Below are 72,089 nucleotides of genomic sequence, written 5' to 3'. Positions count from 1 at the left end.
TAACTAACACTGTTCTTCCATAGGTTTAGAATGTGTATTAAATGGATAAATTTTACTGAGATGGCCCTTGATATTTTTCAGCACATTCCTATGGCAGTCTACTCAGAAGTAGTCTAAGTTCAATGGAACTTACTCCAGCTGCCTATAGGTTTAAAGGTAAAGGGACCCCTGACCATTAGGTCCAGTAGTGACTGACTCTGGGGTTGCGGCGCTCATCTCGTTTTACTGGCTGAGGGAGCCAGCGTACAGCATCCGGGTCATGCGAACCAGAGCAGCACACGGAAACGCCGTTTACCTTCCTGCTGGAGCGGTACCTATTTATCTACTTGCACTTTGACGTGCTTTCCAACTGCTAGGTTGGCAGGAGCAGGGACCGAGCAACGGGAGCTCACCCCGTCATGGGAATTCGAACCGCCGACCTTCTGATCAGCAAGTCCTAGGCTCTGTGGTTTAACCCAGAGCACCACCCTCGTCCCCGCCTGTAGGTTTACACAGCCTTAATAGTATACTTTTGACATTTGTCTATGGAGTTCAACACATACGAGATATCCTATTTTATCTCACTACAGCTCTGTGATTTATTTACCATAATTAAATTACTTTTTTTAAAAAAAAAAAATCTGCTTTTCTTCAGAACATCGATCAGCTAAAATGAACTGCCATTAAAATGACCAAAAACCTACAAGCAGCAGAAATTAAAACAGCCAAATTAAAGACTTAGAAACAGCTTCAAAGGTATTTAAAACAATTACGTGAGGGCTTCCCAGTGTGGCAAAAGAACATTAGAGAGGCAGAAAATCTGCATTCCCTTGTGAGGGTGCTTCAACGTTTGTTCAGTAGAGAAAAGGCCCTCTTCCTTGATCCAGTCAGGCAGGTTGTAAGGTCACCCACTGAGTGTCATACCTGAGCAGGGATTGAATCCCACGGCTCCCAGATTTAATATGCCGGATTGACTTCTATGGGTCTTGCCTTCTATGGGTCTTGGCTTGCAGAAAACAATAAACGGGTAAGCACTGAAAGAGCAGGGAAATGTAATCATTCGGGAGAAAGTGGGATGAGAATCAATTCTCTAACTCTCAGGGTGGGCGACATGCATCTCTGACTTCATTTCACACAGTCCCTGCAGCCTTGCAGCCTTCGGAAGCTGTCCCATTTCCCCATCCTACCAGAATTCCTTCCTTTTTGTTTGTTCTTTCCGCTTTCTTGCCTCCCTGGATCACTAAAGTCAGAAAGGAATTACTTTCACTTGCTTTTCAGAATAGTAGCAGTGTCCGTCTGTTGCGCTAAGCAACTAATTAAAATCTCATGTCTACTTATTTGCGAATAACCCTCTCAAACCCTTGCTTTGGAGTGGACTTGCATAGAATGGGGAATTCTGTTGTTGTTGTTGTTGTTGTTGTTGTTGTTTAGTTGTTTAGTCGTGTCCGACTCTTTGTGACCCCATGGACCAGAGCACGCCAGGCACTCCTGTCTTCCACTGCCTCCCGGTTTGTCAAACTCATGCTGGTAGCTTCGAGAACACTGTCCAACCATCTCGTCCTCTGTCATCCCCGTCTCCTTGTGTGATGTTTCCCAACATCAGAGTCTTTTCCAGGGAGTCTTCTCTTCTCATGAGGTGGCCAAAGTATTGGAGCCTCAGCTTCAGGATCTGTCCTTCCAGTGAGCACTCAGGGCTGATTTCCTTCAGAATGGAGAGGTTTGATCTTCTTGCAGCCCATGGGACTCTCAAGAGTCTCCTCCAGCACCAGAATTCAAAAGCATCAATTCTTCGGCGACCAGCCTTCTTTATGGTCCAGCTCTCACTTCCATACATCACTACTGGGAAAACCATAGCTTTAACTATACGGACCTTTGTTGGCAAGGTGATGTCTCTGCTTTTTAAGAGGCTGTCTAGGTTTGTCATTGCTTTTCTCCCCGCAGAGGTAGGCGTTATAAAAATTGAAACATGGCAGTTTGTATTCCATAGTCGTTAATCCAGAAAGTGTTTCTTCCCATCTCCTGCTTATCACTGGTTCTGGTTCCGCCCACCACTGGCGTTTGGTCCCTGTCAGATTATCTCCAAGGGAATGCTCCCCTCAATATGGAAACAGCTACCCACCGCAATCTTTCTGTGTATGCTATCTTTCCACCAATAAACAAGGTGGCATGTTTCAGGTTTATCCCATTGACAACAGCCCTGCGAGGTACATTTGGTTGAGAGCGATTCATCCGAGGCCACCCAGTCGTATGACATTTGACTTTGAATACACTACCTCTCTTTCAAATCTCTACCTCTCTTTCAAATCAGAACCAGTGAAGGCGGTGAAGGTCCTGTGTGAGTGCCTGGAGGCGGTTGGAGGATGGATGGTGGCTAATGGATTGAGGTTGAATCCTGACAAGACAGAAGTACTGTTTTGGGGGGACAGGGGGCGGGCTGGTGTGGAGGACTCACTGGTCCTGAATAGGGTAACTGTGCCCCTGAAGGACCAGGTGCGCAGCCTGGGAGTCATTTTGGACTCACAGCTGTCCATGGAGGTGCAGGTCAATTCTGTGTCCAGGGCAGCTGTCTACCAACTCCACCTGGTATGCAGGCTGAGACCCTACCTGCCCGTGGAATGTCTCGCCAGAGTGGTGCAAGCTCTGGTTATCTCCCTCTTGGACTACTGCAATACGCTCTATGTGGGGCTACCTTTGAAGGTGACCCGGAAACTACAACTAATCCAGAATGCGGCAGCTAGACTGGTGACTGGGTGCGGCCGAGACCACATAACACCGGTCCTGAAAGACCTACATTGGCTCCCAGTACGTTTCCGAGCACAATTCAAAGTGTTGGTGGTGACCTTTAAAGCCCTAAACAGCCCAGGACACCTGAAGGAGCGTCTCCACCCCCATTGTTCTGCCCAGACGCTGAGGTCTGGGAAGCAAAGCTACAAGGAACCAGGCAGAGGGCCTTCTCGGTAGTGGCGCCTGCCCTGTGGAACACCCTCCCATCAGATGTCAAAGAGATAAACAACTACCTGACATTCAGAAGACATCTTAAGGCAGCCCTGTTCAGGGAAGTTTTTAATGTATGACATATTAGTGTATTTTTGGTCTTTGTGGAAGCCGCCCAGAGTGGCCAAGGAAACCCAGCCAGATGGGCGGGGTACAAATAATGTTGTTGTTGTTATTATTATTATTATTATTATTATTATTATTATTATTATTACTGTTTGCTGCGGGTTCGAGTCCAACGCTGCAGACACCAATACCACACTGGCTCATATCCTGTTGAATGGTAACAGCTGAAGATCGGTCCTTCCTAAGTACAGGACTTTTATCCTTTCCTTGCTAGAATGACAACTTCAAATTCCCTTCAAGGGGGAAAACAAAACAAGAAAGAGTCTTTGAAGTGAGCTGTTGTTGATGCCTGGATATCATGTACACAGGCAAGGAAACCAGACTTGATGAAAGAAAGCTAGAAGTGCTAAAATAAGGGGAAAACAGGTTGAAATTTCCCGAGAAGATAAGTGAGCTTCTGTTTATCTCTGCCTGCCCTAAAGATGTCTGAGGGTTTGAAGTGCTGCCAGGGTTTTTTCCCCTGCTCAAATATAAACAGACAACTGAAAGCCATCTATCTTTTTTGTCTTTAAACTGATGGTTGATGGGAGGGTAGGGTGGAAGAAAAAAACAAAACCCCACCTCTTTCTGCAAACACACACACACACTTTTCAAAGAATTGTAGAATTGTAGAGTTGGAAGGGAACCGAGGGTCATCTAGTCCAACCCCCTGGATCTGGAACTGGAAGACTAGTTACAGATTAGCCCAACTTACAGTGCAATTTTGCATATGTCAATGGGACTTGCTTCCAGAAAAGTGAGTATCAGACTGCAGTCAAAGTAAATCACCATATTACGCATTGGCAGTAAATTTAATCAGAAGCAGATCTTACTCCCTAGTAAAAGTCTCAAGGATTGAAGCCTGATATAATTTTCTCCTACAAATGCTCAGTTTCAGCAAGCAATTGGATTGTCTGCAAGAAAAATATAACCTCTCCTGGGGCGGGAAAGACAATGCACCTTAAAAGAAAAATGCTAGCGCAAAAATCCAACAGGTAAAGGCTTTCCCCATCCCTCTTCCATACCAAAAGGAAGTTTTATCTGTTGAATTTCTCTATGCCAGAAAGGTTACTGTCAGAAGGGCACTCCGTTTGTTATTCATTTTTAACTTTGTAGCTTTTATAAGACATTAGTATACATAAAATGAAAGAGACACGGGTGGTGCTGTGGGTTAAACTACAGAGCCTAGGACTTGCCGATCAGAAGGTCAGTGGTTCGAATCCCCGCCACAGGGTGAGCTCCCATTGCTCGGTCCCTGCTCCTGCCTACCTTGCAGTTCAAAAGCACGTCAAAGTGCAAGTAGATAAATAGGTACCGCTCCGGCGGGAAGGTAAACGGCGTTTCCGTGCACTGCTCTGGTTTGCCAGAAGCGACTTAGTCATGCTGGCCACATGACCCGGAAGCTGTATGCCGGTTCCCTCGGCCAATAAAGCGAGATGAGCACCGCAACCCCAGAGTCGGTCACGACTGGACCTAATGGTCAGGGGTCCCTTTACCTATACATAAAATATGTATACTTTTTTTTAAGGGACAGGAGCAGAGGAAATAAAAAGATAGAAACCTTAAGCCTGAGGAAAACTTCAGTGAAACTTGAAAGCCCACATACTGCATTGTGGACATTGTTGGTTTTGATGAACTTTATGAAGAAGAAGAAGAAGAAATTATTATTTATACCCCGCCCATCTGGCTGGATTTTCCCAGCAACTCTGGGCAGCTCCCAACAGAACATTAAAAACACAATAAAAGATCAAACATTAAAAACTTCCCATAACATTTAACTTTTAGATTGTTTTATTGTAATTTAATTTTGCTCTAATAGACCAAACAGGGGCCTACTTGCTTGTTAAAACTTTGAAATAGAATTAAACAAAAATATTACTTTGGGATTTGTCTCCCATTTATAAAGGTCCCTTGCCTTTATATTGCAGCGAGGGAAACATTCACTTCATTCAATACATAACCAGACGTTACAGACGACTACAGAATGTATTCAATTTGTAACAAGGCATGGGGCAGCCGGTCTCTTACGCACACTAATTATATTAATTTTTTGTGGTCCCCACATGGCTATAAAAACCTGGCAAATGATCTCACACAGATGCGCTACAAACAAACCTAGTCCTATTGTAGCACCCTGCTTGTGGTTAACGCTTAGCTGGAATGAAATATTCAACGCAGCAATAGAGAAATTAAAATAATAATTTATTTGTCAGACAAATAAATGAGAGGCACAGTGGTATATGGTTACCAAGCTCTGGCCTGGCCTCCTGCCATTATGGCCAGCACTTATATTCCCTTAATCCAGCCCCCTTTGCTCCTCCTTTGGCTGCCTCTGTCCAATCAGCCTGGTTGAATTTCCTATTGGCTGATTGCTATAACCAATCCTAAAAGATACACCCATATCCTCCTGTCCTTATATGGAACACAAAGAGCTATATATTGTTACATCTATAAATGACAAATAAGTAGTAATATATCTTACATGTGTCTCAACAAGGAATCTTAATTACCAGCTCACCTCTTGCCCTCCTTGCCCTATTGCCCTCCAAAACAAATGGTTAATCTTAAATTTTTATCTTAAACATATGTCAAGGATCTTGAGTTCACATCAACATTGAAAGATCTCCTTCATTTGAAGGTTTCTAAACAAATGTCTGACAACTATATATCAGGACTGCTTGGATGGCGTCTCCTGTCTGGCAGGGGGGCTAGGCTGGTGGCTGACTTAATTTCAGGATAAATACAACTCTTACAACTATATGAAATAAGAATCTAGCATTTCTTAAATCCTTTGCATAATTACATTTAAGCCAATATTTAATACATAACATAGGTAGCCTTTTAAAAGGAATAAGGCCTTTGTAAAGTAGAAAAAGGAACTCAGTAAAAAGGAACTCAGTAAAAAACCGCTTCAAAAGAAGCCTCTTCAGTTTACACCCCCCCTTCAGCCAGCTGCCTTTCCCATTAGCTCTTCCCAACATTTATTGCCCTCTAACTCTCTCAGTTTAAGAAAGAAACAGCTTTAAAAAAAGACTTCCCAAAAATGCTCTCTTTCTGCCAGCTAGATGCTTCTCCATTGCTCTTTAACCTTAGAAAGAAAATCTGGCTCATTTTACTGGGAGGCACATTGGTATTATTTTACTATTTACTCATTCCTAATTATGTTTATCTCTGCCTTTTTTATCTTCTGTAACATGTAGGGTCAGTGTCCTCGTTCTCAGCCTGTAATTTCCCCCTCTTACGACTTTGAGAATTGTTTTCTGCTATAAATCAAGGGGCCCCTTGTCTAGGAGGAAAACATTGCCAAGGTTCTCTAACCAGCTGGTCTTGTGCCTGGCATGAAACATTTGAAAATCTAAGCCCATTTAATTTAGGAACCTGATCAAGATATAAGCCAATATAAGCCTTGATTAAAAATGCAGTCTATATTCAGATGCCACACTATTGCATAAGGGTCAGTTATTGCATGTTAAATCTCATATATGTTAAGTAGAATCCACAGTTAATGAACAGGTATGAATAGCGGAGAGAAATCTTCTAGGAACGGCAAATGCACTCTTCTCTATACAGTACTTCTCATTTGATCTCTCATGAAGTGTTGGGAATCTTCCAAACACTGCCCAGCAACTAATGGGGACTTGCATATGTTAATCAGGAAGCCTCACACAATTTAATAGTTCTGCGATGAGTGTACTTGCATGACACCCATTTTTCCCAGACACTCTTTCTCATACCAATAGTTTATAGTTTTATCATAATGATTTTATTATTTGTACCTCACCCATCTGAATGGGTTGCCCCAGACACTCTGGGAAGCTTCCAACATATATAAAAGCACAATAAAACATTGCACATTAAAAAGCTTGACAAAACCCCAAGTGTACCGGGCACAGGAACAATGAAATGAATGAAAAGGCCAGCACAGGCCAGTCCTATGCATGTTCACCCAAAAGCCCAGATAAGCATGCATAAGATTTCAGTCATGTAGTATAACCCTTAAGTATTTTTTTTTACTTTTATATGCCTGTTGTCTTTGTCCATGGAGTTTTCTTGGCAGGGATACTGAAGTTGCTTCCCTGTTCCCTTAAGTATTTTTTTTTACTTTTATATGCCTGTTGTCTTTGTCCATGGAGTTTTCTTGGCAGGGATACTGAAGTTGCTTCCCTGTTCCTCCTCCAGGTGGATCGTGTTTGGTCAAAACTCTCCACTATGACCTGTTCATCTTGGGTGCCCTGCTCGGCATAGTTTATAGCTTCCCTGAGTTATTCAAGCCCCTTCGCCACGGCAAGGCAGTGATCCATGAAGGGGCTTGCTCACTGGAAGGACAGATCCTGAAGCTGAGGCTCCAAGACTTTGGCCACCTCATGAGAAGAGAAGACTCCCTGGAAAAGACCCTGATGTTGGGAAAGAAAGGGCACAAGGAGAAGGGGACGACAGAGGACGAGATGGTTGGATAGTGTTCTCGAAACTACCAGCATGAGTTTGACCAAACTGCGGGAGGCAGTGGAAGACAGGAGTGCCTGGCGTGCTCTGGTCCATGGGGTCACGAAGAGTCGGACACGACTAAACAACTAAACAACAACATTTGTTTTACTCAGGATTAAGTCCCACTGAGCAGGATTTCGGCCTATTCTTTACCCACTGAACTTCTTAACAAACTCTGCTAAATAAAGTGGGATTTACTTCTAAGTAAACTTGCATCGTTTGGACCACCCAAGAGTTAAAAGATAACTAATCAGAGACAGGAGAGCTATGAGAGTCAGGTGAGGGTCAGATGCCTTGTCAATCCCAGCAGGTATATAAGAGGATGACCCGGCCTTCCCAGGATTTCACACTGAGCCTGACGAGTTCTGTTAAACTCATATGCTACCTTGATTCTTTGTGATTTTTAATTGACTGTAATAAAGGTATTGTGTTACTACTGCAGCTTGGATTCTTATTATGTCTTTTTATTTTTTTATTTTAACAGGCCAACATCAGTGCCTGCTACAACATGCCTCCATTTAGGGGAACTGGAACATCAAAGCCAGGGCAGGCACCACAACTATTTACAATTTTATTGAGGGCTTATAGACATTCTTTACAGAGTTATCATGCATAAAGCAACCATTCACGCCTCCTGAGCTCAAGGATAATTAATAGGCTTCTCTACCCAAGTACTCTATAACGCCTGTATTGTGAAAAATAATAATCATAATATAGTAAAATATTTTTTCATATTCATTTGCTACATACATAGTGTTATCTTTCATTTTAATTGTCTTTATTAGATTTTTATATCTTGCAGGTTGTACATAAAAACAATGCAATGACACAGCAACATAAACAACACAAACTTTAATCGAGGATATATAATTCAACAGTATGTATGTACGTAGTACAGTGGTACCTCAGGTTAAGTACTTAATTCGTTCCGGAGGTCCGTACTTAACCTGAAACTGTTCTTAACCTGAAGCACCACTTTAGCTAATGGGGCCTCCTGCTGCCGCCGCGCCACCGGAGCACGATTTCTGTTCTCATCCTGAAGCAAAGTTCTTAACCTGAAGCACTATTTCTGGGTTAGCGGAGTCTGTAACCTGAAGCGTATGTAACCTGAAGCATATGTAACCCGAGATACCACTGTATTACTGAACGCCTTGCAAGTTGAATGATTTGGCTCCTGAACGCCGCAAACTTGGAAGTGTGTGTTCCGGTTTGGGAATGTTCTTTGGAACCCGAACGTCCAATGCGACGTCCGCAGCTTCCGATTGGCTGCAGGAGCTTCCTGCAAACAACTGGAAGCCGCGCATTGGTTTCTGAACGTTTTAGAAGTTGAACGGACCTCCAGGACAGATTCCATTCGACTTCCGAGGTAACACTGTATTATTATTGTTATTGAAATGTAATTACTATTATGTTGTAACAATGTGTAGCAAAAACCATAATACATCAAGCATCCTTAAGCAGCTGCAATGGTTGCAGAGGAGGGCGACCGAGATGATAAAGGGTCTTGAAACCAAGCCTTATGAGGAACAGTTGAGGGAATTGGGTATGTTTAGCCTGGACGAGAAGGTTGCGCTGTGGGTTAAACCACAGAGCCTAGGACTTGCCGATCAGAAGGTCGGTGGTTCGAATCCCCACGACGGAGTGAGCTCCCGTTGCTCGGTCTCTGCTCCTGCCAACCTAGCAGTTCGAAAGCACGTCAAAGTGCAAGTAGATAAATAGGTACTGCTCCGGCGGGAAGGTAAACGGCGTTTCTGTGCGCTGCTCTGGTTCGCCAGAAGTGGCTTAGTCATGCTGGCCACATGACCCGGAAGCTGCACGCCGGCTTCCTTGGCCAATAAAGCGAGATGAGCGTCGCAACCCCAGAGTCGGTCACGACTGAACCTGATGGTCAGGGGTCCCTTTACCTTTACTAGCCTGGACAGGATAAGACTGAGAGGCAATATGATAGCCATGGAGGATGGAGCAAGCTTGTTTTCTCCTGCTCTAGAGGGTATGACGGGAACCAATGGATTCAAATTACAAGAAAGGAGATTCCAGCTAAACATCTGGAAGAACTTTCTGACAGTAAGAGTCATCTGGCAGTGGAGCAGACTCCCTCGGAAGGTGGTGGACTCTCCTTCCTTGGAGGTTTTCAAGCAGAGGTTGAATGCCATGTATGATCCAGTTGAGATTTTGGGGGTTGCACTAGATGTCACTTGGGGTCCCTTCCAACTCAACAATTCTATGATTCTCATGGAAAAGAAAGAAGGGAGATAAAACAAGGGGAGGGAAAGAGAGGAAATGACACATCAAGAGGGGAGAGGGACAACATAACAAAACACTATACAGTGGTACCTCGGGTTAAGTACTTAATTCGTTCTGGAGGTCTGTTCTTAACCTGAAACTGTTCTTAACCTGAAGCACCACTTTAGCTAATGGGGCCTCCTGCTGCTGCCATGCCATCAGAGCACGATTTCTGTTCTCATCCTGAAGCAAAGTTCTTAAACCGAGGTACTATTTCTGGGTTAGTGGAGTCTGTAACCTGAAGCGTATGTAACCCGAGGTACCACTGTACAGTCAAACCTCGGGATGAATACGCTTCAGCTTAAATATTTTTGGGTTGCGCTCTGCAGCGACCCGGACCGTAACAGAGAGCGTTACCTCTGGATTTCGCCGCTCGCGCATGCGCAGACGCTCAAAATGATGTCACTCACATGTGCGGAAGCAACGAAACGCGACCCATGCATGCGCACACGCAGTCGCGTCTTACGTTCACTTCAGGAACGGATCCCGTTCGCATCCAGAGTTACCACTGTACAGTGGTACCTCGGGTTAAGAACTTAATTCATTCTGGAGGTCTGTTCTTAACCTGAAACTGCTCTTAACCTGAGGTACCACTTTAGCTAATGGGACCTCCCACTGCTGCCACCGCGTGATTTCTGTTCTCCTCCTGAAGCGAAGTTCTTAACCCAAGGTACTATTTCTGGGTTAGCGGAGTCTGTAACCCGAGGTACCACTGTAATTTTATTTATTAGATTTCTATACCCGCCATTCATCAGAGGTTCATGGTGCAGTTTACAATATAAAAACATAAAAATGTACAGAATCACAGAATTGTAGAGTTGGAAGCACCCCAAGGGTCATCTAGTCCAAGCCTTGGAATGCAGGAATCTCAACATACCTGACCCTGCCTACCTTTGCAAATATGCTGGTGGTTTTGTTGCTGCACCATTATAGTAACAAAAAGAATTTGTGTGCATACACACACACACACACACACACACACAAAACGGGAGTTTAAAAGGCCATATAACACCACCTATGGACAAACTGCAAAACATATTTGCGGGAAATGAGGGTTATGGGTTTGTTCTTGTTCTTATTCTGTATTTTGTGTTTTTATTATGCATTTTGTGTTTTTATTTTGTATTTTTATGCTGTGAACTGCTCTGAGATTTTCAGGTGAAGGGAGGTATACAGATTTACCAAACAAACAAGCAGAGTTTGGAAAACCCTTAAAAAAATTCCCACGGGCGAAAACCAACCCGCACAAGAACAGCATAGAAACTCCAAATTGCAACAATACAAATTTAATATGAAAAAAGCAAGCAGTTTTGAAAACCCTTTAAAAAAACACAACCCCACCAGCCAAAACCAACCCGCACCCTTCGCTAAGAGCAGCCCAGAACCGGAATTGCAAAACTGGAGCGAAAACACGCCCCCCCCCATCATCCCATACAAGCAAAACTCCTAGTTTCTACTTGCCCTTCCTTCCTCCGAGCCAGGGCACCCGCGGCGGCTTCAGGGCGCCTCACCGCGCGTGCTCGGCGCCCTCCCCGGCCGCGCATGCGCTCTGCTGCCCGTGCGCGGGGCGAGGCGAAATCACAACCCGGTGAAACTTCTGTCTCTACTTGCCCTTCCTTCCTCAGAGCCAGGGCACCCGCGGCGGCTTCAGGGCGCCTCACCGCGCGTGCTCCCCGGCCGCGCCTGCGCCCTGGTGCCCGCGCGCGGGGCAAGGCGTCGTGCGTGAGGTGTGTGTGTGTGTGGTGAGGGGTGGATTCGGTTCGGCCATTGGCGCCGACTCCTCGGTTAAATCCCTTCATGGCGGCCCCGGCCGGGTTGCCGCGGCGCTAGGCCTCGCTGGCTCCCTCGCCGGGGCGGCGGCGGGGCGGTCCCCCCCTCGAGGGAGGCGGCCATGGCGAGCCGGGGAGCTCCGCTGGTGCTGCTGGCGGCGGCGGCGCTGGCGCTGGTCCGAGGCGGAGGCTCCTCAGGGCTGCCCGAAGGCTGCAAACAGGACGGCGGAGGAGGAGGAGGAGGCGGCGGCGGCGGTGGTGGTCGCCTCAGGAGCGGCAAGGCTTCTCCGCCGGCCGAAGCGGGAGTGGGAGGGAAGGTGGTCTGCAGCAGCCTGGCTCTGGCCCGCGTCCCGGACCCCGGCGGGCTCCCCAACAGGACGGTCACCCTGTGAGTAAGCGACGCCGAGGAAAGGGCTTGGGGGAGGGCCGGGGTCCGCTGGGAGTGGGATTGGGTCCCTGCGATGGAGACTTCTTTTTAAAATCTCTATTATTACTATTCATTGTGGTTTTCTCCTCTTGGTAGTACTGATCGATTCGGCCCTTTATTATTATTATTATTATTATTATTATTATTCGTTGTGGTTTTCCCCACCTCTCGGTAGTACTGATCGATTCGGCCCTCTATTATTATTATTATTATTATTATTATTATTATTAGTTGTGGTTTTCCCCTCCTCTCGGTAGTACTGATCGATTCGGCCCTTTATTATTATTATTATTATTATTATTATTATTAGTTGTGGTTTTCCCCTCCTCTCGGTAGTATATGGGGAGAGCGGGGTATAAATATAAATTTATTATTATTATTATTAGTAGTAGTAGTAGTAGATCGATTCGGCCCTGCTCTTTACCCCGTGTGTTTGGCTCATTGTTTATGATTCCTTCCCACTCCTCTTCATGCCGCCTTTTCAGCGTCGTTTCGGCCTGTGCCAAAGGCGGCGTGCAGATAAAAAGGTGGTGGGGTGTTTTTGGGTGGTGGGGTGGGTGTGGAAGATGCTCCGTTTCCCTCTCGTGGTTGTTGTTTTTTTCCTCCTCTCCCCCCCCCCCCACTCTGCTATTAACGCACAACCCCTATAACAGGGCTCAGCAAACTTTTTCAGCAGGGGGCCGGTCCACTGTCCCTCAGACCTTGTGGGGGGCCGGGCTGTATTTTGGAAAAAAAAAATAAACGAATTCCTGTGCCCCACAAATAACCCAGAGATGCATTTTAAATAAAAGTGCACATTCTACTCATGTAAAAACACCAGGCAGGACCCACAAATAACCCAGAGATGCATTTTAAATAAAAGTGCACATTCTACTCATGTAAAAACACTTTGATTCCCGGAACGTCCGCGGACCGGATTTAGAAGGCGATTGGGCCGGATCCGGGCCCCGGACCTTAGTTTGCCTACCCATGCCCTATAACAATACCTTCCTTTTAATATATATAATATATACAAAATAGGGACACAGGTGTCGCTGTGGTCTAAACCACTGAGCCTTGGGCTTGCAGATCAGAAGGTCAGTGGTTCAAATCCTCACAATGGAGGGGTGCTCTGTCCCAGCTCCTGCCAACCTAGCAGTTTGAAAGCATTCCAGTGCAAGTAGATAAACACATAAATAGGTAGCGCTGTGGCAGGAAGGTAAACAGCGTTTCCATTTGCTCTGGTTTCTGTCACTGTGTCCCGTTGCGCCAGAAGCGGTTTAGTCAGCCTAAAAGTGAGATGAGCGCCGCAACCCCATAGTCGCCTTTGACTGGACTTAACTGTCCAGGCATCCTTTGCCTTTTATGTATACACACACGCACACACACACACAGTCATACCTCGGGTTACAGACGCTTCAGGTTGCATTTTTTCGGGTTACGGACCGCTGAAACCTGGAAGTACCGGAATGGGTTACTTCCAGGTTTTGGCGGTCGTGCATGCGCCGAATCGCAACCCGCGGAGACGCTGGTTGCGAATGCTGCCAGTTGCGAACATACATCCTGCACGGATCACGTTTGCAAACCGAGCATCCATTGTGTGTGTGTGTGTGTGTGTGTATTTGATTTTTCAACTTAAAATGTTACAGCGATACATCAAACATCAATCATAAAAACAAGATTCCAGGAATTTCCTGGATTCCCCCCCCCCATGTGTGTCCTGTTATTAACCAGTTCTTCCCGCGTCTTTTTTGATAATCCAAACTCTTTACTTCCATTATGTCCAAAATTCAACTTTAAACTACAAGTCCCAAGCCTACTAATGATTTTAACTGTTTACAGTGGCCTTTAAGATAAGTTATAAACTTTACCCATTCCTTATTAAAAATTTGGTCTTCCTGACTATAACAACACCTTCTGTTCCCTCCTCCTGCTTTATGCTGGAGCCTGCTTTCTGACTATGGAAAGGCGGCATGCTGATAATGTGAAGTATATGGATGTTAGGGGTTGTCCTATGTACTTTTTTTTTTTTACAGGGTACATCCTCATTTCATGGGTATGTAAAATAAGAGCCATCATTGTGATCCATAGTTAAAAGTATAAGTCGGCAAATGTGTCTTTTCTCTCTCTTCGAAATATGGCAACCCTAGGATGTGTGGAAGATGTCCTGTCTCCCTCTTGTAATTGGTTTTTGTCACTCTGTGTAACAGCGCTCCTTCTCACAACCCCATAACACCATCTTTTGCACAACCCCATAACACCATCTTTCCTTCCCTCCATCCACCTCACACCATAGCGTGGCGTTTTAGCTATGGAGAGGTGGCATACAGATAAAGCAATGTGTGCATGGCATGGAAGATTCCTGGTCTCCTCCTCATAATTGTTTTTTTGTCACACAGTGTAATAATGCTCTTTCATGCAAGCACTTTGTAAATAAAGTAAATAACAGCTTCTTCCTTCCCACTTGAGCATGGTTTCTCACTATGGAAAGGCAGCATACAGGAAAAGGGATGTATGGAAGATGCCTGGTCTCCCTGTAGTAAATGGTGCAGTAAAGCCACTTCTGGGCCTGCCCCAAGAGGTGGGGTTGCGGGCTTCACGCCCACCCCCCACGTGAGCGGGGGCTGGTTTCAGCCCCCGCGAGAGCAGAGAACTCTCTACCGGCTTGATGGCATGCATCTTTCAGATGCGGGAAATGATATTTGGCTTGATGGCGTGCATCTTTCAGATGCGGGAAATGACATGTGGCTTACTGATATAGCAAAGGGGGTAAGAGATTGGTTTCAGGCATGAGAGTATTGGCGGCGAGCGATTGCTCGTGTGGCGGTAGGCATTGGTAAGAAGGGGTTAAGAGGATGTGTGGGGGGGGGAGGAACGCCATCACCTCCCCCCAGTGAGCGAAGGGTGGTCCGTTAAAGGACTCCGGGGGGCATGGCCCTGTCCGAAGCCTATGGAGGTGAGGGCCAAAGGCACGCTCCAGAGCGGTGACCCGGGGGAGCTCCTAGTCGACGTGCCTCGGCGGGAGAATCCCCCGATTTAGTGTTAACCCTTCCCCGTGTCTCCAGCAAATGGGCTGGAGCCGGATAGTCGTTAGGACCAATGCCTAAGCCAATGCCTCTCATTCCTGAATTCAATAAAGTTGTGGCCTAATTCGCCCATTTAACCTTAAACTATGGTGTCTCGTGTCTTTATTTATCCTGGTGGGGGGCGGGAACTCGCCACGCAAAGCCACTTCTGGGCCTGCCCCAAGAGGTGGGGTTGCGGGCTTCACGCCCACCCCCCACGTGAGCGGGGGCTGGTTTCAGCCCCCGCGAGAGCAGAGAAATCCTGGCCATGTCTGCCCTATTTAGGGCCGGTGCAGAGGGGGCTCGCCCTCTTTTCGCCGGCTAGCCCCACGTTTTCCCACCCTCCCTCCCTTTAGGTAGGCTTTAGGTAGGTCTCTGACTTTGCTATGGACTTCGGTCTGTTGCCACATGGGGCATGGGGGGCGGGAACTCACCACGCAACACCCTTTCGCACATGCACTTTGAAAATAAAGTAAATAACAACATCTTCTTTCCTTCCTCCCAATTCACACCTCACTCACAGTGTTTTTTGGGAAATAATTGCTTTCCTGCAGGTACATGGGCTGCATGAGCATTCTAAGAAAGCCTTTGCCTATGCTGGATCAGACCAAAAGTACCACCCAGCAGCCTTTTGTTCATTTGTTTTTTAAAAAATAATTTATTTTAGTTACAGTAGTTTGTAAAATTTATATAGCTCTTGATCGTGGTGGTGGTGGGAGCCTCTCAAAGCTGTTTACAAAAAGAGGAAAACAATAAAAGACATCAACCAAAAATATTTTTCAATCGTAATTTGAAACATTCCAATACAGTGGTGCCCCGCAAGACGAATGCCTCGCAAGACAAAAAACTCGCTAGACGAAAGGTTTTTCCGTTCGCGATTTGCCTCGCAAGACGAATTTCCCCTATGGGCTTGCTTCGCAAGACGAAAACGTCTCGCGACTTTTTTTCTTTGACTAAAAACAAAGACATGTTTTGTTTATAAAGTTAATTTATTTTCCCTTAAATTTTCGAACTGCTCTTTACAGTATGTGTGACTTTAAAGAGCAGTTAATAAACTGTTGTTGTACCAAATTTGGCTTTGTTTGGACTTTTTTTGACCATAGGAACGCATTAATTGATTTTCAATGCATTCCTATGGGATTTCGTGCTTCGCAAGACGAAAAATTCGTTAGACAACAAAAATTGCGGAACGAATTAATTTCGTCTTGCGGGGCACCACTGTAGATAAAAATGCAATAGAAATGGACTAAAACAAATTAAAACTTGTACAGTTTTTCTAAATATCTGGGTAGCTTGTGTAAATAAGAATGTCTTCAGCAGGCACCAAAAAGAATACAATGAAGACACCTGCCTGATATCAATATATTGCCATATACGTTTGTCTTGTTTCTGTTTTCCCATTTTTTCCTTCTTTCACTATCTTTTCAGTCAAAAAAGAAAAGCAAATAAACAGAGATGCCACTGGTATGACTCACTTAATGTTAAAGCACAGGCCCCCTCTTCATCCCAATCTTTTGGTAGCTTACCGAAAGGGCATGAGGCTGATCACCAGTCGTCTTTGGTTTGCCACCAACATCCAGAACTCAGATGCATACTCTCTGAACATTTAAGTATCACAGAATAATGGAGATAATATGCCTAACTACCTCACAGCATTCTTGTGAGGCTAGAAGAAAGGAGACAGCCACAATGCTTAGAATAATGAGAAGAATTCCAATATATCGTAAATTTATGAGGTTCAAAAATGTTTGGTTGCTTAGGAATATATTGACTATCTTAATTAAGGACAACAAATGCTGTGGTTATGCATTTTTTTAAAACTTGTTGTATTTTTAACAGTTTTTTTAAGTTTTAGGATAGGGAAGATAAATGAGAAAATAAGCATGCTAAGGTTTTGTCAATTTTATAAACATTGTTTATGCCACTGGTCTTCAATTGGTGGATCAGGACCCACCAGTGGGTCACAGCCTTTTCCAAGGTGGGCCACAACAGGAACACTACCAGTATTCAAATATATGGTAAAAGATTAAGAATTGGGTCCTCAAATGCACATTTGGGTTTAAAGTGGGTCCTAGGTCTGTAAAAGCTAAAGAGACCTTGTCTATGCTATATACTGTATTTTTCACTCTACAAGACGCACCAGACCACAAGACACACCTAGTTTTTGGAAGAGGAAAACAAGAAAAAAAATATTCTGAATCTCAGAAGCCAGAACAGCAAGTGGGATCGCTATGCAGTGAAAGCAGCAATCCCTCTTGCTGTTCTGGCTTCTGGGATAGCTGCGCAGCCTGCATTAACTCCATAACACACACACACACACACACACACACACACACACACACACCCTTACTTTTTAGGAGGGAAATAGGAGGGAAATTTAGGAGTCTTATAGAGCAAAAAATATGGTACCTGTTACATCACAGTGAAGCTTATTTTTAAACATGTTGATTAGACCATCTGTTTTAATATTCAAGTTACTATTTTTTTAAAGTGCAAGATCCATTTCAAAGAGGCAGTATGGGATATTATAAGAAAAGTCAGGAGCTATTGGAAATGTTTGAAGTTCTAGGTAATAACATATAAGCAACATCTTAACACACTGGTAACCTTTACAGATCTATTCATTACAGTGACTGCCAGAATATCAACTTGGAGTTTACATCTTATATATTTGTGATGAGGGGACTTGGCAGGAATAGGGAGGTGGCATATGAAGTAAAATAATAGTCATGTAGCTCTTGGCAGCTAATTTTTATGTTCTATGCAGAACGATGTAAGTTCTGTATCAAAGAATCTCCATAAATCACGCAGAAAGAGATTTCTGTGTCCATTACATCTGAAATTACATTTCATGCCAATTTGAAATTTGGCCAAATTTAACACTATAGTAATGGCAACATTGGGTGTCTGTTGCTAGATATTTGTGGCAGAAAAATACAAAGCTCACCTTGTTTGCCTGACTGCAATAGGACACCCAATAATTGATACATGCATTGTATTGGTCATTTATGTTGAGAGGTTGATTGTGTTAAGTGTAACTCTTCTTTATGGCAGGAGGAGAATGGCACTGTAATAAAAATGGTTTTGGAGTGAATGCCATGAACTACTAGGCCTTTAAATTTTAAGATAATGTCTATATTTGTTCACGCTACTAATAAAATAAGCTCCTGAGCAAGAGGTACATTTGGAATATATATGGTGTGTATAACTTGCTTAGAATTGGAAAAGACTGCCACTTGTTTATAGGATTGTCTAGAGGATGGATTTCATTGTTGGTTCTGGCAAGTGTTCCTACTACTTTGGTAATGCTTTACAGGACACAACTTTTAGGTGATCACATGACTGCTAAGGCTTGTAAGATACTGGGAAAGAAGGAATGGTGTAGAGTGTGAATGAGTTTCCCTTTGAATAATAGAATGTGAGACATCAAATGGAATTGCTTGACAGTAGGTACAGGAAAGACAGAAGGAAGTACTTCATATAACATATAATTAACTCAGGGAGTTCATTGCCACAGGATATAGTGAAAGCCGCAAGCTTAAATGGCTCTTTAAAAAGGGGATTCAACAAATTCAGGGAGAATAGATCTGTCAGTGGCTAGATTAGAATCTGTATTCCCGGAGTATTGTATGGTGGAAACAAACAACTGGATACTTCCCACCATCGTACTGTGTAAGCTTCTGAAAAGTATTTGGTTAGCTGCTGCAGGAAATTGAAGGACTCTTGGGATTGATCTAACAAAGCAGCTATTGTGAAAGAACCATCTCCAGCCACTCCAAAGGATCAAATTTCAGAGGTGCCCAACAGTTTTTTTTTGTAGTCATCAAGTTGAGTACCAGCCCTGATTAGGGCTGTGAGAGTTTTTCGTTTATTTTTAATTAATTAATTTATACATCACTTGCATGACAGAATGGCTACTAAGCAGTTTACAAGAATAAAATCAATTATAAAAAGCCATATGTATTTAAAACGCACAATTAAAAAAATGCATCAAAACACTAAAACAAGTGCATCAGAAAGCATAACAGTTACAAGAGCAGGTATAACAGTTGGATCAGGAAGATCAAGGGAAAGGGAACACTCACCTAAATAGATGCACCTTTAAGAGTGCAGATTGCCAGTACAGGCGAGGTCTTCTCTATGCCAGCAGGGAGGTATTCAAAAACACTAGTACCACTAGTGAAAAATATAAAGCCTCAAATGTATAGTTGGTTACTTTCTCTAACCTTAGATATGTGGTTCCCATAAAGACTGATAAATATCTAGTTGGAACAGTACCATGAGCTACAGATTTTAATTTGATTGTCATTTTGCAATATTTTCCAACTTAAAATTCAGACATTATTCCCCCCCCCCAAAAAAATGGAATGTAGTTTCTTAAACCTTATGAACTCTAGCCCATAGAACAACAAAAAAAAAATTCTGCATTAAAAGAATAATGAAAACTAAAATTTTATATATACAAATGAACAGTTTTAATACAGAACAGCACTGCTTTACTACTTTCGTATTGAATTTGAAAATGACCAGGAAACTGTTCTGTGAAACAACAATTGAAGATATTCACCCTTCAGTTCCTTATTTTCTATTTAGCTGACTTGATTATATTTTATTTATTAAATTTCTATACCACCCTTCATCCAAGGATCACAGGGCGGTTTACAATATAAAAACACAAAAATACATAGCATAATTATGATACGATAATCTTTATTGTCATTGTCCCATACAGAACAAAGAAATTGAAAAATTTACACAAAACATTCAAAATCCAACAAGCCAGCTATCCCAACCTGGTTAGCCCCCTAAAAACTCTGATACCCCATTTTTTAATACAATATGCTCCCATAGAGACTCCTTACACTGTTTAAGACCAAAATCGCATTTGGGTAGAAACTGTTTCTCAGGCGGCTAGTCCTAGTCTTTATAACCCTGTACCTTCTTCCAGAAGGCAGAAGCTGAAAGAGATCATTTCCGGGGTGCACACTATCCTGCGCTATCTCTGCAGCTTTCTTATGGCACCTGGAAGCAAAGATTTGATCCAAGGTGGGAAGAGTGCATCCCAGTTATTCTCTCCGCAGTCTTTGCAACCCTGGACAGCATTGTTTTTTCCCTGATCGTGCAGCTCCCAAACCACACACACAGACTATAAGTTAATACACCCTCCACAGTACAATGGTAAAATGCCATCAACAGGTCCTCTGAGAGATGGTTTTCCAGAGGATTTACAAACAAAACAGCATGTTTTGTAAAGACATTTGATACTCTTGCCATCCACTTCCCCATCAAGTTACTAGATATGAGTAACTTCCCCATCATTACTAGATATTAAGTGGCCTGCTAGGATATTGAGTTGCTTGGAATCCCAAAAACTACCAGGGGTTTGGGATGGGGTAGGAGCTATGCCCAAAAGCAGACATAAATTCCACATCACCGGCTGGATTCAGCTCACTGTTCCCACTAGTGGAAGCCTGTTCAAGAACTTCTGCTAGCACAGTGGGGTGGCACCCCTGCCCTCCCCAAATTGAATCAAAACAGTGTGAGGGGAGCGGAGGGGAGATTGTTCTACCAGGCAAGCAGAAATACTTGCATTGACAGAACATTTGTAACGGCATGGTGTTAAATTCCTCTTCATGCCTTGAATTTTCTTCATAAAATTCACAAAACAACCCAAAATATATGGATAGAAGTAGGTTCGCAGCATGATGCCACATCCCACTGCAGCTACTCCGGTGGCTAAAGCAGCATTCCAGGAAAGTGAAGCAATGCAGTTGCTGGCATGGGAAAGGCAAGATGAATCTGGTGTCCCTTGGGAGGTGACCTGAAGCTTTGCCACAAATGGGCTTTTTTCAAGTCCTGATACAACTTTTCTACAGGCTTTAGCAAGAGGACAAGGTGCCTTGTTGTGCCAGCACTCAAGTTCTTGATCCTGCAAACCTGTGGGATGGCAGATAGTGGGAGGGAGGGATGGAGGGCAATTTAGTTTGGGGAAACATGGAAGGAAAGTATGTGTGTGTGTGCGCGTGCGCGCCCACCCACCCACCCACCCCTTGCTGTTGTTTCAACTTAATTTTGGGGATCTCAAGGCTGCTTCTAAATAAACATACAATCATCAAGTCCTTTATGTGATCTATCTTGGCTCTGAGCTTTGTGAATGAACGAGGATTTTAACCTGTACAGTCATACCCCAGGTTGCGATTGCTGCGGTTTGCGTGTTTTCGGGTTACGGATGCGCCGAAACCCGGAAGTACCGGAATGGGTTACTTCCGGGTTTCGGCACATGTGCAGCAGCACTAAATCACGCTTTTCCGCATGCACAGAAGCGCAGAATTGCATCACGAGCATGCACAGACGTGGCGCTTCGGGTTGCGAACGTGCCTCCTGCACGGATCACGTTCGCAACCTGAGGTTCCACTGTATCTGTTAAGTGCAACATAGTTTGTTTTGCCTGGAACCAAATACTCTGGGTGACCTGCAGAAGCCTTGTTTGTACAGCTTATTGCAGCTTTGTGTCCTACCATACTTTTGAAGTGCCAGAGCTGAACCAGTCTTCCTGTTTACCTTCCAGAGTAAGACAACCTCTCCACCTTTTAAGGGTGGAAATACGGTCAGAGATCCTTAGGTATATAGTGAAAAGTTCCTTTTGTTTTTCCAGCATCTCACGGTGTTAACAGTCCTGTCTTTTCCTAACTACTGCTTAAGAGGTAGTCCACTATCAAAACTGAGAAATGCAAGACTTTTCTTTCCAGAGCTATATTATGTATATGCTAGCTATTCATATAATTCAATTATGGCTAGTATTGTTTTCCATTATAGAATCTTTATATCAGTAGTAATTGTAGTAATAAAACCATATTTGCATTTCTGTTCTCCAAAATTACTTTGAGTACATCTTTTTTTTAGTTTGCTTATGGCTGTAAAATGTTCAAACTTGTAAAAATAAAGCCAGTTTATTTGCCTTACCGAAAGAAAGACGCCAACTGGAAAAGGTTGGGGGGTATGAGGAGGCAGGATTCTGCTGTCTAGACTTGATGTTTGTGGTTTGATCATTTTGAGGTAACACACTACCAGTTAATTTAAATGAACTTTCTGCCTTTGTAATTGAGCAGACTGTCAGGATTTGTCAGGTCTTGGCCTAGGTTCTAGACAGCATGCAACTGGTGTTAAGTTCACATTGGATCAGGTGAACTAGGAACAAAAGGCAAGAGACAATAGACAGATAAGAATCAAAAGGCCAGAGGCAAGTGCAGAGTCAGAGCCAGGCAGAAAGCTGACTGACTTGGGCTAGTCACTGTGTCTCAGCCCAACTCTAGTAAGCTTTGTAGTTAGGCAGGGTGGTTTTGAGGCTAAAAGTGCAGAACAAGGGAATTGTACACTCCGTCTTAAGCTGCTTGGTGGAAAGGCAATATTAAAGTGTAATAAATAGGCCCCACATTTTAAAATTATATCTAATTATGCTCTGTCAATATTTGCTTGCATTAATGCTGTTAATCATACTGCTGCAAAGCCTCAGCATAAAGTTGCTACTTAGTTGGCTCATGAAATGCAGATAATAAAAAGTGAATCTTGTACGTTTTCAAAGGTCTCATTAAAAAGTAGTAGTCTTCTACTTTGTACTTTATTTTCTCAGTGTGTGGTGTATAATCCCTCCTCCCCCGGGTTGGAGGCTTCAGTGCTGTACAAGGTGAAATGTTCAGCAACAATCTGTTGAAAATATATTATATATAGAAGTACCTTGACAGAGGACGGAGCTTAGAACAGTTTATACTGTCAAAACATCTGCAGATGGTGCTTAAAGCAATACTGTGCAACTCTTTGAGGGTTTTTCTTTGTCAAGTGTTTCTTTCACAGTGTTCCCTGGAACTTTCCCCAGAAAAATATTTACTTACACTTCAGAAAGCTTTCAGTGTGGCCACTGTTTTCTGTAGGAAAGATATTTCATGATTGTACAGATGGTAGCATATCCTCTTAGGATAACCTTTCATATTAGGAAGTATTTACTGTTATTAATAATGGCTGGCATCCAAAAAGCTTCTTTGATTCACATAAGGGACTCTTTATCAGTCATACAGAATTCTTTCCCCCCTTTTAAGCAGCTGATTCCTATGTCGCATCACAAACAGTGAACATAGGCAGACTATTAAACATGTTTCAGTGTTTGTATGTATCATAAGGGGGTACTTCCTGAGTGACCAATATCATATTTGCAAGTGTCTTTATATACTATTTTGTGTTAGCTAATATTATTTGAACTCAAGATGTTTTCCCAGATAGTTTAAATGCTTTCTTTTTATTGTGTTTATAAGAAGCAGCAGTTAGTACAGAATGCTGCAGCAGAGTGAGACCCTGTCAGCCTCTTGACACCTCTGCTCACTGGTTGCCTCTTTGCTACTGGGCCAAATTCAAGGTGTTGATATAAAGAGCCCTTAACAGCTTGGGACCAGTTTACTTGTGATATTGCTTTGCTATCTGCAGAACTGGCACTGTTACAGGTACCGCATATGACCCATTCTGCACTTGTAAGAAATTGATCTTTTAGTGTGGCAGCATCTACACTTTGAAACTCCCCCTCCTATTGAAAACAGAAAGGATGTACTCTTTTGGGCACTTGCTTAACACTTTCGTCCAGGCATGGCTAAACTTGGCCCTCCAGTTGTTTTGGAACTACAACTCCATCATCCCTAGCTAACAGGACCAGTGGTCAGGGATGATGTGAATTGCAGTCCCAAGACAGCTGGAGGGCCAAGTTTAGCCATGCCTGGTAGGCAAACCTATCTAGACATGTAGATGTTACATCTGTTTTATCTCTTTTAAGCTATTGTTAGCTTTTATTTCATATATTGAATACTTTATATACTTTTTCTTACTGATACTTTTATTGTTTTGTTATTTTTGTAACGGTTTAGACGTTTGTGGGGGTTTTTAAACAGTAAATCACTATATAGTTTTAAAGAAAAAAGTGAGGGAGAGAGGACATTAGTGGTAAGTCAAAGTACAGTTTACCATTAATGTGTGGGCTCGTGAAGATTGCATCTTCTTTGCTCCTTCAGGGATTCTGCGAGCTGAGCTATGGTTTGGCTTAGCATGTCTTCAAAATCCAGGCTCAGCTGTCACCAAGGTTTGCCACTTGTGGTTTGTCTGGAGGAGACAAACCACAAGTCCAGGTTCGGATGACACATTAAGCCAAATCAGTCCAGAGAACTGTCACTCTCATGCCCTCACACTAAAGGTAAAGAACCCCTGACGGTTAAGTCCGGTCAAGTTCAGCTATGGGCTGTGGCACTCATTTCCACTTTCAGGCCAAGGGAACTGTCCGCAGACAGCTTTACTGAGTCATCTGGCCAGCATAAATAAACTGCTTCTGGTGCATGGGACACCGTGACGAGTACCAGAGTGCATGGAAACACCATTTATCTTCCCGCTGCAGCAGTACCTAGTTATCTACTCAAGCTGGTATGCTTTTGAATTGCTAGGTTGGCAGGAGCTGGGACAAAGCAATGCAAGCTCATTTTGTTACACAGATTCAAACTGCCGACCTTACAATTGGCAAGCTTGGTGGTTTTGACCACAGTGCCATCCATGTCCATGGTCTGCCTTGGCACTATATGAACGAGCTCAGTAAGACCCAATGCTCACAGTCTACCTCATTTTCTCCTTATTTCTTGCACACTTGAAAAAGGGCTTACTTGGAATTCTAATTTTGATCCAAGGAACTATATCTAATGCATGCATATCTAATATAACAAACTAGGGTGTTCATGAGTTTTTGCAGCTTAGCTTCAGGACCAATAACTTAGGGGGCCAATTCTGTAAAGCAGAGCTTTCCAAACTGTGTGTCATGACAAGATAGTGTCACTGCAGTGTATAGGTGTGTCGCGCATACACTCCCTGCACTCCTCCCGGGGCTGGGAAGCAGTTAGTTTAACCCCTGGTTTGCTAGTAAAACTGAATTACTGTGTCGCGAAATGATGCATGTCTAAATAGTGTGTCACCAATTTGAAAAGTTTGGAAAGCTCTGCTGTAAAGCATCCTTTTAAGCAGCATAAGATGGAAAACCACAAACATTTACTCTAATGCTACTGCAATTGTTTGAAAAGGGAAATATTGTAATGTTTTTACATTATTTTGTTTTATAGAATTCTGAGCAACAATAAGATAACAGAATTGAAGAATGGTTCCTTTGCTGGATTAAGCCTTCTTGAAAGATTGTAAGTCCTGCCCCCCTTTTATGTTTTAAGTATTATAATGCGGAAGGAGATGTAATGGAAGGGAGGGAGTATTCACCTCTCTAACTATATTTGAGTTTTTTAAAAACTATAACAACAACATTAAGATACTCCAGAAGTTAATATACTTGGATGAATAGTTTTCCTACTGTATGTATAATAAATACAAAACTACCGGTAATTGCTTCAAATGTAATAAGAAATAAGGAAGATATTTCCATATAACTTTAGCATATTATTCTATCAATGCTTACTTACAAATAAGTTGCCATGATGATGATGATGCCACCCATCTGCGTTGCCCCCACGGTTCTGGGCTGCTCCCAACAAAAATAGTTAAAACACAGTACAACATCACACATTAAATTTACTTTCTCTCGTGGAAATAAACTTATGACTACAATTCCAGTCATGTTTGCTGTAAAGCTCTTAGGTGCAATATAAATAATAGCAAGGATTTAAAGATTTAAAGAACTTTCATTAGGTGCATCCAAGGGCTTAGGTACACCCACCTAAATTTTTGTTTTTTGAATGGCAGTGCCACATGGCAAATCACAGCCTACTTACAAAATTCCCTAGAGTTTCAAAAGAAGTGTGCAGTGCAATGCAGTGAGGGATAGCCTTTTTATTATTTTTTATTTAGAAACAAATATTTAAACTTTTCTTAGGCACCTAGAATAATCACACAGTGAAACTGCTGTTGATGATGATGCCTTCACTACAATAGTTGTGTGTGTGTGTGTGTGTGTGTGTGTGTGTGTATCCATAATCACATTTTGAGTCTGTTAACTTTTTGAGAGATGGGAACAGTTTTTCTTGCAGTGCAAAAAAATCTAGAATTCTCTTTTACTGCGTTTAATTAAGGTTGTAACTTAAAAACTTTAAATATTCCAGTAATATTTCTAAATGGTAAAGAACTACTCTAAATTATTTTGCTTTTCTTTTGGGAGAGGAGTGGGGGAAAGTATTCGGAGCATAAAGGAAGAATTTGTCTAAAGTGATTGAGGACTGAGTGAGCGTTGAGAAGACAGGTTGCAGACAGATAGAATTGTTTTAATGTTCACTGCCTCCTAAGGCCTTTTAGCAGTACAGAAATGCTGCTTTTGTGCAGTGAGGCTGCAAGTGGAATTCTAACTTTGGATTCACACTGCACCTAAAAGTCGTATTTGCTGCAAGTTTGTAAACCAGCATCCCCACAGCAAAGCAAAAGTAAATGAGCATTATTGAGCTGGGATTGGCAATGCAAAGAGATCATAAATACATTTACTCAAAAGTAAGTCCTATTCTGAATTATACCCTTTGGTTAGCAATGTCTTCCTGTTTAATGTTGTTTAAAATGGCTCCTGATCTTCTGCAGCATTGCTGAAATTGCTTTTTAATCACTTCCTAAAACAATTTTCGATTCAGGATGCTCCTATTTAAAGCTTTATTCAGTACACATTTACTTGGAAGCAAATCCCACTGGATTCATTGAGACTTATTCCCAAGCTGCAATTGAGGGGCAAGGCAACCTGCTGTTGCTTTCCTGAAGCCAAAGTTAAGTCAGGTGTGCAGATGGAGAAATGGTCTATCATTGCACAAGACGTTTAAGTACTTAATTAGCTATTACACAGAAAGAGAGTTTGTATGCACCTCCATGTGCTCTCTTCAAGATCCCGCCTCCATGTTCCTTGAGCTTCTTATACACACAATAGTCCTACTTCTTTCTATTCATTAGAACACAGAAAGCTGATTTATATCAAGTCAGATGACTGGTCTTTCTGGTTCAGCATTGTCCACACTGAGAGACAGCAGCTTTCCATGGTTTCAGATAGAAGCCATTCCTAGCCCTAACTGGGATTGCCAATGGTTGAAACCAATACCTTTTGCATGCAGCACAGCCCTGTAGTCTCTTTATGCAGTTCAACAGGAGCTGCAAGGTATTTGAGGAAAGGATTTAACATTTCCTTCATTTTGTGTTCATCCCAAATACCACATTTTCCTTAGAACCAGAAAGTAATGTAGAACATAAATAAATATGCTGTCGTTCTGTGGCTCAAACAAGATGAGCATAATCAAGCACAGAGCTATGCACTTAAGTCCCTTCTAATCATTGAGTTTAGGCATGCCTAATGTTGTGTTGAATTGCAGCCAATGGGTATAAATGTGGCATTTCACAAACTTTGTCAGTTCCAATGGTCTCTTTAGGAGCTTATAACCATATATACAGGAGTTTTCATTCATTGATTGTCTGAATACATGTTGCTTCGCTTAGTAGCTTGTTCAAGTGGGAAGTGACTGCTATCTATTTTAGGAACTTCAGCAGTTGCTGAGAGAGACTGTAAACCTGCAAAGTGCATCTTGGTAGCATGTCAACAGAAGTTTTTGATGCAGAATACAGTGCTAACCTTAAAATGTGTTATTTGCTATGGTGCTTGGGAATTTGTATGTTGTTCCAGGCTTGATTCTCTGTGGCCCAGGTCAGCATCTAGATTCACTTTTCAGGAAGCTGTGTCCTAAGGGCACAGCTTCACAGAGCCCTTTTGATGCTTAGTTGGCAAGTTTGGGGTCAAACAGCATCCCCCAAAAGGCTGTATGCCAGTTATTCATCCCAGTCTACTTTAATTCTTCCTGAAGTCCCAGTTGAGTTTTTATTGAAGAGTGTTTGCTGTTGTCATGCTTTACTATCATTTCCCCAAAGCTTCTATTTACTATTTTGCTTTTTCTGATACTCAATATTTTGTCTTGGAGGTGAAACCATTTTGTCTTGGAGTTGAAACCACAGTATAATGTTAAAGATCACTATCAGAAGATCATCATCATCATTCTTTATTAAATTTGAATATTCCCTTCATCCAAAGATCCCAGGGTGGTTCACAACAGAAAAATAAAAAATAAGAATACAAAATACATAATTAAGCAAACACAAACAAACAACCTCCTTCCCACAAACACATTAAAAAAGCCATAGAATATTAATCAGCCAAACTCCTGGCCAAAGAGAAACCTTTTTGCCTGGAGCCTAAAGATACGTAACCAGCCTCCCTGGCATTCCACAAGTGGGGAGCCACCACAGAACGAGGCCCATTCTTGTGCTGACACCCTCCAGACCTCTTGTGGAGGAGGCGCACACAAAGAAGAGCCTCAGATGATGATTGCAGGGTCTGGGTAGGTTCATATGGGGAGTATCGGTCCTTGAAGTATTGTGGTCCTGAACCATTTAACACTTCATAGGTCAGCACTAGCACTTTGAATTGGGCCTGGAAACTAAACTGGCAGTCAGTGCAATCGGGCCAGGATTGGTGTAATATGCTCAAACCATCTTGCCCCAGTGAGCAAGCTGGTCACCAAATTCTGCACCAGTTGAAGTTTCCAAACTGTCTTCTGAGGCAGCCCTATGTATAATGTGTTCCAGTAATCTAACCTACGGATTAGATTACCTATGTGGAACAAAGGTGCATGAATAAAGTTTGCTGGTGTCATAAAGGAACCCTCACCCCAGTCCTAAAGCATTTGTCCAATATCTTACATAGAATTATTAATCTGACAGTTATAACTTCATTATTGTTGTGCAGTTTGTCACCAGTGAGCAGCACTGAGATTTGGGGAGAAAGTGAATACCTTGTGTTGTTTAGTGATGAATTAGATGACCAAGGTAAAGAAAACCCAGTGTTCATCTCTTGAATAAGATTTCTGGAGTAATCAGACATAATATACTTTTTATTCTGTGTATATTATTGATCTCAAGGTAAGAGCAAAAAAAAGAATTCTGGTTTTCAGAGATGAAATTTATTTTATTTGTCATTGAGAGAGAGAGCTTTTGTTTCAGATTAGAGGTAAACTCTTTGGGCACAATTTTTCTCAACGTGGGTGTAAGAATCCCAGTAGGGAAGAACAGATTTGCTTTCCCACTCTTGCCTTTGTACCTGCACAAGTGTGGATGCACACCAGGGATTTATCGGAGGTAATGAGATGTTGACAGTCTCCCCCCTCTCTCTCACTAACCTGTCCAAACTTTAGTCGAGGAAGCCTGGTGTAAAACTGCATGTGTTCCAAAGATGTGCTGTTGGGAGGAGATGGCAAGGCTTTGTTAAGCCTTTTGGAGACCCCTCTGTATGCAGGCATTTTGCTCATGTGGGGAAAGATTAAATCCTTTGGCTTTCTTTTTTAAAGAGTTTTCTGCTTCTAACTCAGCTCAGGTTCAGGTTCTTTAACATTGAGTCAGGATAATGGAAGAAATGTCACCATAAAAAAACCAGTGATTAAGGCTGGCATCAACATTCGTAACTTAGGTTGAAAATCAGTGGAAGGATTTCATGCTAACCCATTTCTCTGAAGAAAATATTTAAATCAAGAAGTGGGTATTTAATTCCCCCCCCCACCTATGTTATATTATAAAGTGGTTATCCAGCTTGTAAATTTAGTCATACTACTACTTTTCTATCATAATCCGTACACTTTGGAAATTTTCTTTTTTCTTTTTTTAAACAGGGACCTTAAGAACAATCTCATTAGTACTATAGATCCAGGAGCTTTTGTAGGACTTTCATCTCTAAAAAGACTGTAAGTATTTACATTTGTTAACCTGGAATTAAATGGAATGTCAGAAAGTAGCAATTTAAATGTAGTCTGAACTAAAGCTTCTCTGATCTTTTAAAAAAGCCCTTAAGCCATAGGCACAAGACCTCTTACTTTGCAATGTCATATTACTGTTGTTTAAATCTATACTGTTCACTGCTCTAGAGTACTGTATGCCGTTCTTGCTGCCCCATCTTTTTTAAAAAAAGTTGATCTGAGAAGGTACAGAAATCATAAGGTGCTTGGGCATTTTATTTTATTATTTAAAAAGAAAATAATGCAGTGCGCTTCTCTCCCTCCATTATTATATTCAGAAAAAATGTGTGTTTTAAGACATACACACTTACCTAGGAACTGGCCTGAGTGAACTCAGTGGGACTTGCTTCTGTGTAGATAAAATAAAAAAAATTCCTTCCAGTAGCACCTTAAAGACCAACTAAGTTAGTTCTTGGTATGAGCTTTCGTGTGCATGCACACTTCTTCAGATACACTTGAATTAAGTGTGCATGCACACGAAAGCTCATACCAAGAACTAACTTAGTTGGTCTTTAAGGTGCTACTGGAAGGAATTTTTTTTATTTTGACTATGGCAGACCAACACGGCTACCTATCTACTTCTGTGTAGATATTAGTCTTCCCTGCAAATCTGACATACTGAATGACCAGCACTTTCTTATCTATGTCATTTTAGCTAGGATTCAAATGGACACCCCTAAATTTGGTGCCTTACAGAGCAGTCCAACAATGTCTATACAGAAGTAACTCATATTGAGTTCCAAGGGACTTGCTTGATCACAGTCTAAATTCTGGTTTCGATTACTGATTTTTTTGGGTGAATTAAAATTACTTGAATTAAATTATGAGTTACATGTTACATGGTAAAATGAAGCATTTTGGGGGTCTTTTTTCGTTTTGAACAGAGACCTAACAAACAACCAAATAGGATGCCTGAATGCAGATATATTTAAAGAACTTGCAAATCTCGTTCGGTTGTAAGTATCATTCTGTTAAATATTATTTTTAGCAATAATTTGAATTAAGCTTTTGGTAAACTGTATTGCTGGCTAAATTGGTAGTCTATTGTTCATATAAGGATTGCAAAATCCTTATCTGGAATTCTGTTTTACAAACCATGTATTCCTAACTCAAAATGTATGTTTATTTTGAGTTAGGAATACATGGTTTGTAAAACAGCTTTATAGTCCACATTATTCACCCAAAGATTCAACTTCCCCTGCTGCGATTGTTTGGCCAATTACACTGTAATATTTTTCCACGTGCTGGCCTGGCTAGACAGAGAACTAGACATGGGTGAGATACATGCATACCAGTACTTGCTTAAGGGGCAGCCCCCACCATAATGATGGTTTGTGTAATGAGTTACAATTGGAATTGAGAATAATCTACCTTTTTGATCCAGAATAGTCCAGAATAGCACAAGACTTTCTTTGAAGCTGACTGAACACTTGCTGTGTACTAATAGCAATCTCAGTCTTCCAAGTGCTGATCCAAAAAAGCACCCTAAGAGGAAGATGTCAAGTGGCTTGGGAGTGCCAAGGTTTGCAGAAATACAAAATACTTTTAGGTAAAATATACTGGCGGGGGGGGGGGGGAGAGAGAGAGATAAAATATATAAAAAAATAAAAAAGAGACCAGTAGCACCTTAGAGACCAACTAAGTTTGTTCTTGGTATAAGCTTTCGTGTGCATCAGATACACTGAAGAATAATATATATATTATAATAATACACACACACACATATACATATACACACACACACAAGAATAATATATTTTATATATTCTTATATATTTTATATATTTCAACTGTGTCAGACCAACACAGCTACCTACCTGAATCTATACTGGGGGCAGGGAGAGATAAACTCCCAAAAGTAAGGATTGAGTTTGGTGTGTGGGCATGGAATGCTCACAGTTGGAGAGGTGGAATGAAAAACTGGGGGGAGGGGGGGAAAGAATTAAACCCTGAATAACAACACCCTACACTGCAACAAGTTTGTGGTCAGTCCCACTTGTACGTATCTAATGTCACTGTTTTAAACTTTCCTAGAAATCTTTCGGGAAACCTGTTTTCCTCACTTGCGCAAGGAACATTTGATCATCTTACTTCACTGAAATCTCTGTAAGTGTGAATCTGGGTGAGGTTTTTTTGGTGTAATTTTGAAAGCTAAAAGATACTGGTGTTAAAATTAAGTACAGAACATAACCAAATTAGATTTCATTTTATTTTACTGAAAAGCCAGTTTTGCCTCAGGCATTATGATTTTTTTGTTGCTGTTTCTTCAAACTACAAGTGTTGTACTGAGCAAGTATGAACATAGGAATATTAACAGCACCTCCCAGGTGTCCTGTGGCATATAAGAATTCCTTCCAGAAAACTTAAGTATGAAAGGATAACCAAGTGTAAAAGTTTAGGCAAATGGAAGAGTTGTTGGCTGTTCTTTAGGCCACTGTAATGTTACAAGTGACTTAAGAAGGTATGCATGGACAAATGAGCTACTGAATTTATATGGCCTAGTTGAGTATTTTCAGTAATGCAGAGTTGGGCTGTTGATTGATTACAAATATTTGGAAATAGCTCAGTTATATACACCAAATTTATACCGGTTTCAGTGGGATTTTGCCTCTTTAAAAAACAAAAATCTGTCTTTTGTTTCTTCCAGTGAATTTCAGACTGATTATCTACTTTGTGACTGTAATATTTTGTGGATGCAGCAGTGGTTGCAAGAACGAAATATAACTGTTCGTGAGACCAGATGTGCTTACCCCAAGTCACTGCAGGCTCAACCAGTTTTGAGTGTTAAGCAAGGTCTTCTAACTTGTGGTAAGAACATTATAACAAAGCAATGCTGACTCTTAATAACTATTCCCAAAGTGCACCTTTCCCTTCTTCTCACTCAGTTTGGTACTTTTGCACTAACACCAAGGCCTAAGTGTTCTTTCTTTAAAAAAGGAAAAAATAAGTTTAGCCCATTTACCCCCTCTGTCTTTGAGGACAGCGATAGACGGCCCCAGGAACAATAAACATAATACATGAAGTTGAGGTTTAGACAACCAGTGTGACATTCAACTTTAGGTGTTACTCTTGTATTTAAATTAATATTTTCAATATAAGACCAGGTTGGCTGGTAGTTTGAGAATCTTTAACTTGCAGTAAGTGCAATCTAATATTTTGTAATTATCATTCCTTTTAGGCTGATGCTGCTTCTGGTTATATGACATGGCAATTCTCTAAAAGAATTTTTTATTTTACATTCAGTAAATACACTCTATTGATCTAAAACATGGTGTTTTGTTTCAATGGAATACAGACCCCCCTCTGGAATTACCATCTTTCTACATGACTCCCTCTCATCGTCAGGTTGTATTTGAAGGAGACAGCCTGCCTTTCCAATGTATGGCTTCGTATATTGATCAGGACATGCAGGTTCTGTGGTACCAGGATGGGAAGATAGTTGAAACTGATGAATCCCAAGGCATTTTTGTTGAAAAAAACATGATCCATAACTGCTCACTCATTGCAAGGTGAGGATTTGGGCTGTAGTTTCTTCTAGAACAGGTGGTCAACTTGTGGCCCTTCAGATGTTACTGGGTTCCAACTCCCATCATCCCTGACCATTGGCTGTGTTTCCTGGGACTGATCAAAGTTTGAGTCAAATGACATCTGGCGGGCCTTATGTTTGCAAGCTCTATTCTAGTAGATATCTTTGGCAAAGCAGGCATTTATTCACCTTTTTAAAAAATTGTTTACTTGCTCTTGAATGCTGGTTTTGCCTTTTACCTTAGTGCTCTGACCATCTCAAACATTCAAGCTGGATCTACTGGAAACTGGGGGTGTCATGTGCACACCAGACGTGGGAATAATTCAAGGACTGTTGACATAGTGGTATTGAACAGCTCTGCGCAGTACTGCCCGCCGGAAAGAGTTGTCAACAACAAAGGCGACTTCAGGTTGGTGATGACAGCTTTGAAGGAGAATGTGTCTGCTGCTCTTACAGATTGCTTTTGAGTTCAAATGTTACCTGATTCTGTTCTCCTTTATGATAAAGGGTGAGTTATCATGACTCTCAGTTGCATTAGATAAGGAAATGAAGAGCCAGTGTCTTATTTATTGGGCCTCCTTGTTGGGAGAAAGCCATCACAACTCCTTCAGATTAAAAATATCAGTTAAAATTACAGTGGTACCTCGGGTTAAGAACTTAATTTGTTCTGGAGGTCTGTTCTTAACCTGAAACTGTTCTTAACCTGAAGCACCACTTTAGCTAATGGGGCCTCCTGCTGCTGCTGTGCCGCCGCTGCACGATTTCTGTTCTCATCCTGAAGCAAAGTTCTTAACCTGAAGCACTATTTCTGGGTTAGCGGAGTTTGTAACCTGAAGCGTATGTAATCCGAAGTACCACTGTACAAAGCTGGTATTAATGTAGAATAAGTAGCCTTGATTTAGCTTAAAAAAATAAAATAAAAAGTTGCTGAGGTGGACTGAAATATAAAACGTTATCTAGAAACACCACTTAGATTATTTAAGGGGTGGAAACCTCACAAGAAGAGGCCAAATCCAGCCCTCCCGGCCTCTGCGTGGCTCTTCAGATACTTCCTAATGCACATCCCTTATTTTATACCAGTGGCGGATCTTGGGATCTCAAATTTCAGCAGTGCCCTGTGTGATGACAAAATTTGGTGCCTCTTGTGCTCCATTCTAAATAATAGTTGCCGTGTCCCCTGCAGCGCCCCCAAGTCTCTGCGCCCAGTGTGACCGAACCAGTCACACTTCCCTAAATCTGCCTCAATTCATACCCTCCTTATGTGTTTTTGCCTGGCTAGAATGTGATCACTCTTCCTGGTTGCCTTAATGGAAGATAGAGAGGTGTGTCCTGTACAAAGGTAAAATGTACATTTGCCTCTTTGCTCAGCTTTGCCCCTGGCCTTGCCCCTGGAAGGTTGCCCAGATGGGAATGTGGCCCCTTGACTGAAGAAGGTTCCCTGCTCTTGGTTTATTTGTTCAGTCATTTAAAACCAGTTTGCATATTACTGTGTTCAAGCAGTAAGTATAATAGATGTAACAACCACTATCTGCATCTAGGCGATGTTAATTACTGTTGGACATTGCACACACTCACCTTCATTTTGCACTTGTTTCTTTCTTCACCTTTTCCATTCTGACCTCTTTGCTGCTGGTTACACTAACAGCACATTGCCTCTGGAGGTGCCAGCCATAACAGTTAGAGTCTCTCTGTGTAAGGTAATGCCTTTTCTAACTTACGTCTGTTGCACTTTCTAGCAGTAGTGCGTACTGTGAAGTGAAGTAAGTCAGTGTAGAGGCCATTTGTCTTTTGATTTTTGTTAGCCTGTCCCTGTCATTCCCTCTCCCCACCTCCAATTCAGGATAACTTTGCATAGGATGATTTTGTACATGGATATCACTTCCATGTGGTGGAAACGTACACTATGAACTGCAGGATATAAGACTGCACAGCTTAGAAGTTTTTTGTCAAGCAGTATGTAAACCTTGTTAAGTAAATGATTAAAATTCCTTGATTTCAAGTTAAGGCTTAATACCTTGCATGTATAGCCCACAAATTGTTTATTAGCTTGTTTGCTTGCTTATCCCTACAAAAATCATTTGTGAGACACTGACTTGGCTTGCCTGTCATATTAAAACATAGGTGAAGTAAACTATGGTTTAAGCTGAATGAGTAACATGCTGCTCAAATACTGTTGCTTCAGTCTTCTCCCTTGCTCACGCTGCACTGTGAAGGAAATGGTGGTTGTATGTGAACCTGGGCTTGTGGTTTACTTCTTGAGGGAAACCAAGATTTGTTCTTGGCTTAGCACTCATGGTTTGTTTGAGGGAAACAAACCACAATTGTATGTTGTTCACACATAATGACAAACCAGGCTCGTTTCCTTCCTAGCTCAGTCCTCTCAAGGCTTTGGTGCTTATATCCTGGTCCATTTGACATACAAACAGGGATTGATTGTTCAAAAGAGGGAATGAAAGACCCCCTTTTGCCTGTTTTACTTTCAAGCATTTCTTGCTTGTCAGAGGTGACCAGGTGAGTTTACAGGGAGATATGCCCTTAGGAAATGGTGGCCTTTAAATGCTCAAAATATATGTTAGGTTTGCATTGGTCACCTTTTCAGTAAGACATGGATCAAAACTACTCTAATTCTGTGTACCTAAGGGAGATTGGTACTTTTGGTTCTCCAACCTTCAATTACTGCATCACAGATCTCTGTTGAAATTGAGAGGTGCTTTAAAAGCGATTTGTGATACAACATTTGGAGGAAGTGGCCTGTGTGTGTGGTATTGCAACAGTTCAAAGATGAAAGGTGTAAAATTTCATTAGCCATCTCCAGGCCCTTAAATGCCTCAAGTAGTTCTTTGGAGCCAAGCCATGTCTGCCCTTCTCCTGTTACTTTAGTCCTTTCCCTGGTGCAACCTTTTCCATTTATAGGAAATGCTGTGTTGAGTTGAGAAGATAAAAAATATAAGAAAGTTTCTGGCAGTGTTTATGAAAAAAATGCAGAGGAATTTAAATAACTTTTAAAATACAATTGTGAATGGTTCGTTTTGGACTTACAATTAGAGGTAAAAACAGATGGTAAAGCCTGTTTTTGAGCATTCTCTATTAAATTAACCTGTGCTTAGCAGTGATTGTTCAGTTTAATAGGATTTTGCCTCTCTGGAATTCATTGGAAGGAAACACAATTTCTGGAAACATTCATTTTATCAGGAGGTTCACTAGAGTTGGGTTTACTGCAAAAACCTTCTATCTGTGGTATAGAAAAAGCAATAACAAAGAGCTATATTTCACCTTTTGAGGCCATACAGAAAGCAGGCTCTGACTTGTAAAGGAAATTATTCTGAGCAGATGGCTGTAAATGCACCTAGGAACATTTACCTTTATTGTTCTTGGTTTGGACGGCTACAGCATAGCTGGAAGTGTCTATTTTGATTCTGCTTAGAAGCTATTTCATACTGAAGTAGAAGAACTTAAATGCATCTCTTCTCTAGGGAGAAAATAGTATATTCAAGCAAAGAAAGAAGGACATATGTATTAGCTATACTTCATTCATTTCAGTTTGATTGTCCTTTTCAAATTGAAAAAAGACTAGCTCCATATTTACGCAGCAATATGCTTTTCTACAACTGCATTTATTTTGTGCATCATGCACAAACAGAATCCTGTTAGTTCTCACCATGGCAAAACGTAAAATAGCAAACCAATTTTGAAAAACCATTCACGTTTATTTTAGCACATTTTTCTTTCAGGATTTTCCTGAAAATAGTTAAGAACGTGGCAGCTCTGGTGAATCAAACCAAAGGTTCATCTAGTCTAGCATTCTGTTTTCAGCAATGGCCTACTGAATGTTTCTGGGATGCCTATAGAAAGGGCATGAAGGCAAGAGCTGTCTCCCGTTTGTTTTCCCCCAAACTGTTTTGCAGTTTGCAGGCTCTGAACATAAAAGTTCCATTTTTCTGTTAAGGTTAATAGCCACTGATCTGTTCTCTATGAATTTAACTGCTTCTTTTCTAAAACCCATCTTAACCTTTGGCACTCATTCAGTTGGTAGGAATGTGGGATAGGGTTTCCGCATGAGATGCCTTCTTACCCTGGGAGATTTTTCTGGCCTCTCTAAGGCTTCTCTGCACAAAACTGAAAACTTTGTTGTCCTGGCAGACCTGTGGCCTGTAGGTGTTTGGCATAGAACTGTTCCGTTGCTTGTTTTAGCTTAGCTTGAGACTCTACTGCCGTTCGTTTCTTTAATTTTGCTTACTGTTACGTGCTGTGTGTTTAATATTTTCACAAAAAATATTGATTGTTTGGTGTAAGCCATATTATGTGCCTCAATTCAGGATACATATGATTTAAATAACGTCCTTGTGGCAGTGAATTTCGCAAGTTTTGAATTTTCTGTTCTGAATTTACTACCCCTGAATTTCACTGAGTGTCCCCAAGTTCTATCATTATATTCAAGGAAGAAAATTTATATTATAATCTCCACCCTGTTCATAATTTTGGAAACCTCTCTTGTGTCTTTCCCTTAGTCCTTTGTCTACACCTAAAAAGCTCCAGATGCTTTTTTATCTTTTCCTTATAGAGAAAATATTCTACTGTTCCCTTGATCATTTTCATTGCCCTCTTTAAAATTTTAAAGCTGTCAAAACTGGTGCAATTTACACTTTTGGAAAGGTTTCTAATAATGAGTCAACATTGTATGTAAAGGATTGTATTGGTGCTTGTCTAAAAATCCAATAAACACATGAGTGTTTTCCATTGTTACTGTTTATCGTCATCAAAGATAAATGGTATCTGTTTTGAGGTCTTAAAATCTTCCCGAAAGACAGTTACGATTTATACCTAAGGAATAGTTAAACTGCCAGTTTAACTCACTCACAGGCAAACTCTCAATAAACCAAGTATCAGTAGTTGCAAGAACAGTGTTTCAAGAAAAAAAAGGCAGACCTATGTTAGTTCTTTAACTTTGTGGAAATAATAGGTTTCACTTTCTTACTCTACACATTTCTGTAGAGTATCTTGAAGAATATCATTGAATACTTTAGCTAAACTTGTGTGTTAATACATAGAAATAATAATTTTCTCAACATGCTTAGATCCAAAAGGGGAAAATAAAAGCACCCCCTCCAAAAAAAAGATAAATTCTGGGATTTGAGAGGTTTCTGTGTATAACTTTTTGGGGGGTTGTGAACCATCTGGTACATCAACATTATGTGAATTTGGTTTAAACATGTGTAAATTAGATACTTTCCACAAGGGCCTAATTAATAATGTAGTTAATTGGTTGATCATTTTCATTGGTTTATCAGTCCTCTAAAACAATCCTGTGAATTCAAGAGTAAAACATACAGATTTCAGTGGAAGTTACTCCCAAACAAGAAAGTGTGCAAAAGATTGTAGCCTTTATGTTTAAAATACAGAAGTGTTTAATATCCTTCATCTTTATCTCTGGTTACCTTTATTGGCCCACTTTACTCAATACTCTTTTATTAAACAAAAAAGACAACAGGGTTGATGGCGTACTCATTGCATCTCCAAGTAATTTAATTAAGTTTCTGTATTATGGCATTGAGAGATTAAAAATATTTTCCACAGAGTTTTTAAGCTCTTTAACATAATCCCTTGAATAATATTACTTGTTCTAGTTTTGTCAAAAGTCAAAGTGTTTGATACTTTAATTGACAAGTGCAGTTATTATTCTGAGTTGAATTGCAGGGCTGCCTCATTTCACTTTTAAATTATAGCCAAAATTAGAGAACACTAGGATAGAATAATTCTGTTGCTCCCCAAGAATTGTTGTCTTAAACATAAACTTCTACTTAATTACAGGACACAGTACAAACTTCATTTATAAATGTAGCCTGTTGCTCTTCTATTTTATTTGCAATGCCAATACACTATAAACTTTGGATAATTACTTTTAAATTAAAATGAAGAGTTCATTTTCACTTTGGGTGGAAAATTGTATATAACTTCTCTGGTGATTTGGTGTAACCCCCCTCCCCTTGCCAAATTGTGGAAAAGTCTAAAACAGTAGGATATGGAGATTAAAAGGCTTGTAATGTTAACATATGGCAATGATGAAGGCTAGCCAAGTTGACATTTTGTGTGGTTTGCATATATGTAGATTTGAAGTGTGTCTCATTTTGTGATCCAGTCCTTATTTCTTCTGTTTACTTTTTTTCCAGAGCGGCCCTGAAAATCTCTGTCTTAATCTTTTGCCTTCAACTCTTTAGGTGGCCTCGTACGTTGGCAGGTATTACTTCATACCTGGTGTGCACTCGTTACTCAGGTGGCAGTGGAATATATACAGGAAACTCCCAGGCTGAGAAGAGAGCTTGGCGCAGATGTGATAGGGGAGGATTTTGGGCCGAAGAGGATTACTCTCGCTGCCAGTATACAAATGATGCCACTCAAATCCTGTATATGTTTAATCAGGTTATTCATTCTTTCTCCCAATCTTAACGTAAAATGTTTTGCAAATACATTCTTGTAAGATTTTTCCATGCTGTCTTTATTCTTCCATCCAGAAGAGGGCTTCCTCTTCAGTGAAGAACACATGTTTAAAGTGTAATGTGTTATGCCAGGATCCAAATTGCCCTTTTTGTGCCCCTAAGTAAATTCTGTCTGTGCTTGGATGGGTTGCTCATTTCTTCATCCAGATGTAGTTCCTCATCCTTTATCAAATTCTGCCCAATAAGTGTGTTTGATCTTCAGGTGCAGCTTTTCAGGAGTAGGTAGCTTGAAAAATCTACGTTTTCATGTAGCTTTTTTTTTAAAAAAAGATTGCTTGTTTATAAGTATGCCTACGATACCTGAGGCCCAGTATTAGATCATAAGCAGGTGGAAAACACGTGTTCTCATTATATTTTCTTTTTGAATGTTAATGATTTTACTAGCACACAACTGAATGATGTAGCTGCTTAGAGAGAAGCTCAGTTTTAACATATGAGCTTGCATCTTTGTGCAGTGAACTATTAGAAGTTGTTTTTTAAAAGTAAGCATGTTTGCTTGTTGCAGCTTACTCTGCAGGATCAGTTTCGTATTTATTAGGTCTTCTATCTCACATTTTGCCTGTAGTCCTAAAGTGACTCACAATATAAATATGCAATATGTGCAGTAAGATCCTCATACTTGGAGGCTATTAGCAGCTAACATCTGATTATCTTTCTCTCAGGGGAATTGGTGCTAGATAGCCCTGTGACAAGGTCGATTACTGATCATTGCTTCCAAGTTTTTAGGAAATCAGAATTTGCTTCTTCTTTTCTTCTTTTTTCACTTTGCTGTGCTTACTCATATTTTTGCTAAGGTAGACTAAGGCTTCAATCCTTAAATTGGCCCAAATGAAGCTGTTGGAAAATTCTGTGGGCATATACATCCTGCTGGCAGCATTCCACCATGGGCCTAAATGGGGCCTATTGGGAAAGCCATGAAGGTGCATGTTCCTGACCTACTTTATTTCCACAAAGTGTTTCCAAACGGACCGTGAAACAATGCCAGTCCTGACTGGTGCTGTCATTTCCCCCCCATTGCCGTCATAAAAACATAGGAAGCTGTTTAAACTTTGTCTGGTTATTGTTTCGTCCCAGTCACATTCAGCTACTTTCGTTGACTGCATCTTTCCAGAGCCACAGCTTGGAGATGTCGGGTTGAACCTGGGAACTTTTGCATGTCTTTTACCAGAAATGGAGGGGGTGGGCTTGCGGAAGTAAAATTGCCTTCCCACCCTGGATGCAACTAGCTGGCATTTATTTCGACATGGCTATTTGGTTTGCTACAGATTCTCCCTCACTACGTCTGCACACAAACAATAGAATTGCTCTATTTGTAAACTGGTTACATTTTAAACTTCATAAACACATACCTTTATCACATACACAACCCAACAAGACACTGACAATAATCCACCAACAGCATACAAATCAGTATGGCTAACCTGATCCAAAACACCCACCCACCCCACTCACACACGAAAACAAAGATCACCACAGTCAATCACAAACAAACAACCACACCCTAGGCCAACCCCAACCTCTCTCACCACCAAAGGAACACAAGTGAACAGCAGAGAACCTGCACGGGCAACGCTGACACCAAACCCTACATACATTAAGCAAAATAGATACATCACCCCCCATCTCCCCCCCCCAATGTCTCAACAAATGAAACTGATTTGTAAAAATGTTACATGGAAAAAATACGAGAGACATTACACATACTTCTGTAAAACAAGAAAATCTTTAATAATAATAAACACATACCTTTATGACAGATGCTAATGTGAATTGGCCCTATTGTTTTGTCTTGGTTATGTAATTTATACAATTACTGTGCTCCATACAGATGCCGCTGAACCTTACCAATGCTGTAGCAACAGCTCGACAACTGTTAGCTTACACTGTCGAAGCTGCAAACTTCTCTGACAAAATGGATGTTATTTTTGTGGCTGAAATGATAGAAAAATTTGGAAGATTTGCTGAGAAGTACAAAGAGGTAATTATGTTTTCCTCAATATCTCTCTTTAAAAATGCCCTTGCTAAAGCTAAACTGCGCTGTTGGTTAATATCCAAACCTCTTATAAGCTGTAACTATTTATAGAGACCAGCTAAATTAGAGTATTCCTCAAATAGCCTTTAAGGGTAAATATGTGCTTGTGGTTAGAGGCTTTCCATTTCACTGTTGAACTTTATTGATCTTTATGTTTAGGCACATTTGAATGTTGGAGACCACAATGTCTGCAGTGCACTCAATATCTGCAGTCAAATCAAAAAGAACCTGGGAACAAATGTTTAAAATTATTCTGGCAAGAGCTGTAGTATTACAGTGTCATGGACTGTGGCTGTGGAGCAATCCAAGTTGTTCATTAAGTGATTGATTTAATGTGACCTAAAATATGTGTAGGCCATGGATTACAGGTTGATTTATTGCATTATAAGGATGTTGTTTTTCCTTCTGTGATGTATGAGGTCCAGATTGACACAATCTGACACTGTTCTGCCACTGCTTGAAGGCAATAAAAGCTATAAAAATGCCAGACAGAAATTCATGAGCAGTGTTTGTCATAGTAGAGTAAATGTGGCAATAGACAATGCATTCTTAACATTACTTAGTGAAACCCAGTTTAGTCTTGCTTTGCTCAGCCATAAAAATCAAGTATGCTAGCTTTCTATTTAAGTATAAATGTTCAGTATATTACATAGTTTAAAGGTAAAAGTACAGGTATCCCTGACTGTTAGGTCCAGTCGCGGACGACTCAGGGGTTGCTCGCTCATCTCGCTTTATTGGCCGAGGGAGCCGGCGTACAACCTCTGGGTCATGTGGCCAGCATGACAAAGCTGCTTCTGGCAAACCAGAGCAGCGCACGGAAATGCCGTCTACCTTTCCGCTGGAGCAGTACCTATTTATCTACTTGCACTTTGACGTGGTTTTGAACTGTTAGGTGGGCAGGAGCTGGGACCGAGCAATGGGAGCTCACCCCATTGCAGGGATTTGAACCGCTGACCTTCTGATCGGCAAGCCCTAGGCTCTGTGGTTTAGACCACAGCTCCACCCGCGTCCCTTATATAGTTTACATGGAAGTAAAAATAAGGATTAATGAATTGAACTTGCAGCATCCATTTATTGCAACACAGCACTTCTAGGTAAAATTGGGACCTACAAGCTATATGGCAACATTATCCATAGTTCAGAGCTGCTTCCATTTCCTTATTGGGATTTGTCACAACTGCTTTGGCTATGCAGGTGTTTATTGTAACAAATATTGTGGAGGGCAAATGGCAGGTGCTAAATCCTCAGCACATCCCAGCATGTGTGTCCCTCAGCGTCTTAGGAAGCACATGTTTTATTTATTCATTACAGTTTTTAGCCTCCAAGGAAGTTCTTGCTGACATACACAAGGGCTTGAATCTTGAGTACCATGAGCAGAAGGAAGTCAAATAGGGGCCTTTTTCATCCCCTGTCCCTACACCACCTGCGCCCTCCAAAAATCCTCTCTAGAGGCCTCTGCTTGGGCGAGGTCCCTTTGCCAATTTTGGCCAATACACACCTCCCCAAGCAATCTCCCAAGCCCCATTCTATACTATTCAGGAGGGGGTCCCCAACCCTCTACAGAGGCTTTGGGGGTACAGGTAGCTGCAGAAAGGAGTGGGGTGTAGGTGATGAACTCCCCTTCCGCGAACGGCGTGCTATTCTTAATATTCAGAATGCATGGTAGGGTTCTCATTCTGATTTTCCATCCTGAGCAAGCCTTTCTAGCTTCAGCAAATTTGCTGCGTTGTATGCCTTCTGACTGTCCTGAGTTTATTTTCTTCCTCCCTTAATCTCTCTAGAAAGCATTTCTGTAAATAATGAAGGCACTGGACACTGGGAAAACTTGATTTTAGGGGCAGGAATATATATACAGTGGTACCTCGGAAGTTGAACGGAATTTGTTCCGGAAGTCCGTTCGACTTCCAAAAGTTTCGGAAGCCGCATCAGGCGTTCAGGTTCCAAAGAACGTTCACAAACCGGAACACTCACTTCCGGGTTTGCTGCGTTTGGGAGCCAAAATGTTCACAACCAAGGTACGACTGTATACATATTAAAGCTTGGCAGGCAGATTTTTAGAGAGAAAAAACAAGTAGTCTAAATTTTATTTTTGATGATTTACCCATTAGCCCATGGCGAGGGTATCAAAAAGCTATACGGATCATTGAAACCCCATCACTTGATGCCTTAGTATCCTGCTCACCCCAGCCTAGGTTTTCAAATTTCACTAGGCTCTGGCCATTTTTAGGTTTATTTCAACAGCAATATAAGAAGGAAATTGCTTTTTAAATTTTCCTTTTTCACTTTTTGCTTATTTAATAGAAAAACTAAAACAAAATAAGCATATACATCAGGCTGTCTTAAATTCCTACTTCTACTTCTAAAAACACAAATTTCTTTCATGTCTTTATTATGAGGCCAGGCAGGCACGTTTTATGCATTGTTGTACTAGGAGCACTGTAGAATTTGCTTTCTTAGATTAAATTATAAAGAGAGATCAACTACTATTAGTAGAAAGGCATACATGTGGGCAGCAGCCTCTTCTTTAATCTGAGCTAGTGAACTGCAATTGAAGAACTAACTCTGCACATGGGAACTTAAATATATATATGTTTGACTGGGGAAAGCAAGAGTACTATGAAAATGTCCACGATCAAAGAAGAGAAAACTCTAAAACACATTGATGAAAAATAGGAAACGATGTAGCATGGAAGTAGGTGTGTGTCTGTGTGTGTGTGTGTGTGTGTGTGTGTGTGTGTCTCCCCACTTCTCTATAATAGGCCTCAAACAGAATGATAGATATTGCAGAGTTAAATTGCAAACTCAAAAGGGTTTAGTCTCTGCTAGTTATGATTTTAAAAAATAAATTTAAATAGGTATGTCTGTTACTTGAAAATAGTTTCTAAATTAGTGTGCTTGTGGTCAATAAAAAGTGGGTGAGGAGAGAACCGTGTACTGAGCTTCAGTACGTGGAAATGGTGGAATAAAAATGTAATAAAGTGCTGCAGGACAGGGAGAATAAAATATTTTTTAAAACTATGAAAATGGTACACAAACATATATGTCAGCCTTTCTGATCTCTTTCCTCTGTTAGCTTGGTGACGTGATGGTTGATATTGCAAGTAACATAATGCTAGCTGATGAACGCATTCTGTGGATGGCACAGAGGGAAGCTAAAGCTTGTACCCGAATTGTACAGTGCTTGCAGAAGATTGCTACATACCGGCTAGCCAATGGAGCTCAGGTTTACTCAACGGTAGGAAATGACACTTTTTATTCGTTGATAAGCACCGCTTTATTTAAATAGTAGATTATTTTTAATGGAAGCTATTCAACTATGTAGGAACAGAACATTTGGAATTTTGAAAGGAAATTGTGTACTTTAACTGGTTTAAATTACCACTATATAGCAGGTTTCAGACATATCTCTCTCTGTTTGTATGTGTCCATCTATCTATTTGTATCTTTGTTTTCTACAGTATTCTCCAAATATTGCCGTGGAAGCTTATGTAATAAAAGGAACTAGCTTCACCGGAATGACCTGCACTGTGTTCCAGAAAGTAGCGGCAGCAGACCGCACAGGACTTCCTGAATATGGACGAAGAGATCTGGATGGAAGCCTTGATAAGCAACTGGGCTTTAAGTGCAATGTCTCAAATACATTGTCAAGCCTGGCACTTAAGGTTAGATTAAGTGTGTGTGTGTGTGTGTGTGTGTGAGAGAGAGAGAGAGAGAGAGAGAGAGAGAATGAATGTGTGTTTGAGGCAATTTATATATTCAGCAGGAAAGCTTTGTTTAAAATATTCTACTTCATGCGCGCACACAAAAGTACACTAACTATTTTGGGGAGAAGGCTAGGCCAAACCCATTCCCCTTGGTAGGCTAATTTTCTTTGAGGGAGGTCCCACCCATCCCTTTTGCAGACTGAAATGTACAGCTCAGGAATAGCTTGATCACTTGATTCTGTTGAATATACAGAGTTTGTGTTTGATGCTTGCTAAGCTGACCCTAAAGAAATTATATTGTATAGATGAAGGTGTAAAACAGCTTCCTGTGTCCCTAAGCTATTGGTCCATTTAGCTCAGTATTGTCTCTTCAATGACTGGCAGTGACTCTCCATGGTTTCGGGTAGGAGTTTTTCCCAGCCCTGCTTTGAGATTACGTAAAAAGTGTATTTTGAGATACAGAGAGAAAGTCCAACTTAACTGGCAGATGGAATTCTTAAAAGTTTTAACAGACAACACAAGGATTTTCTTCCACACTGTCTATGGAATTTTCTTCCTTTATCCTTTATCATTCCTTTAGAATTATATTTTTCGCCCCATAGGGCGCACCTAGTTTTTTTTTTTTTAGGGGGGGGAAATAAAGAAAAAAAATTATCCCCCCCCCAGGCGCGGGGCTGGGGCGGGGGAAGCCCGAGCTTTCCCCGCCCCCAGCCCCCAGAACAGGCTGCTATCCGCAAGCCTAGGGAGCCCGCGGGAAGTCGCGCCGGTCTCCCCAGGCTTGTGGATATCTGCCTGAAGGCTTCGGGGTGCAGGCATCTCTCTTCGGGATGCAGGCAACTCTGCAAACCAGGTCAGGGAATAGCAGGATGGCGGTGCTCCGCCTCCCCGCTGTCCCCCGAGTTTGTGGGGCTTCCTGATATCTGCACGAAGCCCGGGGCGTGCTGTGCAGCGCACCCCAGGCTTCGGGATGCAGGCTGCTATCTGCAAGCCTTGGGAGCCTGACGGGAACTCCCGCAGAGCTCCCAAGGCTTGCGGATAGCTTCCTGAAACCTGGAGAGCGAGAGGGGTCCGTGTGCACCGACCCCTCGCGCTCTCCAGGCTTCAGCGAAAGCCTGCATTCACCCCATAGGACACACACACATTTCCCCTTCATTTTTGGAGGGAGAAAAGGTGCGTCCTATAGGGCGAAAAATACTGTATGTTCTCTTCCATGAGCTGGAAGTGAGGGGAGCTATAACCGGGAACTACTATTCTCAATTTACTTTTCACATCTACAATTGCTTCTCCTAATAGAATATGTGGATAATTTATTTGAATATGGTTAACCCTTCCATGTGCTCAGGAGGCTTCAGACATTGCTTAGTCAGGTCACGGCAAGCTAACCTCATGGAAGCAATTCCTCACAAAAGAAATGATGTTTTGACAGGCACACCCCTGAGCACGCATTAAGGAAAGGAAACTCAGTGCTGAGGGATGGAGGGAACAACATATCAAAGCAGAGATAGGAAGCATTGTCTTTTGTTTCAGTATTAACACCACATGTCTGTTTTGCAGAACACAATTGTGGAGGCCTCAATACAACTTCCACCTGCCCTTTTTTCACACAAGCACAAAAGAGAGATCAGGCCAGCAGATGACGCTGTCTACAAGCTTCAACTTATTGCATTTCGCAATGGGAAACTTTTCCCAACAACAGGGAATTCAACAACTTTAGCTGTGGATAGAAAACGCCTTACAGTGGTCACGCCGGTTATCCTCACCAAATTAGGTGTGTTTCAAGCAAATTATCTGTTCCGAGAACTTGCGCCTCTGTCTTTGTCTTTAATCGTAACTGTCAGTGCTTCAGTTTGCGTGTAATAAGATAAAATCCCATTTTCTTTCTTTATAACCAAACAAGATGGTTTGAGTCTGCCCCATCAACACACTCCTATCAATGTGACATTGCGGCGCATTGCGCATGGAGCAGATGCTGTTGCAGTGCAGTGGGACTTTGATTTGCTGAATGGGCAAGGAGGATGGAAATCTGATGGATGTCACATTCTTTCTTCAGATGAAAACGTCACTACTATACAGTGCTACTCACTCAGTAACTATGCAGTACTGATGGTATGTGAGCTGTTCATTTTATCCAAATTTATGTGGTTAATATGTTTTTCTATCATAGGTGAAAAGTTTTCATTTATTTAAAGAAATTCTGTGCCTCCTTTGGAGACCGTGCCTTCCTAAGGCAACTTAGAAAACGTTAGTTTCATATACATGGCAGAAATATTGAGGTGATTATGGGCAAAACACAGCCCAGCCTTTGCAAATTGGAAGAGGGGTTATCATTTTCTTATGTGGGGTAATCTGTGCTACAATTCACTAACACAGGTATGTGTGGACAAGTGAGTCCCCAAAATACAGTGGTACCTCTGGTTACCAACGCTTCAGGTTACGAACTCCACTAACCCAGAAGTAGCTGCTCCTGGTTGTGAACTTCGCCCAGGATGCAAACGGAAATCGCTCATCAGAGGTGCGTGTGCAGCGGGAGGCCCCATTAGTGAAAGAACGGATAAGAATGGTTTCAGCTTAAGAACGGACCTCTGGAACGAATTAAGTTTGTAACCAGAGGTGCCACTGTATTTGACAACCACTAGCTCACAAACTATTTGCAAGGCTGCCCTCAGTCTTAATGTACCTTAACAAGCTTCATGATAATTAAGAATAGAATAATAAAGCATTTTGGACACTGACACCACTATTGTAACAACAGATAACGAAAAATGACTGGAAGAATCAGAAATCGGGAAGACGAAAATTTTAATAAGGAATGGGGAAAATACATAAGTTATCTTAAAAACCATTGTAATCATTAGTAGGATTAGAATAATACTTATAGTTTAATGTTGAATTTTGGATATAATGAAGATGTAAAAGATTTGGATTATTATAAAAGATGCAGGAGGAAATGATTAGCAATAGGACCCACAAAGAGGAGGAGGGGAGGCCAGGAGATTCTTTGGAATCTTATTTTTATGTTGGCTGTTGGATAATTGATTGTAAAATTTTAAACTGAAACACTAAATAAAAATTAAAAAAAAAATAAGGAAAAAGAAACAATAAGTTTCAAGTAGTTTATAAGTATCCAGGTTCTTTTTTAAGATTTTGATTATGGAGTATATTTTCTATTTTGTCTTTGGATACTCATTATCAGTGCGTCTTATAGTTTGTGTATGATAGTTTTCTCTTTGAAGCCCTTACATAAGTAAAGATAAAAGAAATCTATTTTTGAACTGGTGGTATTGACAGGTATTTTTTTAAAAAGTTAAATCAATATAATCCCACAACTGAACATTCTTACTCTTTGATTCTTGCAATTACACCTAATCCTTCTATGTAAAGGAACAGCCTGCTTGCAAAAAAAAGAAGAAAAAGAAAGGAGGAAACATTTCTTACTGTTCGGTTTATATTTAAAGAGGGAATCAGTTTCAAGTAAAATATAACTGTGCCACCTGGAGGAACAAAAATAAATATTACGTTACCTTCTCTGACAAAGATCCATTCATATGAATAAAATTTGACAAGAGTGTTAACCTAGTTAATTTTAGGAGAGTGTCAGCTACCCCTCAGTTGTTAACATTACTTCATAAATTTGGCCGTTATATTGTGCTGAGCGACTCCTGCAGCCTCAGTATTTTCCCCCTTTATCTGCACTATGAACCAGTCTTCTCTTTAAGGACTCCTGATCAAGGTCTAGAACTGAGAACTCCCAAAGGAGCTCAAGTGGGAAGACTGTTCTGACTGTGCTCAGATGTTCTGCTGTTCTTTTAACGGTTTCATGGGGCAGTTGTGATTATAACAATCCTTACACCAAATACAGCTATAAATATAATTAATCATTTGCATCGTCTTGTCTTTCAGGATTTGACAGGGTATGCCCAGGCAGTTGACCTCTTACATCCAGTTATCTATGCCTCAGCTGTGATTCTCTTGATGTGCCTCCTGATGATCAAAGTTAGCTACCTATACCATCACAGGTATCAAGTTTTTTGAATTCATACTGTCCTATCTAGACAAAACGCAAGTAATTAGTCTCGGGTTACTATGTGTACACAGCAGTCCAGCACCAGAAATATAGACTCATGTTAAATTAGTAGGTGATGTCGGTTAGTTTGCTTCAAAGTATCAGGTAGCTGGATAATGGAATGGCATGCCTATCAACCACCTTTTCATAAGTTCATACCAATAAGAGTAGAATCTAGTCCAGATTCAGTCTCAATCTGTGTTATATATTTCAACTTGCAGTGCTGTTTCAAACATAGCTTTGGTAATCTCTGGGAGAACCACTCTTTCTGCGTTTACATGTATTGCCTGCTACAATCTACACTTAAAGGAGTTGTTTTCTTTAAGGGGTTCAAATTCCCCCCTCCAACCAAAACAAAATGAGTAATCTGAGTAAAAAATGAGTAAAACAACTTCCTTACAGGAAGCTACTGCATTCTGGTCCGCCGTTAGATGATGTATAAATTAGTGGGACAGCTTTTTCATATGGCTCAACAGAACTACAGTGGTACCTCAGGTTACATACACTTCAGGTTACAGACTCCGCTAACCCAAAAATAGTACCTCGGGTTAAGAACTTTGCTTCAGGATGAGAACAGAAATCGTGCTTTGGCAGCGCGGCGGCAGCAGGAGGCCCCATTAGCTAAAGTGGTTCTTCAGGTTAAGAACAGTTTCAGGTTAAGAACGGACCTCTGGAACGAATTAAGTACTTAACCCGAGGTACCACTGTAAAACCAAATAGCTTACCAAATAGCAGGCAAATTATGGAACATAGATTAACATCAGAATGGTAAATTTTCTGATTTATGCTACAGTTCTAATAATTTAGCCCAGTGTACTTAAATAAACCTTGGGGTTTCTTGGAAAATTCAGAGAGATCTCAGTAAGAGAGTAGTAATGACAAGGAAGCTTTCCTGAAAGTGCAGCTGTTAGCTACATTTAGGGAGCACTCTGTTCACATTGGTTGATAAGGCTGAATAGCCATGACGGCTGTGGAAAGCATTCCATGAAGGTGCAAAGTATTTAAATACTGATTTAGCTGTTAATGCTATATCCAGATACGTTTCCTTCCTCCAGATGCATTTCCTAGGGAGGGCATTCTGTGATTTGGCGTTGCGGAATTCAGTTTTCATCATAAAGGTCCACATAGATTCAGGTTGATGCAACTAGCATGATTCTGGTTAAAAATATATGCTTGTATAATTGAACATTTGAGCATTTGTATGAAGAATTGCTTTGCTTCTGTTGTTTAACAGTGTCATCAGGATCAGCCTTAAAAGTTGGCACATGTTAGTTAACCTCAGCTTTCATATTTTCCTGACATGTGTGATGTTTGTTGGAGGCATTACCCAGAGCAAGAATGCTAGCATCTGCCAAGCAGTAAGTTAAACTGTGTGTTGAGAAAACTAAGAAAAGAAATAGTAATAAAGAGCTCAGGGGTGGGGGCAATGATTTTGTCAAGAGCTGCTGGGCGTTTTCCCCTGGAGAAATATTAAAATTTGACAGTTTCCTGTTGCCATCTTATAGAGAACTGCTAAAGCGGAAACAAATGTACAATTCTGGAATTTTGTTTCAAAGTATAATTTATTGAGGAATGCATTATCTAGACCAGTGGTTTTCAAATTTTCTCCCCTCAGAGAACTTTTCCCATATAAATTTCCCATATAAATAATTCCTGATCAGAGGATTTGGGAACGTGTTCAAGAATGCACATCCAGTCAAGCACACACAATAATATATACATTGCAGGGAAAGCTGCTTTCACGGTTTTTCATTTGCTGTTTCTGAGATTATTGCGGGCCCCTAAGGACACCATCCCAGTGATAATATAATCCACACAAAAAGCACTGATCTAGAATTTAATCCAGTCAGGAACCATGCCCATTAGCATTCCAGGTAAGTGGCTTCAGGAACTCTTCATGAAGCGATTTGTACTTTAGTGCCGATATACAAACACAATGTTGTAAATGCACTTTCCCATGTATACCAGTATAAAGTAATGCACGTACCAACTTCGGCAAAGCAAGGCATAGTTGGAAGCAAACCCATCAAATGGTTCATTAAAGTTAAATGAGTAGGTGGCCTCTCAGAAACTGCAGCCTTTCAGCCAATTTGTATGTTTCCTGGGAATTATATGTTATGTTTTGAACAGCCTGTTTTCTTAATGAGTGGGGTGTATAGTTGTCGTCCTCTTTCTTACTAGCGGTTATAAGGGCGTTAAACGATCATTACAAAACAAGTTGTCCAACCAAGAGTTAATAATTAACTTGCCATAATTAAGCAAGTAGGTATTGGCTTAAGTTGGTAAGTAGGTTGTGGAAGAAGTGTTTGAGTGCCTGTGTGTGTTAAACATACAAATAGACCGTATCTCTCTTAAGGGAATGCCTTAATTGTCTTATTGTATATTTTCCAGGTTGGGATAATTCTGCACTATTCTACACTTGCCACGTTACTGTGGACAGGAGTCACTTCTAGAAACATCTATAAGCAAGTCACTAGGAAGGCAAAGAGGTGTCAAGATCCTGACGAACCGCCCCTACCTCCTAGGCCAATGCTTAGGTAAGAAATATTATTGTTCAGCTTCTGCTTAAATTAGTGTGTTGTTCTTGGGATTTCCCTACTTTGAATGGAACTCAGCAAGTTCTAGGTGAATATTAGTGAAAGACTGAGGAACATAAAAATGACCAACATGCTTAGAGCATCTCCATGGGTGGCAAGTTGGGGGAGAGTAGCTTGTTGTTCTAGTGGTGGTCAAGATGAGATCAGAAAGCATATGTAAATATTTTAGGTTGACTTACTCCCTTCATTGTTTATGATTTACAAGCTAATGAAGATTATTTTTATTTATTATTTTAGAAGATTTCAGTTCCAGGATAGCGTATAGTAAATATATAAATAACAGTAAATAAGCAAAACGCTACAGGAATAAGACAGAAAAAGGAGCAGTTAAAGCCATGAAATTAAGCAGAATGGATAAAACTGTATTCAAGCCAACTTCCATTATATGCTAAAACAGGTTGCAAACTGGATAAAGTCTTGGTGTGCACTTCACCATAAATCAGAGGGGTTTTTTAGGGGGGGGGGAGCGTATTCGCTTTCTTCTAGCTTTAATTGGGGAGATCACCCAATTGGCTTCAAACCCTATTGGCTTCAGTAGAAGACTTTGTAATCTGTTTGCAGCTGAAAGGGCTTTGAAGGTGCCACAAAGAGCCTTGCTTTCTTTTCGCATTCAAAATCCCTTCTGTCAAGGGTTCAAAATGTGTGTTTAATATTTCATACAGATGTTTCAGCCATTGTCCATTAAACTAGTTTAATCTGGCTTTGTCCACAAGGTGGCAGAAACTGATCAGTTTCCCCCCCAAAATTGAATGGAGCTTTATAGCCTCGTTGTGTTAATTTGTCATACAAAATATTTTTTCTCTTGCATGCCTAAGAGAGCACAAGAAGTAAAATCCATTTGGAATATTCCTTGTATAGCCCTGCTTTTGAAGGAGCTGGGGCGGACACCTTAGCTCAGTAGCAGACCACATGCTTTCTGGGCAGGATCAGGAAGCAAGTGATGGGAAAGACTCTCACTTGACATCATGCAGAACGACTGCTAGTCAGAGTGGGCCAGTACCTGACATTGGGAGGAGAACGTTCTCGCACCACTTGCACATCCCTCTCTATCCTGAATCTAGGCAAGCAAGATGCATTATTTTATTTTATTTATTTATATTTATATTTATACCCCGCCCTCCCCAGCCAAGACCGGGCTCAGGGCGGCTAACAACCAATAATAAAAACAAGTTGATTAAAATACAATTTAAAAAACAAGATTAAAATACAACATCAAAACATTAGGATGCAGCCTCTTCACAGGAGTAGAAAGGAAAAAGAAAGAGGGGGAGGGAATCTAAGCCAAAGGCCAGGTGGAACAACTCTGTCTTACAGGCCCTGCGGAAAGAAATCAGATCCTGCAGGGCCCTGGTCTCATGAGACAGAGCGTTCCACCAGGCTTATTATCAGAGTTTGATACATGCCAGCCAGCCAGAAAAAACAAACCAAGGAAGGTGCAAAGCAGTCAGAGAGCAGTGGGGGTGGAGGAAGGGAGGCCTGCTTTCGACCAGCAAGTCTGGGGTTCCCCAACCCTGGTCTGAGAAAGCCAAACCCCTTCCTTCTCCCAACCCCATCCTCTCTCATCCATGCCTTGAGACTACACTGGTGCATCTATCTAGCTGGTCCCGCACGTGGCTCTGGTGAAACAGCTACCTTAAAGTCCCTGCCGTTCAGCTTTCTACTGAACAACCAACATTTAAACTTTTTTTGGGGGGGGGGGGATACTGCTTTCCATGTGCTATCCCAGCCTAAGACCTGTGGCCAGCTTTCTAGTCATACTACGGAATTGGAGTGTGCCTTTAATTGTTGTAACCGCTAACTGGCATCTGCTTTGTTTTTTAGGTTCTACCTAATTGGTGGTGGTATCCCTGTGATAGTCTGTGGGATAACAGCTGCTGCAAATATAAGGAATTATGGAAGCAGGCCTCATGCAGCATAGTAAGTATTTGGGTGGATATATTTAACTGAAATTATTATTAAGAGTAACATGAAAGCAGATGCCTTTCTCACATTTTGCTTTTTTTTGTGTGTCTTATTGCAGTTGTTGGATGGCATGGGAACCAAGCTTGGGAGCATTTTATGGACCCTCCAGTTTCATTATATTCGTGAACTGCATGTATTTTCTCAGCATATTTATACAACTGAAGAGGCACCCTGAGCGTAAATTTGAACTTAAAGAGCCAGCTGAGGAGCAGCAGCGTTTAGCTACCAATGAACACAGCGACCTCAACCACCAGGATTCAATGTCTGTGTCGCTGGTCTCCACTTCAGCTTTGGAGAATGAGCACAGCTTCCATGCTCAGCTTCTGGGCGTGAGCCTCACTTTATTTCTTTACGTGGCCCTGTGGATTGTCGGGGCCTTTGCTGTTTCTTTATATTACCCCTTGGATTTGGTATTTAGCTGCTTTTTTGGAGTTGTGTGTTTAACTCTTAGTGGTTTCCTAATAACGCATCATTGCATCAACCGGGAAGATGTCCGGCATGCTTGGATCACAACCTGCTGCCCTGGAAGGAGCACATACTCGGTACAAGTGAACATTCAGCCCTCTTCCAGCGCGAGCGGGGCAAACGGGGAACCTGCCAAGTGCACCAATAGCAGTGCAGAGTCCTCATGCACTAATAAAAGTGCGCCAAGCTTAAAAAATTCTTCTCCGGGCTGTAAGCTGACCAATATACAGGCTGCAGCAGCTCAGTGTCCTGCAGGCCCCTTGGCGCTGAACACAGGCCCTCCACTCGATAACAGCCTTACTGAGCACTCGGTAGACAATGAGATCAAAATGCACGTGGCCCCGTTAGAGGTGCCTTTACGGACAAATGGGCACCCAGGTCGCCATCACAAAAACAGGAGTAAAGGGCATCGTGCCAGCAGGCTAACCGTCTTGCGGGAGTATGCTTACGATGTCCCCACCAGCGTGGAAGGAAGCATCCAAAATGGCATGCCCAAACCCCGCCAAAGTATCAGCGAAGGGCATTCAAGGAGCCGAAGAGCTTATTTGGCCTACAGGGAGCGGCAGTATAACCAGTCTCAGCAAGACAGCAGCGGTGATGCTTGCAGCACTCTTCAGAAAGGACACAGGAATACCGAAAAGACAGTGCCAACCAACTTCAAAAAGGATGTACTTAGGAAGCCCATAGTGGCCGAGCTGGAAGGGCAGCAGAAGTCCTATGGCTTAAATTTGGCTGTCCAGAACGGGCCACTAAAAAGCAGTGCCCAGGATGCGACATTACTGACTGCTGACAGCACTGGCAATATCAGGACTGGGTTATGGAAACATGAAACTACTGTGTAGTGCCACTGGACATTATCCTTGAAAGGATTTAAATGGAACTTTTCTTCCGTGCTATGAATAATTTTCCACAGTTTACAGACATGGGTACGTTGAGCGGGGAGAGTATTGGGTAGGAGAGAGCTGCCATTTTAAAATATTTTATACTTTTTAAAAGTATACCTGTGACATTTTTGCAGGAGATCTGTTACTCCTCTGTGAATCTTTCATTATATGATTCTGTTTTGAGATGCAGAATTGGACAGTATTTTTTTACATGTTAACATTCTCTCTCTTAGGTATGTCCATCACATTTCACTTTTATATTTAAATGTGTAAAATAAATAACTTTCTCTAAAATCCATATGCACAGTATTGGTTCAGACGGTCAGGTGGTGGGGTGTTGTGCCTAAAATCTGACATTACAGTTGCTGAGAAAAGACACACTGCCAAAATGGTAAGTTCTAGGCTGGTGCTTCTATCCAGGACCTCCTTGCACAAGAAAAAAAAATCTATTAAAATGTTTCCAATTCAAAAGTTTAAGGTCCCTGCACATAACACATCCTGATCTATTAGGGTTCTTTATAGAAAGTTGTCTGTGTTCTGTTAAGTTTGTACTGCCTCTCCCTCAACTGCAGAAGACAGCCAGAACTCATGTCATTCAGCACTTCTTCTTGACAAAGTGAGTTTTCATTCAGGCTTATTGTGTTACAGGGGTGCGCAGGGTATTATTTAATTATTTTCACACCACACTTCCATAGGACATACAGCAAGGCTGTGTACAACCTTACACAACATAAAAATAGTGCAACAACAGTAAAAAAACACGAGTGACATGTCAGTAAAAACATCAGTAACATATCAATAAAAACTAGCTGGCAAATGTTTAACATTCAGATTTCCCTTTAGCAATAACTTCAGAGTTATTGGTGAGTGGTGTTTTGAAACTTGAAGTCTGAAACTTGAGATGTTGGCATGATCTACCTGAAGTTGGGATCCAGAGAGCTGTTTTATGCATACCAAATAACTTGGACATGCCTAGAGGGGTTTTGACATTTTTCCTTTCCATGACAGTTCGAAAACGCACCCCTCGATTAAAAAAGTTATTTACTAAAGTGCAAGGGGACTTCTGTGCAAGAAGCATAAGCCCCAAATGTTGGACCCTTTATTATTTTAATTCTTAAGTTTACCCCTTCCTGTCATGAGAGTCTAGAATAGCTATATAAGAAAAATCTAGCATTGAAAACAGGTAGAATCACAAAACGAAACACAACAAAACAATAATAATGGCAATATATCATGTTCCCTCATTCTTCAGCTCCAAAGCCAGTTAAGATTCCAGTTTTGCTTCATTTTCTTTAAAGTTCAGTTCCAGAGGGACATCTGTTGACAATTTTGAAAGCAGTAAAACAATTTTAGTAAGCAGGAGGCTTTGGCATACAACGTCTTCATTCTGTCAGTCATTTTGTAGTGCACGGTGATATTTCCATTTTACAGAGCAAAAACAGGTTAAACACGAGAATGCTCAGTGGCTGAGGCTTTCTTTGATGAACCTAGACATAAAAGCTTACATTCCAGGTCACACTGATGCTCTCCTAATGGATGTAATCCATTTCTATTGGAGTCACTTCTTCACTTAATTGAAGATAATGCATTATCTCTTTGTCTACCACCCAATCATTCATCAAAACTTCATTTTTAATGACACTCTTTTACCTGGCTAAAGTGTGTATGTCTTTTGCTTTGAAAATGGAAGACTTTTCATACAGCTCCTTTCTGCAGTAAAAATTCTGTTAACTGGGTCTTTCTTTTTTTTAGTCAGTTAAATCAATTTTGTAAGTGACCTGCCTCCCACCTTTGCAAGGACAAGTTAGTAATGAATTCCCTCAATTTGTATCCCTTCCCTCTGTCCTTTTATGTGATCTCAGCTGAATTCAGAGTCCCTTTTTGTGTCTGTTCAGGGGAGCCACTAGCTTTCATGATCCTATCACATTGGGAGTTTTGGTTAGTTAGGAAGTCGTACAGCATGCTTTCATTTTAGCTCACCTGCATTTCTTCAAATGCGCTCCTTTGCCTCTAATTATAGCAGGTACCTATGACTAGCAATATTTTATGACCTAAGGGTTCACAGATTACAGTCCACTTCAGATTACAGTCCTGCTTGGCAGGGGGTTGGACTCGATGGCCCTTGTGGTCTCTTCCAACTCTATGATTCTATGATTCATCAGAAGCATGAAGCATTTTCCTGAGTTACACAGGGAGATGGGGTGAGACTGTAAGCCAGGAGTGGGAAAACAGATCTGAACAGATCCTCATCTTCTCCCACCCTTGCAGGCCAACTTTGACAAGTGGGCAGGGCCACCAACCAAAGTTTGAAAGACCACAAATCAGCAGGCATCATATATGATGTCAGAGGTACAGCAGACAAGGTAAACTATGAGCCCAGGCGGAAATGAATGCATCAAGTATAGTGGTACCTTGGTTTACAACCATAATCTGTTCCGGAGGTCCGGTTGGAAACCAAAACAAGTTGTAACCCAAGGTGCGCTTTAGCCAATGGGGCCTCCCCCGAAAAAGGGGGGTTGTAATCCAAAAAGGGGGGGTTGTAATAAAAAAAAGGGATGGACTTCCAGGTTTGACATAGTTGTAATCCAAAACAGTTGCAAACCATGGTTACTACTGTACTGAGCACGCTAATTACGTTAACAACTGACTATTCAGAGAAGAAGAAGAAGAGTTTGGATTTGGTATCCCACTTTATCACTACCCTAAGGAGTCTCAAAGTGGCTAACAATCTCCTTTCCCTTCCTCCCCCACAAGAAGCACTCTGTGAGGTGAGTGAGGCTGAGAGACTTCAGAGAAGTGTGACTGGCCCAAGGTCACCCAGCAGCTGCATGTGGAGGAGCGGGGAAGCGAACCTGGTTCACCAGATTATGAGTCCACTGCTCTTAACCACTATCCCATACTGGCTCTTGACAGAAAACAGTTGGTGGTAGCCTAGGCACGATTTGTGTATAATTAACTTCTAGTAGCGCTGTGGTCCAAACCACAAAGCCTAGGGCTTGCCGATAAGAAGGTCGGTGGTTTGAAACCCTGCGACGGGGTGAGCTCCCATTGCTTGGTCCCTGCTCCTGCAACCTAGCAATTCGAAAGCACATAAACTGCAAGTAGATAAATAGGTACCACTCCAGCGGGAAGGTAAACAGCGTTTCCGTGTGCTGCTCTGGTTCGTCAGAAGTGGCTTAGTCATGCTGGCCACGTGACCCGGAAGCTGTGCGGCTCCCTCGGCCCGTAAAGTGAGATGAGCGCCACAACCCCAGAGTCGGCCACGACTGGACCTAATGGTCAGGGGTCCCTTTACCTTTACCTAACTTCTAGTTGGCATACTAATATAGTTTGACCAAAATTGTAAGTTCTAAATAAGCAAACTGCCATGAACAAAAGTATAAAATAGTAAACATATTTTGAAATATTGAAGAAACAGTGGTTTTGATCCTGACATGTGGCTTCCCTCTGCAGCTGTCTCCATCCTTCCCTGATAATCTGCTCACATGATATGGGATGCTGCACCAGAAAGGGAGTGATGGCAAGAACTGGTTATGGGGGAGGCTTATCCTAAACACATGTAACTAAAGGAATTCTTTCTTGCTCCACTTATCCCTGCCTCTGTTCTGTTCTTCCCTTGATTCTCCTATGGTGAAATAGAGATAGTAAGCCTCTCGGCCCAGAGATATGTTCTCTTGTCTGTACTTCATGAAACACCACGGCACATGGGTAGTGCTACATACTCTTTCAAAGCATGCTTAAAATGTGTAGTACCCACAGTTCATAACTATTTAGAACAAAATGGGACGACCAAAACCTAATGTAGACACATCGGTTTGGAGTCTAGAGTTTTGAGGTCTTTGATCCCCTTTGGGGTAAGGTTCATAATAACGAGCGTGGACAAAAAGCCCTGCTCCCTTGTTGTTCCATTTTGCTTGAGCGAGGCAAGTGCATCAGTCCTGAATCCACAACCCCAAAATAGATTCTGTCTTGAAAGAAAGATCGAGAAATCCAGTGGCAATTTCCACCAGGGACAACCATCTTTGCCCCCAGAGGATGCTGGCCAACTTCCCAAGTCTGGGCAAGGTGTCACACTAGTTACCTCCCGGGTGTGATATGTGCTTGGATTGGTCAAAAGGTGTCAGCTGCCACTCAAACCAATGCAGGTAGGAAACCCTCCAAATTGGGCTGTTCTTCACATTCTGTCATGAGGTCCGTCACCTCAGGGTCCATCAACCATAGGAAAACTATGCAATCAACCACCTATGGTGTGTTAAGACCATAAGCCTGTTTGTAAGTAGCTAGGTCAGCCTAGGTATGGTAGATTGGAGCCCAAGAACTCCTGTTATTTTCCAGTCTACTTTGTCCTTCTCTTCGCCTCACTTTTTAAACTCTTAATAAAACATATAATTTGGTGTCATGGGCCAGGAGTCAGCTTTGCCTGCTGAGCAGCAGCCTGAAGGGGGGAAGTGACTCCACCTGCAGCTGATCACCTTTCAAGGACACACAGGAGAAGGTGCTGATGAGAACCAGCTGGCTTCAGCCAAGCTTCCAGCAGTACTCAGATGCTGGAAACAACACTTGTAGTTTCTGGTCCTACTTTGCCGCTTCCTGCTTGCCTTGGCCCCTGACCCCATGATCTTTGGATTCTCTGACCACATGGATTGCTGTTTGCCCGATACTAGGACTGGACCTGGCTTTGGATACTGACTCTGCCTCCAGGCAAGTACACCTCAGATACTCTTCTGGTAGGCTGGCTCCCACTCTCCTGAGCTCTGCATGAGGCTATGACATTTGACTGCTGGGATCTGAAGTTGTTCCTGCCTAACTAGGGGTCAGGTCATCTGCCATGTGTGTATCTGCTGGGTGTATGGTATCAGAGTAGGGAAGGCAGTTAAGATGCTAGGGCTGGACAACGTATTGATACATCATCCAAAACCGATTTGAAGGCCAGACCACAATAACAAGTTTCATAAAGGCAGATTTAAGAATCTCTTCAAAACCTCTCTAATATATTGCTCAGCTGACATGTATTTTATTTTCAGCAATGCCAGTATTTTTCTTTGAAGTAAATTCTATAGGACGCAGCCAATGAAGTTTTACACAGGCCATAGAAATTTACAGGCCTAAATTAATCGCATCCATGAATTTCAGTGGGTCTATTCTGTAATGTTGGATGCAGCCCTATGTTCTTGTTTAGGCTTAGTGATTCGCTGCCTTGAGAGCCTCTTAAGTACAAATAACTGCTGGTCTGGGGCCAGTGATTGTGAAAATGCTGTCAGTCTGTACCATAAAAAGCATGATCAGGGACTGAATAATGCAAAGAGTTTGAGATATGGGCTCCACCTGTAACTATAGTTGCCAAAGATTGTCATTTTTTTATTTTATTTGCTCAACACATAACAACAAAAAGACAAATTACACCATAATAAGAATATAATCAGTCGCACATTACATAAAGAATTAATATAAATTTCATAATCCATAAACTGTAATTCTCTCTTCCATTTAAATCCAACTTCCCACCTACTCCATAAATCTAATTAGCATTCTTTGCTGCCAATACATGTTATTGCTATCATCTCAAATCACTTCAGAATATGTTATATAACTAGTGAACGATATTGCCGGTATTATTCAAATGCTGCTACGGATTTTAAGTCAGTATTATTAATTTTCAAATATATTTTAAATGCTTCCCATTTTGAAATAAATTCAAAGGTTGTCATTTAAAGATGCACACTGAAGTTGTCATTCAATGTTTAAACAGTATTAGTTTCCCCAAGCCAAGGTGTGCAGAGCTTAAAGTCATGTATGACACCAGGTATAGGGCAAGTGGGTGTAGCATGGCCAAAATGGCATCGTGGGCAAAAATATGGCTCCAAAGTTTGAGGTTCTCCACCTCTTGCTGAAATTCACATTCAAGAAACTTCACAGGCCGCCCACTCAGTGCAGGTCAATGTGGGCCACAATGCCTTTGTACTTGCCTGTTTTGTAGCCTGAAGACGTAACAATTCCTAGAAAAGCAGTTTGATGCGTATAATACAATAATGATAGAGCCACTAGATGGAGCCATCAGGATGCACTTAGAACATGCAAACTAAGATTTGACAAACATTTTGGTGACTTCCTTCCTAACAAGATGAGCATGATCCCGCCAAACTTAAGCATTACTCAGTCTCACGGGTTTCATTGGGAAATGCCAAATTCTCCCATTAACTGAAGTTGTTAAACATGCTTTGAGTGAAAACAAAAAAATTCCTTCCAGTAGCACCTTAAAGACCAACTAAGTTAGTTCTTGGTATGAGCTTTCGTGTGCAAGCACACTTCTTCAGATACACATTGAGTGGTCATGGTTCACAGAAAACTGCCTTTCACTGATCCTGACCAATGGGTTCGTCCAGGGCAGTATTGTCTAGACCAGGGGGTCAGCAAACTTTTTCAGCAGGGGGCCGGTCCGCTGTCCCTCAGACCTTATCAGAGGCCGGACTCTATTTTGAAAAAAATAATAATGAACAAATTCCTATGCCCCACAAATAACCCAGAGATGCATTTTAAATAAAATGCATCTCTTTGCATCTACCAAACTTTTAGAAGACATCTAAAGGCAGCCCTGTTTAGGGAAGCTTTTAATGTTTAATAGGTTATTGTATTTTAGTGTTCTGTTGGAAGCCACCCAGAGTGGCTGGGGAAACCCAGCCAGATGGGCGGGGTATAAATAAATTATTATTATTATTATTATTATTATTATTATTATTATTATTATTATTATTATTATTATTATTATTATTTAGGGGCCATAGATGAGTGGCAGAGCATGTGCTTTGAATGCACAGTATCTCAGGGTCAACTGGGCATCTCTGCCTTAAATGATGGAGAATAGCTGCCAATTATACTTGGCTAGATGAACCTGTGGTCTGAGTTAAGGCAGCTTACTTTGCTCCTAGGTAAAGATAAAGGGACCCCTGACCATTAGGTCCAGTCGTGATCGACTCTGGGATTGCAGCGCTTTATTGGCCGAGGGAGCCGGCGTACAGCTTCCAGGTCATGTGGCCAGCATGACTAAGCCACTTCTGGTGAACCAGAGCAGCGCATGGAAACGCCGTTTACCTTCCCGCTGGAGTGGTACCTATTTATCTACTTGCACTTTGACGTGCTTTCGAACTGCTAGGTGGGCAGGAGCAGGGACCGAGCAACAGGAGCACACCCTGTCACGGGGATTCGAACCGCCGACCTTCTGATCGGCAAGTCCTAGACTCTGTGGTTTAACCCACAGTGCCACCTGCTCCTTTGCTCCTTGTGCAGAGCAAATAGCCACAATTGCTGAGGGCAACAGCTCTCTCCCTACTTGAGATTCCCAACAACTAGCGTACAGAGACTTACTGCCTCTAACACTGAAGTTATAATGTAGCCATCCTGGTTGGTAGCCATTTACAGCCTTTTCTATGAGGCAGGCAGGTGTACTGAGAGTTGTGGAAGTGGTTTGAACACACATAGGTTACTGGTCTGAATATTGAGCTGTAAAACACTGATAAGACCACAGTTCAGAAAAGGTCAGCAACGAGGGAAAGGCCACTAGGCCTGCTTTCATTCTTAGCTTCTTTCTCCTTAGTTATCTCTTCATAGGTTGTTCTCCAATATGGATTTTATGATCTGCAATTAGGCTTTATTTGCCCACGCCTTCTATGCCTCTCTCGTCCATTGTACCTAAATATCCACAAGCATATGAATTGCAGAGAGACGGTGGGAAGTTAAACATGGTTTGATTTGACTGCATGCAGCTGCAGCTGTTATTTCAGAGGTGCAACAAAATTGGTTTGTTAAACCATTTGCTTTAACACATTTGAGTCAGCCGTGGAGTACATAGTTTCTCAAATTGACACAGTCAGTGGTTGTAAAGATCAGGGAAGTAAGTCATTGTAATTACCCAATTTTGATTGTGTAGATGGCTCAGGCAATGAGATAGTTTCCTGGAGTTTATTTAAGTGTCCTTGAAATAGCGTGCACATTTTAAAAAACAAATTTTGAGGTGTTTGTTTGTGCTGCTCCCTTCATCGATTCAAAAGTGGACAGAAGGTGGCTGAGAAATGCAAAGGTAAGAAGTTGGGACCCTGCAAGAAATGCAAAAAAAGATTGTCCACAGTGAGAGAGCCTCCCAGCTGGGGAGGTAAAGGTAAAGGGACCCCTGACCATTAGGTCCAGTCGTGACCGACTCTGGGGTTGCGGCGCTCATCTCGCTTTATTGGCCGAGGGAGCCGGCGTACAGCTTCCGGGTCATGTGGCCAGCATGACTAAGCCGCTTCTGGCGAACCAGAGCAGCGCACGGAAACGCCGTTTACCTTCCCGCCGGAGTGGTACCTATTTATCGACTTGCACTTTGATGTGCTTTCGAACTGCTAGGTTGGCAGGAGCAGGGACCGAGCAATGGGAGCTCACCCCGTCGCGGGGATTCGAACCGCTGACCTTCTGATCAGCAAGTCCTAGGCTCTGTGGTTTAACCCACAGCGCCACCCTCGTTCCCCCAGCTGGGGAAGGGGGGGCAATTGCACCCATTTTCTCTTTGTCCCTTTGCTGGCTTTACACAAGCACAAATGCACACATTTTTCTTTTTGTTGTTAGGAGAAGGGTTCCCCCCTTTATATAATTTACTTCTGCAAACCACTGGGTTTCCTAGAGCATTTTGAGACTTCCCTCTTGTGTGTGAAAAGCATGTGGCATTTTGACTACATAAAAAACATCAGCGCTGCATAAACACCAACCATTGTATATCTTGAAAGCTGAACGTTTCCCCTACAGATTAGAAATATTTTTAAAAGCTGTGCCACCGAGAGATACTCCTGACTGTATTGCTATTCTTCAAATGCATAGAAGGATTGGAGACAGCTTGCTTGCTTAGATTGTTAGGTACTTTGGGTAGCAAGCACAGGAAAAGCAGCACACAACTGGAAAAACTGTTGGCATTGTTTTGAAACGAAGCTTTCTTGTTAATAGAGGAGGATTGGGAAATAACCACTATTTGAAGAAACTAATCTTGCCATTGGGATGCGGGTGGCGCTGTGGGTTAAGCCACAGAGTCTAGGACTTGCCGATCAGAAGGTCGGTGGTTCGAATCCCCACGATGGGGTGATCTCCCGTTGCTCGGTCCCTGCTCCTGCCAACCATCAAAGTGCAAGTAGATAAATAGGTACCGCTCCGACGGGAAGGTAAACGGCGTTTCCGTGCACTTCTCTGGTTTGCCAGAAGAGGCTTAGTGATGCTGGCCACATGACCTGGAAGCTGTACGCCGGCTCCCTCGGCCAATAAAGCGAGATGAGCGCCACAACCCCAGAGTCGGCCACGACTGGACCTAATGGTCAGGGGTCCCTTTACCTTTACCTTTAATCTTTCCTGTAGCAGCAGCAGCCGTTTGTTTATATGTATCTATACTGCCCTCTCAAGTGGAATGTTTATGTCCTTAGGAACATATGTAACAAACTGGAAGAGCCATACCTCAGTGACAGAACATCTGTTTGGAATGCAGAAATTTCAATCCTTGGCAACCCAAGATAGGTCTGTGCGAGACTCCTGCCTGAAACCCTGGAGAGATAATGATGATCCAATGGTCTGACTCTGTATAAGGCAGCGTCCTGTGTTCCTAATTGAAAAATTAAATGGGGTGTCTTTTAAGTCCTGGTGTGGGGGTGCCACCACCTCACCTCCTGCCGAGGATGGGGAAGAGGTCACCCGAGTAGAATAATTTATTGTGCCTCTCAAAAAGCAGGGATTTCTCTCTCTTTTTTAAACATATTTTTAATTGAGTTTTCCAAAATTGCATTTCGCCTAAATTACATAAACTTCCTAGCTACCATATTGCTCAGAGTGAGCATCAACCTCCTTCCCTCTCTCTTTCTGACTTCCACATTTTTTATCAAATCGTTGGCATTTCTATAGCCACTTCTTTACTAAATATTAACTTTGTCATTCACCCTCTTATATGTAAATTAGCTCCTTAATTCCACATTACAAAACATTACATGTTAAAGCTGCAAACGATTTCAAATATTTACAATTTTCTCTCAAATAAGTTATAAATTTGCTCCAGTCCTTAAACAATTCATGGTGCCGATTTCGTATCTTTCCCGTTAATTTTACCAATTCAATATATTCTACCATCTTTATCTGCCAGTCTTCGAGGGAGGGGAGTTCTTGCTCCTTCCATCTTTGGGCCATAAAAATTCTTGCAGCCATTGTGGCATACATAAACAAATTTACATCCTTTTAAAAAATTTCCTCGTCAATTAATCCCAGTAAAAAGGCCTCTGGTTTTTTACCGAAATTATACTTAAATACCTCAAAAAGCAGGGATTTCTCTCATGCACGCTCTAAAACCAGTTTCCCATCGACGCACCATGCTGGCATTGTAAGAGGTGAAAGAGAGGTTGGCTGTGCCTGCCATCTACTCTCACCCTTGGTGGACTTTTCCCCTGGGCCAGCAGCTTCCCATGGTCATAAGGTCTCAAAGACTCAAGTCACGCTTTATTTTTTAGTCCCCACATGAGAAAAGAGCACATTTAAGACTCGTGCCCACCAAACCTTGCCCTTCCTGCCTTAGCCCTCCTCAAGACAATCTGTTGTGCATTCGTCCTCATTTGCTTGCAGAAAGCTGACAAGGAGGTTAGAATGCGTCCAGCCTTTACTGAGCAGTTTTGATTTGTTTCCAGGGAGGTTATATGCATAGCAATGGGCATTCCTCCTGGTTTGCCTGTGTGGTGTTTATGTCTTCCTGTTAATCATTCCACATTTTTTCAGAGCATCTACCTGTCAATTTCCTTACTGCAATAAATCCCCCCCCCGCCTTTTCATACGAAGAAAATTTGGCATTGAATAATACATTGGTTGGGCATTTGGGTGAAGTTTAATTAGATGCAGTATAATGTTGTTGTTCTTGTTTCTACCCAATATTGTATATGGTAGCAGACCAAAATAGGGCAGGGAGGAGAGAGGGAGAGGGAGAGATGAGAGTGTGCCTGTCATTTTAAGCCTTTTTATATTTTGGAAAATGAACATCAGCTCCTCACACCCAACCCTCTGTGATTTTTACCTGAGCAATTTCATATCAGGCCTGATAGATGAATTGGCTTAGTGAATTGATATGCAAACCGTTTCCACTATACATTTTTCTGTGGAAAGTCCTGCCATGCCCCGGTTTCAATAATTCTGTTGCAAAACAACAATATTCTTAGACTTGTTACGTAATGTTTGGTAACCTTTTTAGGGGCGAAAGGAAGGGAAGTGCTGGGCTCTTCTCTCTCAGATGCTAGCTAATTGGCTCCCTTAACAGATAACTTTTGCTATCCGCAGCCTCCTTCCTTTCTCCTCAGGGTCTCCTGGGCATCCTGCTTTCCTGAAGAAAGATGGGCAAAAATCCAGCTCAAATGAGACTCTTCAAAATTCGTAGCATTTTCTGCTCACGCAATTCCTCCCATCTGCCATTCACTAATGTAAATCTGCACTTGGGGTGGGAGAGGCAGGAGATTTCAGAATACAATGATGGTGACATTTATTGCTTATGGCACTGTGCTTTTGGCTTCTGCGCCACATATGGATAAAAAAGAGAAAAACATTTTCTTCTGCTGTGAATCTCCCCAACTGATACAAGCAGTGCAAGTACCGTATTGGCCCAAATATAAGCCACACTTCTCTCTCTTTCTCCCCCCCCCCTCCAAATTCCAACCATGAAAAGTTAAAGTGCAGCTTAAATTTGCGACCTTACCAAAATTGGCTTTTACGATATCGCTGCTGAAACATTTGCCATTTACAGGTGTGAGTACCTGCGGAATTTTAAGGAAGCAGGGTATTGTCTTTTTTATTTCTCTCCCCCCCCCCCCGGAATTTTAAAGGTGTGGCTTATTTGCAAATGCGGCTTATATTCAGGCCAATATGGTGATAGCCTCCTGTGGACCACTTGTGAAGATGCTGATGTCACAGGGTGCAAACTGTCTTATTCACACCGAACAAGCTTTCTCTGAGTGATACCAGAGAAGTCCCATCTCTGTTCTCCCTCAAACAGGCATTCTCAAACTCCTCCTTACTAGATATAAATATTAGAGAAGTAACGCAAAGGTCCTATCCTTTGGTCTGTCCCTTGCCACTACCAGCACACTCCTTAACTGTTCTTTGTTGCTCACTATTGTACTGGCCAAAAAAAGAATCCATAGGTTTGCATCTAACGCTCATACATGTCGCAGACCCACTGGTCTTCAAGGACATGGCTAACTTAGGTTCATAACTTTCAGTGGACCTACTGTGTACTGTGTACTGTGGGACATGGGTGGTGCTGTGGGTTAAACCACAGAGCCTAGGACTTGCGGCAGGATGAGCTCCCATTGCTCGGTCCCTGCTCTTGCCAACCTAGCAGTTTGAAAGCACGTCAAAGTGCAAGTAGATAAATAGGTACTGCTCCGGCAGGAAGGTAAACGGTGTTTCCGTGCGCTGCTCTGGTTTGCCAGAAGCGGCTTAGTCGTGCTGGCCACATGACCCGGAAGCTGTACGCCGGCTCCCTCGGCCAATAAAGAGTAATGAGTGCCGCAACCCCAGAGTCGGTCACAACTGGACCTAACGGTCAGGGGTACCTTTACCTTTACTGTGTAGTAGGGAGACAACCCATAGAATCAATATAAGACAGGCAGCATCTTTCATCAGCCCATTATCCCAATAATCAAACAGTGCAGCTTTCCCTAACCTGGTGCTTTGCGTATACAGTCCCCATCACCCCTTTGTTGGGAGAAAACGCCCTGGGGTGCCTGCAGCCCCCATTCCTCTGGACATACTTCAGTGAGCGTAGCTCTGGAAAAGGCATCCCCTTCTTCTCCAGGGCGCTCCCAGCGACCTACACCAGCTGGTGTAAGCACACTATCCTTCTGGCTTAGCACAGCAAGAAGTTAGAGACATTGTAGTTCTAAACTACTAATTTATTTACAGAATATACAGACAAGCAATCATGGTGCTCTCTCTCTGCTCTGGAAGCAGAAAAATCCACAGCGTAAAAGTGAAAAGTACAATTTTACAGTCTTATACTGGAAGAAAGATAAGCCTGTCTTCCCTTCTCACCTGCGTCCCCACGAATGGGTAAAGGTAAAGGGACCCTGACCATTAGGTCCAGTCGCGGACGACTCTGGGGTTGCGGCGCTCATCTCGCTTTATTGGCTGAGGGAGCCGGCGTACAGCTTCTGGGTCATGTGGCCAGCATGACTAAGCCGCTTCTGGCGAACCAGAGCAGCACACAGAAATGCCGTTTACCTTCCCGCCGGAGTGGTACTGCTAGGTTGGCAGGAGCAGGGACCGAGCAACGGGAGCTCACCCTGTCGTGGGGATTCGAACCACCGACCTTCTGATCGGCAAGTCCTAGGCTCTGTGGTTTAACCCACAGCGCCACCCGCGCCCCTCACTAATGTGTACATGCCCTCAATTTAGGAGCAGCAGGAGGGGTGTTACTCAGCTCTCTCAAAGGAACACATGAGAGGGCTGGGCCGCTGCCCTGTGCCGCCCTGTGCCGCCCTGCGCCTTGCAGAAACATGTGCAGGCCATACCTGCCAGCAGCCATGCACTTGGCAGCTGGGTGAAGGAGTTGTACACATCTCGGCTCATGATTTCTTCTCATGCAGAGGAGCCATAAGGGGTCCTTTGCACAGCCATTCAACACCCAGGCAGCACACGTGCTGACAATACAGGGTGACATCTCATCACAACAACACAAACCCCCTCAGCTGTTCACTTAACATGTGAGGGAGCTGCAGTGAGTTCTTAGTACAATGGTGGTCTCGAGAAAGTTACCTAACTATTCAAATGGCAAAGATTTGGGGTTTTCTGAGCTGTTATTTGTGCTCTGTTATTTTGTGGGGCTGCCTGTTGACTTGCGCGCAGAAATTTAGCTGGGGGAGCTTTTTGGGCCATGGAAATACTGACAGGAAAAGTTTTAGATGCTTAATGTCAGCTTGCCATCAAAGGTAAATATATCAAAGGGGGATAAAACAATATTGTCAATCATTTTTAATAGGGAAGGCATTATTAAAAATGTATGCTCGCCATCTGAGCACACTGCCATTTTGGAGGAGTCTTCGACTGAGCGTAGAATCTTATGACACTTGAACCACTTTAATGTTAAACTCTCATCCTCTTTGGGTGGTTAAAAAGAAAATCTGATGGTTCAAGCCAGGGGTGTGGGGTGTGTGGAGGGCACACACCACCCCTGATCCCAATTTCCCTCCCTGGGTGTACCTCGTTTCCCCGTCCCCATCCTTTACTGCATTAATTGGGGAGGTTTGGAAAGGTTGTCTAGCATGCCTCCCTGGATGTGCTTAGAAATCTCCCCAGTTTTAGGAAGGCTGAATCATGAGGAAGCTTCTCAGTAAAGGTAAAGGGACCCCTGACCATTAGGTCCAGCCGTGGCCAACTCTGGGGTTGCGGCGCTCATCTCGCTTTATTGGCCAAGGGAGCCGGCGTACAGCTTCCAGGTCATGTGGCCAGCATGACTAATCCACTTCTGGCGAACCAGAGCAGCGCACGGAAACGCCATTTACCTTCCCTCCAGAGCGGTACCTATTTATCTACTTGCACTTTGACGTGCTTTCGAACTGGTAGGTTGGCAGGAGCAGGGACTGAGCAATGGGAGCTCACCCCGTCGCGGGGATTCGAACCGCCGACCTTCTGATCAGCAAGTCCTAGGCTCTGTGGTTTAACCCACAGCACCACCTGCATCCCAGCTTCTCAGTATGTTCAGCTAAATGCCCCCACGTGCTCTTTCTGCATACTGAAAAGGTGTGGGGTCTATTTTTCTTTTTAATGTAGCAAAGTATATTGTGTATTGAATTATTTCAACAAGGTGGTTCCAAGCAACCTGCCGTCCTTTCCAGGGGTTTCAGTGTAATCCCTCTCAAGAGAGGCAATTTGTTACTGATTTGGCTATATAGACTGGATTTGCCAAAGAAAACGTGGAAATACTCGTGGCTGCTGGAGTCAATAGTTTGCAAGACTCGGTTTTAAGCTTTGAGTTTTCGTTGCCGTTGTAATTATTCATTGCAATTATACAAAGTCCAATTTTGCATTTCTAAATATGTAATTCTACGTGCCTGGTTCTGCAGAACAAATAAGGTAGCTGGGAAATCATTAATTCTGATCCTGTGGGCAATATGCAAAACATGAGTAGGCGGTACCAACACATTCCAACGTATATGCAACTAGGTTAATGTTTGCTATTAAGTTGCTAATGACGCCCTCCACCCACTACCGGAAAACAGACTGCATCAAGGAATGTTAAACAACTTTGTGGAATCCCTCAAGGGAGACAGTTGAAATGTTTATTTTTCTAATGCAATCTGTTTGTTTATTAATTTTTGCTTGTACTGTGCACAACTGTTTCAAAATACTAATTGGAGATTTCACTAATTGGTGAAATGTTTCAGAGTAGCATGCTGCTATAATAATGCAGAATTAGACAAGGGATGAAAGGATTGTCCTCCTTCGTTAGCAATTTATAATGGATAAGCACTAAATCAATGTTTCTTGGAGCTCATCCTCATTCCAGAAAACGGAAAGCGAGAAATGAATGCATTGCACACACTAGGCTAGCCAAATCACGTGTTCCCTTGGCAGGTTACATTAAAGGAAGAAATTCAGCTCGGACAGCTGTTCTGTTCAGTATATCTTCAAGTTACCACCTTCAATTGTTACAATGGTATGTAACAATAGTATTGGTGCTGACCTTTAAAGCCCTAAATGGCCTCGGCCCAGTATACCTGAAGGAGCATCTCCACCCCCATCGTTCAGCCCAGACACTGAGGTCCACCTCTGAGGGCCTTCTGGTGGTTCCCTCCCTGTGAGAAGCGAGGTTACAGGGAACCAGGTAGAGGGCCTTCTCGGTGGTGGCGCCTGCCCTGTGGAACGCCCTCCCATCAGATGTCAAGGAAATAAACAACTGTCAGACTTTTAGACGGCATCTGAAGGCAACCCTGTTTAGGGAAGTTTTTAATGTTTGCTGTTTTATTGCGTTTTTAATACCCTGTTGGAAGCCGCCCAGAGTGGCTGGGGAAACTCTGGGCGTTTAATAATAAATTAAATGGGGTATAAATAATAAATTATTATTATTATTATTATTATTAGTAGTAGTAGTAGTAGTAGTAGTATTTTTATATCTTAAACCACCCTGTGATCCTCTGATGAAGGGTGGCAATTTAATAAACAATAATTATACTCCAATTTGAGAAGTTTTATCTGCCTCTGTTAAAGGCACAGACTTCTTCCTGTGGAGGGTGGCAAACTAACTACAGTGGTACCTTGGTTCTCAAACACCTTGGTACTCAAACAACTTGGAACCCAAACACTACAAACTGGAAGTAAGTGTTCCGGATTGTGAACTTTTTTCAGAAGCCGATCCGTTTTGAGTGCCACACTTCCGTTTTGAGTGTTATGCTCAGGTCTGTCTGTTTTTGCTATTTATTTTG

The 72,089-nt window shown here is 42.1% G+C and overlaps 1 protein-coding gene and 1 long non-coding RNA gene across 2 annotated transcripts; one reads left to right on the top strand and one right to left on the bottom strand.

The window, feature by feature from the left end:
• Positions 1–11,400: 11,400 nt before the first annotated feature.
• Positions 11,401–55,926, top strand: ADGRA3 (adhesion G protein-coupled receptor A3). The gene is made up of 19 exons (XM_083460430.1): positions 11,401–12,003; positions 25,223–25,294; positions 29,783–29,854; positions 30,790–30,861; positions 31,940–32,011; positions 32,553–32,713; positions 33,201–33,414; positions 33,676–33,840; positions 39,647–39,848; positions 41,754–41,903; positions 45,031–45,192; positions 45,416–45,619; positions 47,216–47,429; positions 47,559–47,767; positions 49,562–49,677; positions 50,959–51,082; positions 52,116–52,261; positions 54,143–54,238; positions 54,342–55,926. The coding sequence occupies exons 1-19, from the start codon at positions 11,738–11,740 to the stop codon at positions 55,588–55,590; spliced, it is 3,966 nt and encodes a 1,321-aa protein (XP_083316556.1). The 5' UTR covers positions 11,401–11,737; the 3' UTR covers positions 55,591–55,926.
• Positions 40,935–41,765, bottom strand: LOC310686677. Its single transcript, XR_014516039.1, has 2 exons — positions 41,672–41,765; positions 40,935–41,274 (listed from the first exon to the last, which is right to left on the bottom strand). It is a non-coding gene; the product is annotated as an uncharacterized lncRNA (long non-coding RNA).
• Positions 55,927–72,089: the final 16,163 nt, after the last annotated feature.

The sequence above is a fragment of the Podarcis liolepis genome (assembly GCF_965112155.1).
Source record: "Podarcis liolepis genome assembly, chromosome: 9".
Classification (NCBI taxonomy): Eukaryota; Metazoa; Chordata; class Lepidosauria; order Squamata; family Lacertidae; genus Podarcis; species Podarcis liolepis.
Note: the sequence above shows the minus strand (reverse complement) of the source record. Positions and strands in the feature narration are given on the sequence as shown.

Bases quoted from the DNA above. Each gene is read 5' to 3' on its own strand.
- ADGRA3 (XM_083460430.1), top strand. From the start codon at position 11,738: ATGGCGAGCCGGGGAGCTCCGCTGGTGCTGCTGGCGGCGGCGGCGCTG. The intron at 45,193-45,415 runs GTAGGAAATGAC...TGTTTTCTACAG, and splicing joins GAGCTCAGGTTTACTCAACG to TATTCTCCAAATATTGCCGT. The intron at 52,262-54,142 runs GTAAGAAATATT...TTTGTTTTTTAG, and splicing joins CCTCCTAGGCCAATGCTTAG to GTTCTACCTAATTGGTGGTG.